General features: G+C 35.0%; 1 protein-coding gene across 1 annotated transcript; it reads right to left on the bottom strand.

The window, feature by feature from the left end:
• Positions 1 to 25626: 25626 nt before the first annotated feature.
• Positions 25627 to 27238, bottom strand: LOC133337178 (protein odd-skipped). Its single transcript, XM_061545432.1, has 2 exons — positions 27135 to 27238; positions 25627 to 26998 (listed from the first exon to the last, which is right to left on the bottom strand). The coding sequence occupies exons 1-2, from the start codon at positions 27199 to 27201 to the stop codon at positions 25755 to 25757; spliced, it is 1311 nt and encodes a 436-aa protein (XP_061401416.1). The 5' UTR covers positions 27202 to 27238; the 3' UTR covers positions 25627 to 25754.
• Between the last annotated feature and the right edge of the window lie 44851 nt (positions 27239 to 72089).

Raw genomic sequence — 72089 nt, 5'->3', positions numbered from 1 at the left:
GAGATGCTTGAATCTGGTGGTGCTAACTACCATGTTTTTTGCTGCCGCGAAGTCAATCAACCTCATCCACTTGTCGGATGTTTCTTCATGAAGGCTGAATTTTCCGACGGTGGGGCCAAATATATTTTCTGTTCCGATTTTTGCATAAAAATCTCCTAGCATAATTTTAATGTAATGGCCAGGGCAACGGTCATATGCTGTTTCTAGGCGCTCGTAAAATATATCTTTGGTCTATTTATCTTTGTCTTCGGTCGGAGCATGGGCGCAAATGAGACTGATGAAGAAGAACTTCGCTTTTATACGGATTATAGCAATTCGCTCATCTACTGGAGTGAATCTGGAGACGAAGTCTTTTATTCTCCTGTTAACCATAAATCTGCAGCCAACATTAGGGGGGTTTTCTTTTTCTTTGCTCTTTCATAGTGGGTTGGGTTTTCCGAGAGTGGGCAACTAACCCGACGCCTCAACCCATTTTTTATAGTGCTTATGGGTGAACCTGCGGCACATATTATCTCACTATTTCATCGGTATCTATCATCCTCTACGCCACCCTTCATGCCTTCTTCTAGCCCTCGAAAAATATTCTTTAAAAATCCACGCCATCTTCTAGCCCTCGAAAAAATAATCTTCAAAATCCACGCCTTCTTATAGTGCTCGAAAAAGTATTCTTTAAAAAATCCACGCCTTTTTAGGCCTTGAAAAAATACTCTTTAAAAAATCCACGCCTATGATGGCCCTTGAAAAAATTAATTTTAAAAAATCCACGCCTATTTTAGGCCTTGAAAAAATACTCTTTAAATAATCGACGCCTATGATAGCCCTTGACAAAAATATATAAAAAATCCACTCCATATTTCCCTGATAACAAAAACGCCATCACTCGCTATCTGCAACAGATAAATACAAATAATGTTCACTGCAATATAACATTTCCTCGACAACTTCTCGAACAGGGTGTGGCTTCTAGGACATGGGTAATTACATGGCAATACCTACCGCAGCAATGACAACAAAATTCAATCATTATCGATTTCCAGTAAATGGGCAAAACATCTGTAAACTATATCTGATATCTCTATCTTGGAAATCGACGACTTCTTAGAATCGGAAAAAAGGAAGTTTATCTGAAGAAACTTCAAGAAAAAAAATCAAAAATCAACAAAACCAAAAGTCAATAATAGGAAGAAGATACCACACAAAAACCTACTAGCTACAATATTTGGTGAGTAAAACAGTAGTCCCGCGTCAATTCTTAATAAAAGTGACAAGTAATACACCATGTTGTTGTTGGTGTTGTTCTTTTCAAATTCCGTCACCACAGATATGCGGCTAAAATAAAAGTAAATTCCGCTGTTTTATTATTTGTTTTTTTATGTGGTCTTTTTTGTTTTCCTTCAATTCGGTTTTTTTCATTCATGGCGTGCAATAAAGATGACAGCTAACAATGACAACAACAATCGCTGATAATTATGGCAAACAGTCACGGGTGGTGTTGATAGATGTCGTTGGATATTTAGTTGAGGATTGTGTTTTTTTTTTTTCGAGCCAACAACATAACGACAATCAACAGCAACACCAACAAGAACACCGTTGCCAGTACACGTGTTTCCAGAGAATTTACACTGGGAAACAACACGAGCTCCAAATCGAACATGAACAAACAAATAATCCACCAAACGCCCGGCCAAGAGAACTCCACCTCGCTCCACTGACAGCCTCGCCATGGGTGAAGCCCATTTGTTGCCAAACGTTTGCAACACCTAACCCGAAAGTCACCATCATGAGTAACGATTTTTTATATTGACTTTGACGATAATAACAGTCGGCCATACCGTCACAGTATCAATATGTTGATAAGATAGTCTTTAAAGAAACGTTTTCTTTATCGTAGATAGAAGGTAATTATGGTTTGACAAAGAATTGGAGAAATTCGAGAGGTAATAATCTTAAGGATAGTCGTAAAGAAATCCACGCCTGTGGTAGACCTTAGAAAAAATATTCTTTAAAAAATCCACGCCTTGGACAACGCCTTGAAAAAATATTCTTTAAAAAATACACGCCTTGGACAAAGCCTTGAAAAAATATTCTTTAAAAAATCCACGCCTTGGACAAAGCCTTGAAGAAATATTCTTTAAAAAATCCACGCCTTGGACAAAGCCTTGAAAAAATATTCTTTAAAAAATCCACGCCTTGGACAAAGCCTTGAAGAAATATTCTTTAAAAAATCCACGCCTTGGACAAAGCCTTGAAGAAATATTCTTTAAAAAATCCACGCTTAGGACAAAGCCTTGAAAAAATATTCTTTAAAAAATCCACGCCTTGGACAAAGCCTTGAAGAAATATTCTTTAAAAAATCCACGCCTTGGACAAAGCCTTGAAAAAATATTCTTTAAAAAATCCACGCCTTGGACAAAGCCTTGAAAAAATATTCTTTAAAAAATCCACGCCTTGGACAAAGCCTTGAAAAAATATTCTTTAAAAAATCCACGGCTTGGTTGGTTATAGCCTTGAAAAAATATTCTTTAAAAAATCCACGCCTTGGTTGGTTATAGCCTTGAAAAAATATTCTTTAAAAAATCCACGCCTTGGTTGGTTATAGCCTTGAAAAAATATTCTTTAAAAAATCCAAAAAATCCAATGAAAAAATATTCTTTAAAAAATCCACGCCTTGGTTGGTTATAGCCTTGAAAAAATATTCTTTAAAAAATCCACGCCTTGGTTGGTTATAGCCTTGAAAAAATATTCTTTAAAAAATCCACGCCTTGGTTGGTTATAGCCTTGAAAAAATATTCTTTAAAAAATCCACGCCTTGGTTGGTTATAGCCTTGAAAAAATATTCTTTAAAAAATCCACGCCTTGGTTGGTTATAGCCTTGAAAAAATATTCTTTAAAAAATCCACGCCTTGGTTGGTTATAGCCTTGAAAAAATATTCTTTAAAAAATCCACGCCTTGGTTGGTTATAGCCTTGAAAAAATATTCTTTAAAAAATCCACGCCTTGGTTGGTTATAGCCTTGAAAAAATATTCTTTAAAAAATCCACGCCTTGGTTGGTTATAGCCTTGAAAAAATATTCTTTAAAAAATCCACGCCTTGGTTGGTTATAGCCTTGAAAAAATATTCTTTAAAAAATCCACGCCTTGGTTGGTTATAGCCTTGAAAAAATATTCTTTAAAAAATCCAAAAAATCCAATGAAAAAATATTCTTTAAAAAATCCACGCCTTGGTTGGTTATAGCCTTGAAAAAATATTCTTTAAAAAATCCACGCCTTGGTTGGTTATAGCCTTGAAAAAATATTCTTTAAAAAATCCACGCCTTGGTTGGTTATAGCCTTGAAAAAATATTCTTTAAAAAATCCACGCCTTGGTTGGTTATAGCCTTGAAAAAATATTCTTTAAAAAATCCACGCCTTGGTTGGTTATAGCCTTGAAAAAATATTCTTTAAAAAATCCACGCCTTGGTTGGTTATAGCCTTGAAAAAATATTCTTTAAAAAATCCACGCCTTGGTTGGTTATAGCCTTGAAAAAATCTTCTTTAAAAAATCCACGCCTTGGTTGGTTATAGCCTTGAAAAAATCTTCTTTAAAAAATCCACGCCTTGGTTGGTTATAGCCTTGAAAAAATCTTCTTTATAGCCTTGAAAAAATATTCTTTAAAAAATCCACGCCTTGGATAAAGCCTTGAAAAAATATTCTTTAAAAAATCCACGCCTTGGATAAAGCCTTGAAAAAATATTCTTTAAAAAATCCACGCCTTGGATAAAGCCTTGAAAAAATATTCTTTAAAAAATCCACGCCTTGGATAAAGCCTTGAAAAAATATTCTTTAAAAAATCCACGCCTTGGATAAAGCCTTGAAAAAATATTCTTTAAAAAATCCACGCCTTGGATAAAGCCTTGAAAAAATATTCTTTAAAAAATCCACGCCTTGGATAAAGCCTTGAAAAAATATTCTTTAAAAAATCCACGCCTTGGATAAAGCCTTGAAAAAATATTCTTTAAAAAATCCACGCCATGAAAAAATATTCTTTAAAAAATCCTCGCCTTGGATAAAGCCTTGAAAAAATATTCTTTAAAAAATCCACGCCTTGGAAAAAATATTCCTTGAAAAAATATTCTTTAAAAAATCCACGCCTTGGTTGGTTATAGCCTTGAAAAAATATTCTTTAAAAAATCCACGCCTTGGTTGGTTATAGCCTTGAAAAAATATTCTTTAAAAAATCCACGCCTTGGTTGGTTATAGCCTTGAAAAAATATTCTTTAAAAAATCCACGCCTTGGTTGGTTATAGCCTTGAAAAAATATTCTTTAAAAAATCCACGCCTTGGTTGGTTATAGCCTTGAAAAAATATTCTTTAAAAAATCCACGCCTTGGTTGGTTATAGCCTTGAAAAAATATTCTTTAAAAAATCCACGCCTTGGTTGGTTATAGCCTTGAAAAAATATTCTTTAAAAAATCCACGCCTTGGTAGAAAGAAGCCTTGAAAAAATATTCTTTTAAAAATCCACGCCTTTGTAAGCCTTGAAAAAATATTCTTTTTAAAATTCACACCTCTGTAAAGTCTTAAAAAAATATTTTTTTTTTTAAATCCACATCTCTGTAAAGCCTTGAAAAAATATTCTTTAAAAAATCCACGCCTTATGTAAAGCCTTGAAAAAATATTCTTTAAAAAATCCACGCCTTATAGAAAAAGCCTTGAAAAAATATTCTTTAAAAAATCCACGCCTTATAGAATAAGCCTTGAAAAAATATTCTTTAAAAAATCCACGCCTTATAGAAAGAAGCCTTGAAAAAATATTCTTTAAAAAATCCACGCCTTATAGAAAGAAGCCTTGAAAAAATATTCTTTAAAAAATCCACGCCTTATAGAAAGAAGCCTTGAAAAAATATTCTTTAAAAAATCCACGCCTTATAGAAAGAAGCCTTGAAAAAATATTCTTTTAAAAATCCACGCCTTAGGAGGCCTTGAAAAAAGCCTTGAAAAAATATTCTATAAAAAATCCACGCCTTATAGAAAGAAGCCTTGAAAAAATATTCTTTAAAAAATCCACGCCTTGGATAAAGCCTTGAAAAAATATTCTTTAAAAAATCCACGCCTTGGATAAAGCCTTGAAAAAATATTCTTTAAAAAATCCACGCCTTGGATAAAGCCTTGAAAAAATATTCTTTAAAAAATCCACGCCTTGGATAAAGCCTTGAAAAAATATTCTTTAAAAAATCCACGCCTTGGATAAAGCCTTGAAAAAATATTCTTTAAAAAATCCACGCCTTATAGAAAGGAAAAAATATTCTTTAAAAAATCCACGCCTTGAAAAAATATTCTTTAAAAAATCCACGCCTTGGATAAAGCCTTGAAAAAATATTCTTTAAAAAATCCACGCCTTGGATAAAGCCTTGAAAAAATATTCTTTAAAAAATCCACGCCTTGGATAAAGCCTTGAAAAAATATTCTTTAAAAAATCCACGCCTTGGATAAAGCCTTGAAAAAATATTCTTTAAAAAATCCACGCCTTGGTAAAAAATCCACGCCTTATGAAAAAATATTCTTTAAAAAATCCACGCCTTGGATAAAGCCTTGAAAAAATATTCTTTAAAAAATCCACGCCTTGGATAAAGCCTTGAAAAAATATTCTTTAAAAAATCCACGCCTTGGATAAAGCCTTGAAAAAATATTCTTTAAAAAATCCACGCCTTGGATAAAGCCTTGAAAAAATATTCTTTAAAAAATCCACGCCTTGGATAAAGCCTTGAAAAAATATTCTTTAAAAAATCCACGCCTTGGATAAAGCCTTGAAAAAATATTCTTTAAAAAATCCACGCCTTGGATAAAGCCTTGAAAAAATATTCTTTAAAAAATCCACGCCTTGGATAAAGCCTTGAAAAAATATTCTTTAAAAAATCCACGCCTTGGATAAAGCCTTGAAAAAATATTCTTTAAAAAATCCACGCCTGTGGTAGACCTTTTGAAAAAATATTCTTTAAAAAATCCACGCCTGTGGTAGACCTTAGAAAAAATATTCTTTAAAAAATCCACGCCTTGGATAAAGCCTTGAAAAAATATTCTTTAAAAAATCCACGCCTTGGATAAAGCCTTGAAAAAATATTCTTTAAAAAATCCACGCCTTGGATAAAGCCTTGAAAAAATATTCTTTAAAAAATCCACGCCTTGGATAAAGCCTTGAAAAAATATTCTTTAAAAAATCCACGCCTTGGATAAAGCCTTGAAAAGATATTCTTTAAAAAATCCACGCCTGTGGTAGACCTTCGAAACAATATTCTTTAAATAAAAATCCACGCCTGTGGTAGACCTTAGAAAAAATATTCTTTAAAAAATCCACTCCTGTGGTAGACCTTAGAAAAAATATTCTTTAAAAAATCCACGCCTGTGGTAGACTTTAGAAAAAATATTCTTTAAAAAATCCACGCCTGTGGTAGACTTTAGAAAAAATATTCTCTAAAAAATCCACGCCTGTGGTAGACCTTAGAAAAAATATTCTTTAAAAAATCCACGCCTGTGGTAGACCTTAGAAAAAATATTCTTTAAAAAATCCACGCCTGTGGTAGACCTTAGAAAAAATGACTTTAGAAAAAATATTCTCTAAAAAATCCACGCCTGTGGTAGAAATATATTCTTTAAAAAATCCACGCCTGTGGTAGACCTTAGAAAAAATATTCTTTAAAAAATCCACGCCTGTGGTAGACCTTAGAAAAAATATTCTTTAAAAAATCCACGCCTGTGGTAGACCTTAGAAAAAATATTCTTTAAAAAATCCACGCCTGTGGTAGACTTTAGAAAAAATATTCTCTAAAAAATCCACGCCTGTGGTAGACCTTAGAAAAAATATTCTTTAAAAAATCCACGCCTGTGGTAGACCTTAGAAAAAATATTCTTTAAAAAATCCACGCCTGTGGTAGACCTTAGAAAAAATATTCTTTAAAAAATCCACGCCTAGTGTTCTTCTCAGTCTATTTATTTTTCAACTTAAGTGCTACCAAACTTGTTGATTATATCTGCTTCCATTCACACTTATCGCTCATTATCATCAAGCAGCCAGCTAAGTAGTTTTCGCTAAGAACGCATGATTTTGGGAAAATAAAATAAATGGGGGAAACGGAAAGGGGATACAACTAGTTTTTTTTCTTTTTTTGTTTTTTTTTTTCAGGAAGTACACCATTGCCACCACCAGAAGAGAACAAGAGGGATGGTGTGGAATCATTCAAATGTTGCTGATTAAGTGTAAAGCTTTTAAGTGTTAGCAAAGATAAAACTAACAGTAATTTGTTAACTCTTCCTCTCCGTAATTTTTGAGTGAATTAAGTGATTTCGATTAGAACACAGCCCCAACAACAACAATATGACCATTTTTCTTGGGGGGATTTTCTTTCCCAGACATTTTTGTGTGTTTATCTTCATTGTTTAATGAAGCAAAACATTTTTTAAGTGGCTAATAAATGTAAATGAAATCTAAGCAAATAATTGCTATGGGAATTACCCAAATTATCAGAGTATATGCCTTACAAATTCCAAGAAGTTTAGTGGGACGTGGGGGTTGGGCATGAACATGAATGAATTGGCAATATACAAGAAATCACGTACCTTATTATATTGCCCTTTGGAATTTTGCGTTGTCATTGTTGTTTCATATATGGATAAGGAAGTAGACCTGGAAAAAAAGAAAGAACAAAATAGAACCTTCTATATATATATATATATATATAAATTAAAAAAAAAATCACTCATGTGGCCTTGAATAGACCTCTGAAAAAAATATGTTTAAAAAATCCACGCCTTAGACAGACCTCTGAGAAAAATATGTTTAAAAAATCCACGCCTTAGACAGACCTCTGAGAAAAATATGTTTAAAAAATCCACGCCTTAGACAGACCTCTGAGAAAAATATGTTTAAAAAATCCACGCCTTAGACAGACCTCTGAGAAAAATATGTTTAAAAAATCCACGCCTTAGACAGACCTCTGAGAAAAATATGTTTAAAAAATCCACGCCTTAGACAGACCTCTGAGAAAAATATGTTTAAAAAATCCACGCCTTACACAGACCTCGTGTAAAAATATGTTTGAAAAATCCACGCCTTAGACAGACCTCTGAGAAAAATATGTTTAAAAAATCCACGCCTTAGACAAACCTCTGAGAAAAATATGTTTAAAAAATCCACGCCTTAGAAAAATATGTTTAAAAAATCCACACCTTGGATAGACCTCTGAAAAAATATGTTTAAAAATCCACGCCTTAGATAGACCACTGGAAAATGTGTTTAAACGACCCACGCCTTAGATAGACCTCTAAAAAAATATGTTTAAAAAATCCACGCCTTAGATAGACCTCTGAAAAAATATGTTTAAAAAATCCACGCCTTAGATAGACCTCTGAGAAAAATATGTTTAAAAAATCCACGCCTTAGACAGACCTCTGAAAAAATATTTTTAAAAAATCCACGCCTTAGACAGACCTCTGAAAAAAATATGTTTAAAAAATCCACGCCTTGGATAGACCTCTGAAAAAATATGTTTAAAAAATCCACGCCTTAGACAGACCTCTGAAAAAAATATGTTTAAAAAATTCACGCCAATCCACGACAGACCTCTGAAAAAATATGTTTAAAAAAATCCACGCCTTAGACAGACCTCTGAAAAATATGTTTAAAAAATTCGCGCCTTAGATAGACCCTGAAATAATATTCCTTAAAAAATCCACGCCTTAGACAGACCACACCTGAAAAAAAAATATGTTTTAAAAAATATTCACCACGCCTTAGACAGACCCTGAAAAAATATTCTTTAAAAAATCCACGCCTTAGACAGACCCTGAAAAAATATTCTTTAAAAAATCCACGCCTTAGACAGACCCTGAAAAAATATTCTTTAAAAAATCCACGCCTTAGACAGACCCTGAAAAAATATTCTTTAAAAAATCCACGCCTTAGACAGACCCTGAAAAAATATTCTTTAAAAAATCCACGCCTTAGACAGACCCTGAAAAAATATTCCTTAAAAAATCCACGCCTTAGACAGACCCTGAAAAAATATTCTTTAAAAAATCCACGCCTTAGACAGACCCTGAAAAAATATTCTTTAAAAAATCCACGCCTTAGACAGACCCTGAAAAAATATTCTTTAAAAAATCCACGCCTTAGACAGACCCTGAAAAAATATTCTTTAAAAAATCCACGCCTTAGACAGACCCTGAGAAAAATATTCTTTAAAAAATATTCTTTAAAAAATCCACGCCTTAGCCTGAAAAAATATTCTTTAAAAAATCCACGCCTTAGACAGACCCTGAAAAAATATTCTTTAAAAAATCCACCCCTTAGACACACCCTGAAAAAATATTCTTTAAAAAATCCACGCCTTAGACAGACCCTGAAAAAATATTCTTTAAAAAATCCACGCCTTAGACAGACCCTGAAAAAATATTCTTTAAAAAATCCACGCCTTAGACAGACCCTGAAAAAATATTCTTTAAAAAATCCACGCCTTAGACAGACCCTGAAAAAATATTCTTTAAAAAATCCACGCCTTAGACAGACCCTGAAAAAATATTCTTTAAAAAATCCACGCCTTAGACAGACCCTGATATTTTTGTTAACAAAGAATAGGTCGCATTTGTGATCCGATTTGGATGAAATTTGGCACAGTTCACGTGTGACGAATTTTTAGGTTTTCGACTGTCAAAAAGGTGTAAACGTCGAAAACGTCATATACCTGTATAAAATGTAATACATGTAGTAAACGTCATTTATTTGAATATTATAATCATATACTGTTATTTTGAAGAATATGTATTATTTTTCCATATATCTGACTATTCCTTACTATAACTGATAAAAAAATTTTGTAAATGATGCACCAAACTCAAAATATTTGTTAGTTTGGGACAAAATTTTGTACAGCGCACTGAATCAGATCCATACTTATGTACGCGAAGTTTTTTTTTTGGAATCGGTACAGATTTAGATATAGCTCCCATATATAGTTTCGCTCGATATTGATATTGATCCGATTGAGACAAAATATTGCACAGAGTACTGAATTAGATCTAGATTAATATATGCCAAACATTGTTAAAATCGGTTAAGATTTAGATATAGCTCCCATATATAGTTTCGTCCGATTTTTTTGCGAATGATACACCAAACTCCCAATATTTTCCGATTGAGACATAATTTTGCACAGAGTACTAAATTAGGTCCAGACTGATGTCTGCGAAGTTTTGTTATAATCGGTTAAGATTTAGATATAGTTCGCATATATGCGTGATAAGGCGTGTTTAAATCGGTTCAGATTCTGATATTGGTCTTATATATATTATCGTTCGGTTTTATGTTACACCGAAGGGCATTTGTTTGCTCGATTCACACGAAATTTGGCAGAGGGTAGTTCAATTAGGTCCATGTGTTTATATATAGCTCCCATACATAATTTTACTCGATTTCATACAAATGTTACACCAAAGAATCTAAGTCTGTCCGTTTGGCAAGCAATTTTTCATTGATTTCAGAATGGTATGTGTATGCAGTTTTTTTTTTTTTTTAAATTGGTTCAAATATCTATATAGATAGCACATATAATTTCGCCCGATTCCATCTCAATAGTCCTCCAAAGATTCTATTTCTGTTCTATCTACAGGATATTGTAGATATTAACATCTCTTGAATGTACCCAACGTGGTGAAATGTTTCATATAGTCGGCCCGTCCGACGTTTGAACTTTTCATACTGGTATAATTTGAAACCGTATATGAACGTTGCCCCCTGACTCATAGGCGGAGGGCCTATTCCGCGCTGACTGAGTTTGGTATTCCGGGTTCACATCAGTTTTTAACTCCATTAAATCGACTTTGCAAACGTGTTTTTTTTTTTTTTTTTTTTTTGCCCTGGAACTAATAATTTGCTTATTCTTTATTTCATTAGTTTGATGTTTTATTTAGCTGGACTCAATTTCCAATTCTATTCACCAAATAACACAATAAATGTCAAACCGGCTCTTGCTGTTTCCGCCAGGAAAGTCTATAGTCCATTTAATGGTAGACCGATCGTTTACACGTTACTATCCTTAGCCATTGTCTTTTACGCACAGCAAGTACACAAAATACTCAAGTCTTTCTTAAATGCAACACCGAGCAAACCCATACTCACACAAAAAGGACATCAACGATTTTGGCCAACAATGTTTGGCCAAAACAATTTTCAAATTTCTGTGCCATCTCCTGTAGTGGGCACAGTAGGCACAAATTGCCTGCTACAACAAATTTTAGTCAATAGTATCCTTTTGACTTTTAGGATCTGTATTTCAAAATCTTTTTTCTCTGTTTAAATTAAGACATTTCATTTTGCAAAAATATTTATAGAAAATATTTGCCGCATTTTATGTGCAAACAATAGATTTTTATTGTGTGAGACTTCGGGTGTCATCTACGGTAATCTAAGCCACATTATATGGTTTGTTATTTGGTTTTATTCTGCCAAAATGGATACGAAAATAATGGTGGAACAAAGACCAATTGTTCGATTGGACGGATTCTCTGTGTGACAAAATATAATGTAGTTTATTCACGCTGGCTCAATAGCGGCTGAACTTGGTTTTAAGTTCCGAAGAATTGTGCCAAAAGTATGCCACAGCTAACCGGCAACGGGCCTGCATTGTAAAGTAATATTTTTTTACAATTTATGTCAAAGAACTTACATTGTTACTTTTCAATAATATGTAGGTATTTCCTCTATATCCAAGCTATTCTGCAAACCTTTTTAATAATACATATTGTGGAATGTGCTATCAGCATGGATTTTAAAGAATATTTTCTAGAATAAGCGTGGATTGTGATACCCTTTACGATAAGACCTAAATCACGTATCTACAGATGGCCTTCTCAACTTCTATATAGGTAGCCCCCCTTATAAAGCTGCACCCGCTTTATGGGTCCCCTGATGATCGTAGCTGCATTTTCTAACGTAAATGGATATATTTTAGCATTCTGGGATCTTGGTGGCTCAAACACTTCATAACAGAACATAATTCCAAGTAATTTGTGAATGTTCTAGGCCCTGTCTCAGCTCAATAAGCGTGGACATTTTAAGGATTATTTTACAAGGACTTTAGGCTCGATAAACATGGACTTTTATGAATATTCTTTTTAATGACTTTTTAAGAGCCTTTACGAGGCCATGGGAAATTTAAGACCTGGTAAAGATATTCCTCCCACATCTTTATCTCAATAGAAGTCATGTGTAAGGCCTTCTATTTAGACTTGACTTAAAAATCACATCTATATACGAAAGTCTTAGTGTTAGTCTTAAATCTATAGATGACCTCTAGAATATTTTTCACCAATAGATATCCTATGGAATGACGTTTATGTAGCACAATTGATGGAATACACCACCCTTACTGTTCCATCTGAAAAAGGGATAAACATAATTGTATGGCCACTAGCGTGGTACACCGATCGTTTACATGTACCTTTCCTCATTCATTGTCTACGGCACAGCAAGGATCAGCATTAACATGCCTTTCATTACTGAACGCAACAACAAAAAAAAAAAAACACACACACACAACAACATCAACGATTTTGGCCACCAATATTTGGCCAATTTTTCTCAAATTTCTATGGCATATCCTGTAGAGGGCACAGCGAGTATTTTGTGTCATCCTTTTGTATTGAACGGACACATTATGTTGGCAACAATAATATTTTTGGCCAAAAGCCCATATTTTTTGACATTTGAAAGAATCTTTTCGAAATTAAGCCATTATGATGGGTATGTGCAAAATATTTACACAAAACATTTGACGGATTTTCTAGGGCAGACAATCGATGTTATTGTTCAAGACCTTAGGTGTCATTTACGCCAATCTAAGCCACATTATATGGTTTGATATTTGTTTTCTTACAACAATGACTTCTATGCAAAGATAGAGCAACAATTGCCAATTGTTGAAGTTATGGCCCTTGGGATCAACATGCCACACACGCACTGGCTCCATAGGAGTTAGAGTTTTTTTTCCTATTTTTGCAGATGACCTTATGTCAGAAGTATGCCATAGCCAAAGGGCACGGGACCCACAGCCTTGAGGTATATATTAATATTAGATCTTTTATTTTCAATGTAATTTTATGGTAGTTTGTTAAGAAGAACATCTGTCCATAGAATTACTTTGTGCAAAAATGCACATGCAGATTAGAAAATTTTATGATATTTTAAATAAGAGGGAGTCAGTCCTAGGATTCAAAATGTTGGCATAATTGTAGATAAATGTTCTTCTGCAGTCATATACCTTCTGTTGGCATTTTATGTATAATATCCAATTTGTTATAGCTGGTGGAAAGGCCATCTGTAGATCTATATTTGGAATACTATTGCTAAGTCTTCATAGGTCTTATATTATACCCTATACATCCAGGCTTATTATAGAAAATATTCTTAAAAATCCACACTAATAGCACATTCCAAAATATACTTAAAAAGTTATGCCGAATACCTTGCATATAAAGGAAATATCTATTTAATATTGAAAGTAACAGTGTAAGTCCTGTGACAAAAATTGTAAATATGTTACTCAACAATGTGGACCCGCTGCCAGTTAGCTGTGGCATACTTTTGGCACAATTCCTTGGAACTTAAAACCAAGATCAGCTGCAGTGTGAATGAATGTATGATATTTTGTCATACAAAGAATCCTTTCAACAATTGGTATTTGTTCCACCATTATTTTCATATCCTTTTTGGCAGAATAAAACCAAATAACAAACCATATAATGTGGCTTCGATAACCGTAGATGACACCCGATGATACGGACAATAAAAATCTATTGTTTGCACATAAAATGCGGCAAATATTTTCTATAAATATTTTTGCAAAACGAAATGTCTTAATTTAAACAGAGAAAAAAAGGTTTTAAAATACAAATCCTAAAAATCAAAAGGATACTATTGACTAAAATTTGTTGTAGTCGACATTACATGCTTGTCATATAGGTAGGATAGCCAACAATTTTGTGCATACTGTGCCCACTACAGGTGATGACACAGAAATTTGAAAATTGTTTTGGCCAAACATTGCTGGCCAAAATCGTTGATGTCCTTTGGATGAGTATGAGTTTCTTAGGTGTTTTCATTTAAAGAACGTCTGAGTATTTTGTGTACTTGCTGTGCGTAAAAGGCAATGACTAAGGATAGCAACGTGTAAACGATCGGTCTACCATTAAAGAGACTATAAAATTTCTTGGCGGAAACAGCAAAGAGCTGCTCTGTTATTTATTGTGCTATTTGTTGAATAGAACTGAATATTTAGTCCAGCTAAATAAAACATCAAACTAATGAAACAAAAGAATAAGAAAACTGTTATTTCTAAGGATAACAAAATCAGGGCTGCGAAGTGGGTCGATTTTACTAGAGTCGAAAAATCATTACAACCCGAAAATAACAAATTACTCGTGAAAAATCAGGACAGCATTGTCGACATGAATATACCTTCATCGTATGAAAAAAATACCAGTTTTTTTACTTACTAGAAGGTCTTAACACTTAGTCTAAGTTTAGTTAATATATTCCGATATTTTGCTTCAATTTGGGATTTTCATGTACGATTGTTGTCCACTGACAAAATTTCAGTGTCCTTTCACTCTATATATTCAATTTCAGTGTCCTTTCACTCCATATATTTTGGCACGAAAATTTATGTCCTTCCGGTGCGTTTGCAATTTGCTAAACACATTTGCTCCTAATTCATTGGAAATTAGGACAAATTATACGGCCTTGACCAAACGTGCTGCCTGTGTTGCCCCACAGCCGATCGACGTGGTAGCAGAATATAGCATAATTACACAGAAAAATCAGCATGATCGTGTTAATTATGTCCTCTAGGTATTGGGCCACCCATTTGATGAATGGAAACCTGTTGGTAAGGATTTTGTCAAATTGTCCTTGTTAGGATCCTCGACCTTGCAAATCGTGTGGTTGTGTGTGGGGGAGTTTTTGATAACTGCCTTAGATTACTAGGAAATAATTTAAGACATTGCTGTGGTAGTTCTCTTTGTTCAATTAAACAAAACACGCCTTGAAAAAATATTCTTTAAAAAATTCACGCCTTGAAAAAATATTCTTTAAAAAATTCACGCCTTGAAAAAATATTCTTTAAAAAATTCACGCATTCGATAGTCCTTTTCAAAACAATTCTTTAAAAAATCCACGCCTTTGATAGTCATTGTAAAACTGTTCTTTAAAAAATCCACGCCTTTGATAGTCCTTGAAAAAAAATTCTTTACAAAATCCACGCCTTGTGTTGGTCCTTTTCAAAAATATTCTTTAAAAAATCCACGCCTTGTGTTGGTCCTTTTCAAAAATATTCTTTAAAAAATCCACGCCTTGTGTTGGTCCTTTTCAAAAATATTCTTTAAAAAATCCACGCCTTGTGTTGGTCCTTTTCAAAAATATTCTTTAAAAAATCCACGCCTTGTGTTGGTCCTTTTCAAAAATATTCTTTAAAAAATCCACGCCTTGTGTTGGTCCTTTTCAAAAATATTCTTTAAAAAATCCACGCCTTGTGTTGGTCCTTTTCAAAAATATTCTTTAAAAAATCCACGCCTTGTGTTGGTCCTTTTCAAAAATATTCTTTAAAAAATCCACGCCTTGTGTTGGTCCTTTTCAAAAATATTCTTTAAAAAATCCACGCCTTGTGTTGGTCCTTATCAAAAATATTCTTTAAAAAATCCACGCCTTGTGTTGGTCCTTTTCAAAAATATTCTTTAAAAAATCCACGCCTTGTGTTGGTCCTTTTCAAAAATATTCTTTAAAAAATCCACGCCTTGTGTTGGTCCTTTTCAAAAATATTCTTTAAAAAATCCACGCCTTATGTTGGTCCTTTTCAAAAATATTCTTTAAAAAATCCACGTCTTTAAAAAATCCACGCCTTGTGTTGGTCCTTTTCAAAAATATTTTCAAAATTTTTCTTTAAAAAATCCACGCCTTGTGTTGGTCCTTTTCAAAAATATTCTTTAAAAAATCCACGCCTTTGATAGTCCTTGAAAAAATATTCTTTAAAAAATCCACGCCTTTGATAGTCCTTGAAAAAATATTCTTTAAAAAATCCACGCCTTTGATAGTCCTTGAAAAAATATTCTTTAAAAAATCCACGCCTTTGATAGTCCTTGAAAAAATATTCTTTAAAAAATCCACGCCTTTGATAGTCCTTGAAAAAATATTCTTTAAAAAATCCACGCCTTTGATAGTCCTTGAAAAAATATTCTTTAAAAAATCCACGCCTTTGATAGTCCTTGAAAAAATATTCTTTAAAAAATCCACGCCTTTGATAGTCCTTGAAAAAATATTCTTTAAAAAATCCACGCCTTTGATAGTCCTTGAAAAAATATTCTTTAAAAAATCCACGCCTTTGATAGTCCTTGAAAAAATATTCTTTAAAAAATCCACGCCTTTGATAGTCCTTGAAAAAATATTCTTTAAAAAATCCACGCCTTTGATAGTCCTTGAAAAAATATTCTTTAAAAAATCCACGCCTTTGATAGTCCCTGAAAAAATATTCTTTAAAAAATCCACGCCTTTGATAGTCCTTGAAAAAATATTCTTTAAAAAATCCACGCCTTTGATAGTCCTTGAAAAAATATTCTTTAAAAAATCCACGCCTTTGATAGTCCTTGAAAAAATATTCTTTAAAAAATCCACGCCTTTGATAGTCCTTGAAAAAATATTCTTTAAAAAATCCACGCCTTTGATAGTCCTTGAAAAAATATTCTTTAAAAAATCCACGCCTTTGATAGTCCTTGAAAAAATATTCTTTAAAAAATCCACGCCTTTGATAGTCCTTGAAAAAATATTCTTTAAAAAATCCACGCCTTTGATAGTCCTTGAAAAACTATTCTTTAAAAAATCCACGCCTTTGATAGTCCTTGAAAAAATATTCTTTAAAAAATCCACGCCTTTGATAGTCTTTGAAAAAATATTCTTTAAAAAATCCACGCCTTTGATAGTCCTTGAAAAAATATTCTTTAAAAAATCCACGCCTTTGATAGTCCTTGAAAAAATATTCTTTAAAAAATCCACGCCTTTGATAGTCCTTGAAAAAATATTCTTTAAAAAATCCACGCCTTTGATAGTCCTTGAAAAAATATTCTTTAAAAAATCCACGCCTTTGATAGTCCCTGAAAAAATATTCTTTAAAAAATCCACGCCTTTGACAGTCCCCGAAAAAATATTCTTTAAAAAATCCACGCCTTTGATAGTCCTTGAAAAAATATTCTTTAAAAAATCCACGCCTTTGATAGTCCTTGAAAAAATATTCTTTAAAAAAATCCACGCCTTTGATAGTCCTTGAAAAAATATTCTTTAAAAAATCCACGCCTTTGATAGTCCTTGAAAAAATATTATATCCAAGGCTTGGATTTAAAAAAAAAATATATGTCCACTTTATTAATTTTACATAAGACCCAGAGAAGAATTTACAACTACCCGCAGAATTTGGACAGCAAATGCCTTTGGCAATCACCTGCTCAAGAAAATTACCTTAAAATTACCAAAGAAAATGCTAACATGTGGGTCCCGTGCCACCAGTAGTGTGGCATACTTCTGACATCGTCTCATCCAGAAGTAAACAGTGTTCACCTAGGAGGGAGAGGCAGCAAGCGTGTGTGTGGGCATTGTAACTCCCTCAGGGGAATACATCCATGCGAACAATTGCCAATTGTAGCCTTTGTATGATATCCCTTTAGAAAATAGATATTAAAACCCCGAAAACAAACCATATAATGTGGCTTAGATTGGCGTAAATAACACCTAAGGTTCGGGACAATAAAGGATATTGTTTGCCACATAAATCCGGCAAATGTTTTGAGTAAATATTTTTGCAAAAAGTCGACGTTAATGTCTTAATTCAAATGGCCGTAGGGAGGGAGGGAAGGTAGTTTACAAACAGAGAGAAAGGTGTGCTGGTCAGGTCAGGTTTGTTGGCCAACAAAATGTGTTGTACCGGTATTATACGCTTGTCAATATCCAAGTTGATCAAACTGTGCAGGGTCACTACAGGATGTGCCCAACAAATTTTGTGAAAAATGTTGGCCAAAAACCCTTGGCCAAATTTTGTAATGGATTGTACACATTTTTGTTGTTGCTACGAGTTTGATGTGTTATTTAGCCCAAGTGACCATTTAATAGACAAGACACAACGCGCTGTCGACGAGTAGGTTTCTTGCTGTTCTTCCGGGGGGTTTATGGCCGCCATGGCCTGGTAGACCAATCGTTTGCACGACCATCCTTCAATGTTGTCCTGATCATTACATGCTCAGCAGCAAATTTAGTAGTAGGAGAGCCCTACGTGATATGTCATCCCAACTATCCAGCCAGGATAGCAAAAGGATCAACACGCCTCGCACAAACGGGCAAGCAATGGCCCCCAATTGCTTTGCCGTACAACAGCGCGATCTGTGTGTTTGTATGCCAGGCATTAGTTACACCCCAGTCACCACCATAAATCCTCATTGCAACTGGCCAAAATATTTTGTGAAAGTCACAGCGGGATAAAATACGCTGGCAACAACAACAACAATAGCAACAATGTGCGATTGCGTGCTGCTGACACTTATAAACCTGAAACCTTGCAGGAACACACACAAGAGAGAGAGCGAGAGAGGTAGGGAGTGAAAAGGAGAGATAGTGCGAGGATATCATATCATCCTTTATCGTCCTGTTGGCTTCATTGTTTTCTTTGGTCAACAATTAAACGAATCTGTTCCGCAACTTGGGTGGCTTAGGCACAGTAAGGAGTCCTGCGTAGTATTTGGCAAACAAGGAAGAAGATGGATTGTCTCTAAATTGGATAGATGGATGGCTGGATGTATAGCTGTCAGGGATTTTGTATATTACAATTCTAAATATGACACATTCAAACAGCTCTGAGAGCTGAGAAGTGAGCCATACAAAATATCCTGGCAAAAACAACAACAACAACAAGAATTTTAATTATACCCATATCGAATGTTTGGAGTTGTTAACAACAGGAATCCACAAAACTAACAAGGACAAGGACCATGGCCATGGACAAGGGGCAGTTTGCCAGGATCCTGCAGAACGTGTTTAACTCACGTTGCAGGGCACCTCAGGTTTATTCCATCGAGAAAAGTAAAACTCAAACAAAGATAAGCTATGACAAACTGCTGCCTTTTTTTGTCTACAACTCCTTACAAGGGTGGCCTTCACTTTAAAATGTCCTGTCTTGTTTTTGGCACGAGTATTTTTGAATGAGTTTTGGATATCCTTTGTCTTTCATTGTTTTCATTTGCACACTTTTGCCTTTAGTTTGCCAAAAAATCTAGATTTTCTGGTAATTTGTAACACAAATTTTCTCCTACTTCATTGGAAATTAGGCCAAAACAAAAAAGACGACCTTGGCTAAACGTGCTGCCTGCCTCTGTTGCCCCACGCCGTATCGTTCGACGACATGGCAGTAGAAGATAACATAATTTTACACAGAAAAATCAGCATGATCGTGTTAATTATGTCCTCCTTGGTATTGGACCACCCAATTGATGAATGGAAATGTGTTGGTCAGGATTTTGTCAAAATGTCCTTGCAAATTCCTGTAACCTGTGTGTGTTTGTGGGGGAGGTTTCTGATAAATACCTTCGATTACTACGAAAACAAATTGAGACATTACTGCGGTAGGGAAATTTAATTGTGTGCCATTTTCGTAAGGTAATCCAGCTTGGTTACTTGACATAATTCGTCAAGGTCGAAGAAGTCAAGTTTTATAAATTCGAAATTCATTAATTTATGGTAAATGAAAGAATCTATAAAATTGATAAAAAAAAATACACAGACCTATGGAACTGAACGTTTTCTCGAAAATATATACACGCCTGAAAATCTAATAGTTGCTCACAACAAAAATTCACGCCTGCCTCACAAAATGTCCCCACGCCAACAAAAATGGATCATCTAAAAATTCACGACAGGGCCTTAAAGTTCGTAAAATGTTAAAAAAATACGCCAAAAGATCGAATGATTCTAACAATAAATCTCCACCAAAGGCACTGATAGTTTCTCAACAAATCTACGCCTGAAGTTATAGTAATTGCTCCCAATATGGTCTCCAAAAAATTAATAAATAAATTTCAAAATTCTTCAAAACATTAAAAAAAAAAAAGAAGAAACGTAGACATTAGATCCTTAACTACTTAAAAATCAATACATTATTAAACTAATTCTTTTGGAATTATTTTCTAAAAATTCAAAATTTAAAGGACTAAACCAAGAAAATATACTTTTTTGGGGTAATTAAAGCGCATATGGGTCAAAAAATCCACATTTAATGAATAATAGACCCGTAAAAATATTTCATAAAATTTTCCTCTAGTAAAGAAATTGAATTATTTTTTGAAATATGTTTTAAAAATTTAGCCATACGGGTCTAAAAGCTGTTTAACTATCAATTTTAAGTAAATAAAATGTTCTAAGAAAGAATTCTTAAAAAACTCATATAAGGGGGATGCTGATTACAATTCGACAAGAAAAAATAATAATTCAATAGGGTGGAACGAAAATGACCGTCACATTTTGTACACCCTTCACCCCACTGTGGTAGAGGGCATTTTGTCCTTGTGCATATATTTGTAACAGGAAGGAAACGAGATAGACCTATGGTTCCTTTTGAGAATATGCATAGAATCACTTTCTGAGTCGATTTATGCATGTCCGTCCGTTTGTTGATTTTTAATTGCGGATTGCCTTTATAATCCGATTTGGAAGAAATTTGGTACAGCTCATTTATTATATATATATATATATATATACAGCAAACATAGCAAACGTGGCATGCAACATTTTGTATGCTGCAGCACAGTGTTCTGCCCAAATTTTAATTTACATGAACTCAGAGACGAAGATAACAGATTATAAAATCCAATCCAAACCGATTTCAACAAAACTTAACTCGCGTCATTCTAGACTATGGAAACTTAACTGAAAGAAATAAAAAAATTATCCGGTTTACATAAAATCTAAGATCAATTCAATACCCTCTGCCAAAACACATGTCAAAAAGGAAAAAAAATTGTCTCTTTGGTGTATCATACGCATAGAATTGGATGAAAAAAAAAAAACAAATTATGAAATATAAGGGCATTTGTGGTCAATTTAAATAAAATCGGACGAACATATATATGGAAGCTTCACATACCTCAATCTGTATTTAATTCAGTGTGCTTAATTTTGTCTCAATCGGACAAAAACTGTGACTTGTGTGAACTATTGTGGAATCGCAATAACCTACAACTAAATCTGAATCGATTTTCTCTAAATTCAATAGAGTTCGTCCATTTCAAGTTAATACAAATACCTAGGAAAGAATTCCTAACAAACTTAATAGAAGGAATAAATAGTCCCTTTGAAATTATATTCTGAAATATTCATGATTTGCAAACTGAAAATTTAAATAAAAAATAAAAATGTATGAAATTAATAGTAAACAAAAAACATTTCAAGGCGCTCAAAATCAAGATTTATGGGTTTTACATCCATTCATAAAAATATTTCAAGAAGTCCACGCTAAAATAACCCACAAATCCATTAACAATTATTCTTAAATTACTAATTATCCTTCAGAAAATATTTTTCAAAATCCAAGTATAACCATTGGAACTTGCAAATTAATTTGTAACATATTGTATTAGCCTGGAATTCGATATTTAATTTGTCATTCCGTTTGCTTTGTCGATTTATGCATGTCCGTCAGTCTGTTGAAATCACGATAGAACTCGCAACATTTAATATAGAGCTTTGAAATTTAACACATACATTGGTATTACACCTGGAATGTTTGGTATTGAAAATGTGATATTATAAGGTGCCACGTTATGGTATATCCCCCATATAACTATACCCCAAATATTCGGTAATTTAGGAATTTTTCAACCGAATTGGCTGGAATTTAGATAACACATCTACCTACTAATGGTACATCCCAAATTTCGGTATTTTGGGAAGTATGGACCCGTTTTTCTACCCAATGGGCTGTAATTTGGTATTTTGGGTTTTCATTGGGTAACAATACATCTTAAGGCAGCCTCAAAATAACGGTACGTTATATTATTCGTTTTTATGGTCCCGTTACATGAATTGCTCAAAATTTCTTTCTAATTGGATGTCAAATATTCTTACACAAATTTTACCATGACACAACGGCGATATACTTTTTTATTTGCAGTTGAAAGTCTGACATTGACGAAATGCGATCGCTTTACAATCTCACAACGCAAAACACATATCAAAACCTCCTACAACATGAAAACAAATATCAGCCGACAGATATCTAACCTCTGCGGAAATATGTTGACACTGCCTGTGTGAGGTACCAGAAGAAGTTGACCGACAAGTCCCATCATTCGACATTTTACAGTCATCGATATTGTTGATAAATTTTAGTTCAAATCGGATGATCCATTCGCGCGATATAAAATTAATTTTCAACCAAAATTTTACCATTTTGTGGGGAATGTGCAAGAGGGAACGGACCGACGGGTCCTATTTTCAGACATAATCTATGTTAGATAAACATATCGACGCCTCCGAACCATAGTATGCTAAGTCTGAAATGTGAGTTTTTCAGTAGAAGCTTTCAAAGTATGGACGTTTCTTTAATCGTACGTGCCATGCTAAGTACATTTTTGCTTATAACTTTGGTTTGGATTGGCCGATGATTACCAAAATTTCAGTGAATTTAAATTAAGGACCGTAGTATCTAAAAACGTGAAGAACTTTAAAACATGCTAAGTCGACTTAGCATACTATGGTTCGGAGGCGTCGATATTATGATGCACAATTTTTTGATGAAATTTTTCGCTTCATATGAAATGTAAAACTTTCCTTGATCTAGAATTGGTAAAAATATTACTATGTGGCAAGTTTGGGTCAAATCAGACAATCCATTCGCTTTATTAATTTGATTTATAAAAGTGGAAAATTTTTACACATTGAGGGAGAGGTACCCGAAGGAGTGGACCGATGGGTCCGTTTAAGGGTATAAAAATGCTGATTCAGTCACAACCACATATCGTGCTTTAATGTGAGATTATGGTCTTCATAATCGCTCAACTACGCAAGCAATTCGTAAATTGTGAAGACATTTTAGGAGGCTGGATAGGTTACAAATATTTTAAGGCCTATGCATAAACATTTCGTTCGTTCCGCTGAAAATATCGTTAAATGAAAGTGTTGTCGAAGAACCCCGAATTTGTCGAATTATCGTCGTTTTCAGAAAAGAGGAATGTGTTACCAACCGCACATTACGGATTATTTTGAATTTAGACCTATATTTACATGAAGTCCAGCTTCAATTTCGTGTTTAAATGGAAATCTACCCAAAGCAAGCACAGTAATTTCGTTATAGCTTACGAATCTGGGCCATCAGGGCGACGGGTAAAAATCGGCAGTCATCTCGGTATTCCATTACCGCGGAATGAATTACCCTGTAAATGAACAATAGCTTTTCGATATAACCGACTACAATCAATGCACATGCCATTCTGCTTTATTGGACTTAGGACATAGGGACTATATTATGTAATTTGATATGATATCGGACTAAATTTTACACATTACAAAACTTAAAATATGTCATTCAGAGTTTTGCAGCAATCGAAACGAAAAAAACGCATTTGTTCACAATTTCATTGGTGTGCCATTTACATAAAATCAGAATTTATATATGAGAGCTATATATCTGAAGAGATTCCATTAAAACTAAATACATGTCATTCTCGGCTGAATACAGTGCCCTATGTAAAAATTCGTCTCTATCGGAAAACCCTTGAAAGTTTGGTGTACAATTTACATCAAATCGGACGAAAATATATACGGGAGCTATATCAAACTCTAAACCAAATTTCTCTAATTTCGTTCGTTCGTCCCAAATAAAAAAAAAGGTTTTTATATATGTATATATGGGGTCCATCTCGTTTCCCTTTGCATGTTCTAAATTATGCACAAAGACATGTACTACAGTGGGTGAAGGGTCTAAAAATGGAGTACCGTTATATGGATGGGAGATTTTCTACACAGTGGGAAAATAAAATGTTAAATTACAACCAATGTTGGGACCATTTAAAGTACCAAGCCCCCAAAATGGTGCTCGCTTAAAGCGAGCGATAAATGTGCACTACGAATATAGTATCGAAAACGTGGACATTTACTATGATAAAAATTAATTTAAAAATTTTGGTAATATGAAAAAAAAAATACTTACTATTTTGATTGTTCGTCGGGAGTCATCTCTGCAGCAAATAAAGTTTTTATTTTCAGTTAAGAATTTTTTTTCTGAAATGAAAATTGTGATAAAAATATGTATAAAATCAACCTAATAAACAGTTAAAGTTTCATGAATAATAAATTAAAATTTAATAATATATCTCTCCTAAGAATATAATAACATATATAAATTTTCAACATTTCCAATAAAACACAATTTTTTTTCTATTAATTTTTCATTTTTCCATTTATTTTCAACATTCACAATTTTTTGATGTTTTTTTTTAATAAATATATGAGATCATATATAATAACAACAACCAAATAAATTACATTTTCGTATTTATATTTACAATTAAAATTTATAAATAAAACAAACATTACACCATTTCACATTCAATATATACAGTCTTTGCAAAAAAATGATTATCTTACATTTATGATTTATCTAGAAATAAAATAAAATATTTTTACTAAACTACAAACTATTTAGGTACATATTGATAACAACAAAAAACAAGCGAGTATAACAAAAACAAAACCCTCATGAACCAAAAATATAATAGACCCCAAAGTAGGTTGGGTAGGATTAATAAAAAAATTAAAATAAAATAAATTACAAGTCAAGATTTTTTTGTTTTGGTGTGTGTAGATGTGTATTTGAGATTTGGTTTTTTCTTCATTTCATAAAATTATAATTAATACTATTTTTGTTGTTATGATTATTAATTATTTGGTTTAAATAAAAAAAATACAACAAAAAAATATTACAAAAAAGGTTTGGTGCTTTGGTAGGTAGGTTTGGTTATAACAAATAAAAAATGTGTATTTTTTCTATACAAAAAAATATTATTATTTATTTCTATTATTTTTTTTTTTACTAAAAATATATTTGTGTGTGTACATTTGTATCGTGTGTTGTTGTTGCTTGATTATTATTACTGTTTTTGGGGTAGCAATAAATAATGATAACGATGACTGACTGACTGTGGCATGAACATGCCATAAAAACCGGGTTTTTTGTTTTAATAAATTATTACGTTTTTGTAGCCGTCGCCTTGCGTTTTTGTTTCTTCTCTCTTTCGTTTTGGTTCCTCTTTGGTTGTTGAAAAATAATGGGGGGAGTATAAACAAAACCCCCCTTCATTATGTTTTCTTTATTAAAATGTTGTGTTGTTGGGTGAAGTGCGTGCTCTTGTACACGTTTGTAAGTGATGTTGACCGATGACCTTCACTTGTGGATTCACTTCAATGTTTTGCCATTTTTCTTTTAGCGAAAAAAGACCCTTCGTAGCTTACTGCTGCTGCTGTTGGTACCATCATTTGACTTCTCTTTACAAGACTGAAGTCCATGATCCCATTTCCATGTGAGCCCGTTTCCTTTTCCTTTGGAAGTGTAGAACAAGAACAAAGACAAGCCATTGCTATTGGCTAGGTTCCAATTCAAATTATTTTAAAGGGAACTTCAAGATTCCTTCCCAGGTCAACCGTTTAACGGCTCATAATTTCATCGATGGTGAAACCCAAACTGCGTTTTGGCTTGGCAATGGAGGAGGCGGTGGCGGAGTTGGGAACACTGGAGGCAGATAAATCCAAAATGGGTTGTTGAGCAACGGGTTGCAGTAGCAGTTCTTCGCTAGAATGGTTCAACGATTCAGGTTGACTTGTATTCAATTCCTGGGTTGAAGCTTCGCTTTTCAGATCACCACTGCTGTTCAGGCTGCTGTTGGCCAATTGACCTTCGCTGTGACTTTGCAAATGGGCCTTGAGATTGGCACGTTGATTGAAGGAACGATGGCAAATGGGGCACTTGTGGGGACCCTCTTCCAAGTGGGTGATCTTGTGGACGGCCAAGGTGCGCGATTGGCAGAATCCCTTGCCGCAGTCACCGCACTTGAATGGCTTCTCCTTGGAGTGGATGTAACGGTGGTCACGCAAATGATCTTGGCGGCGGAAAGCCTTGCCACAGATGTCACAGGAGTAGGGACGTTCATCGGTGTGGGTGCGCTCATGGATCAAAAGATTGTAGGACTTGGTGAAGTGACGATTGCAGTATTTGCAGATAAACTGTTTCTTGGGGCGGGAACCGGCAGCTGTGGGGGCGGCACCCAATTTCATGGGTGGCAGACCGGCACAGGCGCCCAAACGGGCAGCGGCAGCTGGATGGAGACCGTGGAGGGCACCGGCGGGATAGGGACGCATGCCATGCATGGCTGGATGTGCAGCGGCGGGATGGACATGGGGATGATGATGGCCATGAGCATGGGCATGATGATGCTGATGTTGTTGGTACAGGGCGGCATTGCGGATCCATTGGTTCATCAACAGGGCTTGGTGTTGGGCAGCCAAGGGATCGGCAGCAACAGCGGCGGCATGCAAAAATTGATTGGCAGCGGCGGCAGGAGGATAAGGCATGGCGGCAACATGGGTATGATGGTGTTGTTGTTGCTGCTGTTGTTGTTGTTGCATTTGTAGCCACAAACGATGTTGATGCTGCTGTTGTTGTTGTTGCATTTGGCTGTCCATCATGGAGACATAGGTGCGGGAAGCAGTTCCTGATGAAGCTCTCAATTGTTCCATTTCATAGAGGGCACCTTCTTTGTTGTTGTTCACTGCCAAACCGGTACTGTTTCTACGCAATGTAGAAATATCCGTCGGCGTGTGTGGTGGAGTTAGAATTGGTGATAGACTGCTTTCACGTTCTTCTTTAATATTCAAATAATCCGCTGAGAAATCTAAAAATTGAAAGTAAATAAGAAATTAGTCTCACATTTATCAATTCATTATTAATCCACAAATTCCCTCAGCAAGAGAGAGAGGGAAAGAGAGAGTGAATTTATTTTTTGCCGACGGCATTTTTTCGAAACCTACCTTCATGGATGTTCAATTCATCATCGACGGTAATGTTGCTGATGGGTGAGGCTGATGTTGAAGACATGTTTGTTGTTGTTGGTTTTGTTAAAATATTCTTTGGTATTCCAATAGTTGTTGTTGGTTTTGTTTTTTGGTTAAACACTTGGTTTTATTTCTCTTTAAAATTAGTTTTCAGTGATATTCGTTTTATTTTGTTTTGAAAATTTACGTAAAATTGATTTTGTAAATTTTTTCTTTAATATTTTGCTTTGGTATTTTTCCGTGTTTTAGTTTTTTCTTTGTTAATTTCTAAACTGAAACGTTCAAAATTCTCTTTGGATTTGTGTTGTGTACACTTCAAAGTGTTGTAGTGAACTGAATTCAAGTTATTTCTTTGCCCAAGACTCAATCTCTTGAAAATGTAAAAACTCTCTCTAGTAATAATAACAACAAACACACGTACGTACACACAACAAGGCACTCTCAGACACACCACAAACAAAAACACCACCCTCAATACTCAGAGATAGGCAAGCCAGCCAGCAAGCAAACAGGCAGTCATAAACATCATCACAAGCACGAACAACAACAAAACACACACACGCACGCACAGAGCACAGTGTTTTCCCCCCGACTAAAGAAGAGCACCAACAACAATACTCCCTTGAGAGCATGCACACACAACAACAACAGAATAGTGTGAGTGTCTCTGCGAGAGGCTACTGATAATGAAGCCAACGACGATAAACCGATGGCTGTGAGTGGTAGTCGTGTGGTAGTAGTAGAGGTAGTGGCTGACTCGTCGTTTTTTGTTGAGTTAAATTACTACTGCTGTGCCTCTTATTTGTTGTTGGTTGTGCTCAGTAATAGTCGTCGTCGTTGGTGGTGGTGTTGTTGTTTTTCCAATGTAAATACCTCACCACTACTGCTTTGGGTTGGTTGACTGGCTTGCTTGTACAACTGGTTAATTTGTGTAGCCTTGTTGTTGTTGCTGTTTCTCTTGCTGTGCGCACAACGTATAACAGTGGCCAACAGTGTGTGGCTGTTGTTGTTTTTGTTTTATACGGCAGCCAGCCAGTAAAGCAAAAAAACAACAACAAATGCTCTATCAACATGGATGGCATGCTTGTTGTTGGTGGTGGTGTGTGCTGTTGTTGTTGCTGTTTTATTCCCCAGAAATTGATGATGGCCAAAGAAACACGCCCACCTTAAATATTTTCGTTTAAAACACACCATTGGTTGGCTGGCCGGCTGGTTTGTTTCCCCCCAACAAAACGATGGATCTCTTTGGCCATGTGGCAAATATGGTTGGATGAAATCAAGTGTTATTCGGTTGGTGTGTGTGTATGTGTGTCAGACTGGGGGAGAGAACTGAATTCATATAAAAAAGAAAAGAAGAAAAAAATGGTGGCGATGTGGATGATGATGGTTCATCCCCAAAAACAGCCAAACGGCTGCAGCAGCAGCAACCGTTTAACCAGCCCCAGATGCAGCTGTAGAAGCCATGAAGCAGCAGCAGCAAAAGCGGAAACTGGTAAAAAGCTGCTGGTTGACGGCATGCTGCCGTTGTATTTTTTGCCACTATATAGAAACTGAATGACAGAATGGTTGTTTGTCAGGCAAAGCCAAAGGAAAATATTACGAAAAAAAAACTAGAACGAAAGAAAAATATTCTTATGGCAAGACTTCATGACAAAAGGATATTTCAACTTTTAACACTTCACAGGAAAAAATAAAACGAAAAATAAGTAGAAGGGGAGAAGAAAATAAATGAAGAAACAAAAATGTGGGGGAGTAATGGTTATTCATCCCCCATATTATTTTTTGTGTGTATGACCAGCAACCCCAAACGCTTTGTGAAAAAGGGCAAACAAATATAATTTGATTTTATATGTTAATTGTTTATTTAAACACAAGCCTTGAAGGCAGACGTAATGGCGAATATTTTTAAGCGAAAACAATTTCATTTAAAGAGATGCCATTAAAACGGAATGAAGAAGAAGGAGAAAAAATAAAAGCAGGGTCATAAACTAAATTAACTGTGATAATAACATATTGTAGCTGAGTTTATTACACGCTTTTCGGTTTTGGGGAGGTTATCCTGTATGTCATCATCCTTGTTCATTATCAAAACGTTGTCATCAGAAAAAGGGAAAATTACATTTATGTAGAAGTTAAATATTTTGGAAAATGATTTAAACGTTTTCTTTTCGTTTGGTTGGTTGATAAATTGTTACAGATAACAATGATGGGGAAAATGTTTTATAATGAATTTTTCTAGGGCAGAGAACTGAGATTTTGAATAGAGAATTAAAAAAGGATGATTGAAACTATATTTTGAAAAACGACAAGGTACATTTTATTCTATTAGAATAATGAATGTTTAATTTTTTGAAAGAAAATTAAAAATCTGTTCTCGAAACCGAAATAATTGCGTTAATTGTGAAAATGTATTGCTGGCTTCTATTCCAAATCACGTATAAATAAAAAATAAATACTAACTACAATGGCGCTTAAAATTAGTTCTTCGACGCTATAATACCACCGATCATGGTCGTCAGAAAATATTAATGAAAAAAGCATTCCATTAAGAAAGCATTCCCTTTATTCCAATATCGTTATATTTATTGATATTTCTGTAATTGAAATATTTATTCGACCTTAGAGAAATATTTAGGAAAATTTTATTTGACAACAAATATGAGAGGCTATCAAAATTGTTTATTGTTCTGTTTTTTTTTTTTCTTAAACGAAAAATAATGGTAAAATGTGGAAATGATTTTAAATCAGTATTTATCCCTATGGGCTAAAATAATTTTTGAGAAAAAATATTTTTAATTGCGGATTGGAATTGAAATTCTCTTTTTATATATCGTCTGCCGGTGAATGTCGTATTTTTAGATTATAGTATTTATAAATGCCAGTTAAAAACACTTTTATATTAGAATTACAGAAGATCTAAATGTAGTCTCTATTGAAAGGACGTCTTTAAGAAACCAGAAGGACAAATTCACCAATGGTCAAGTTTTTGAGATGACATGTCTTCAGTTAAATCAAATGAGGAAAATTTTTGTAAAACATATCCATATTTCTCGAGTACATTTTTTTCTTTCTTATTTCCTTGAACCATAAATAAAAAACCCCAAGGCGAGATTTTTTTGTACTCCAAATATTCTACAAAAATTTCGGTCATAAGATTTGATATAGGGTCCCCAAAGACAAAATATCGATATTCGTATGTTTTCATCGCCCTTTTCCACTTTTACTCGATCCTCGATGAGAAAACCTTATATGTACGAACACTAATTTATTTCGAATAAATTTTATGAATGCAGCTATTGGTTAATTTTTTATGATTTATTGTAAGACTATTATCAGGTGAAGAAGTCATCCAAACGGGGATTTAAGAAGAGTTGTTTGTTTTTCCTTCAACACTATTCCTGTCATATATTGTTGGTCGAAAAATCTTAAAAAAAAACATTAAAAAAAAACATATAATTTTGGGGAATCAGATGAATTTGGGAATTGAAATAGACTAAAACTTAATTTTTGTGTTTTTTTCTCAAGATGTTCTATGGGCCACAACAATAACCCGAACAATACATGGGGAAGGGAATCTGGTCAACTTATTAGAATGTGATGTTTTAATCGGTCAATATTCAGCGGGTCAAATCAACCAAAACCTTTCTGTGAGTAAAATGAAAAAATTGCATCGCATAGCGAAAAATGTTTACCCTGTAAAAATTATTCCGAAAATATGCCAACAAAGAGTAGCTGATCTCTAATCAGTCTAGAGGGTGTCCCGTCCGACTATACAACTCATCTCACTGGATTTTAGTCTATGTTGATGATAAAATTGGTAATTTTTAGTCCTCAACTCAACAAAAGGGGCTGAAATTTTGCATTTTGTGTTTTCATTTGTAGCAAATTTCTCTACCAAAAATTATAAATGTTTGTCATCTCTACATACAATTTTATAAGTATTCAGTATAAAACAAAGCGGACTCTCCTTCAGAAATTAGATAGGCTGATAAAAAATCTCTCCAAAAATTACAATTACTAAACTCCTTACTTTATTCGATTCGTATATATTAACAACAAAACATTTCTTAAGCTCGGCAGTGCCAAAAAATACTAACGAAATTTTAGGTCCCCCCCAAGGTAGATGTATTAGGTAGTCGCATCGACCCAGTTGATTGTAACATTTGTTTTGACAAATTGTTGTAATTTTTAATTTTGCCTTAAAAAATTAATTAATTTTTGTAAATAAAATTGAAGTTTCGTGATTTTTTTCCAATTTTACTTCGAAAGAACCAAAATATCTAAAAATGAACAGCAATTTTATATGAGGGCTACATTAAAACTGGAAAGATTTTCGTGAAAGGTGTTTTAAATTACAAGATATGATTCAACCAATCTGAACAAAATGTTTGTATACCCTACACATCTATGTTAAAAGTATGGATTGCCTCAAGAGTTAGTAGATGCACGGCTCATTTCTTGTAGTTTGGGCTGTAACATGCCCAAGCTACAAGAAAATCTATTTGACGCCCTAAATATTGAACGATTATTATGAAAACAGTCATATTAATTCGTAGGCCAGATTCCCATCTCCGTAATTTCCTGGGTTTGGGTCATAATTGTGGCCTCTAAACATAAACCGGACACTACCAAAACCAATAGAAATAGACTTATGCCAGAACCGTATATACATACAAAATTTCCAGAATTCATCAAAATTTCCAGAATTTCCAGAATTCAATTATTGAAAGATGCCGACACATACTGAATCGTTCATTCAAAATAGTGCTAATGTTTTGTTTTCAGAAGATAATTTTTTCAATCACCATTTGATTTGGATCATGATAATCGATCACAAATTATAATGGACAGACGGACATATGATTAACGATATACAAAAATTTGAGTCTAGGAGTAGTGCAGTTACAAACTCTTGAGGCAACACATAGTTTTAACATAGATGTGTAGGGTATTAAATCATTTTGTTTTGACTGGTTGAATAAAATTTGACTACATTTTGCAATGTCAAGGCGAATTGAATTTTATTTGCCTTGTTTACAAATTTTGACATATTATATTCTCAAAAAAGTTACTTTGTTACTTTGTTTGCCGATGCGACTACCTAATATATGTACCTTGGCGCCTTTGCAAATCCGAAAATGCGGAAGATCCATGTGTGGGTTCTAATATAGAAAAATCGATTTTTTTGTTAAAACTAAAATATTTCGTTTCCTGTAGGGAGGCTGGGAATGGGTTAATAGTACTTAAATTAGCGCATTAAATCACACAAGTGCAAATTAGAAAATTATTAATATTTCAATAGCGGATTCATCAGAAAAATACATTTTCTGTGATTTCGTATATAATAAAAAAACGTTTTTTTATAAACTGAAAAATTTTTATCCTGAGGTTTTTTTTTTTAATATAACTAGAATATTAGTGGTGTATAGAATTTCAAATGTTATATCCTTCAAACTGATACCTTCTTTACTTGTAAAGTCCTTGAAGAACCCAAACAAAAATTGTCAACATATTTTGTTTTCAACTTAGAAGTCATTTTAATAATTCGGCAAAAAAAATCACATTTCCTCTACTGAGGAAGCATGGGAAGGAGGCGTGAGGTCATAAATCTATAAATATCGAAATACCAATTTTCCAGGTCATCTATCCTCCATATTAAACTAATTTCTATGTAAAAAGTGCACTTACCTTTTTTGTGTCAAGGATGTCCTATCTTTTTTATGATCTTCTTCCACCAAAAAAAGCAGGGCAAAAAATATGGAAGTAGAGCATAAAAAATAGAACATTCAGAGCAAGAGGACTGCTGGTTTTGCAAATGCAGGCAGTTTTTTTTTTGGTGTAATAATTGGTGTTGTTATTGTAGTGGCAGGGCAAAAGGTCATCTACACACACAGCCCGCCACTCTAATAACTACAAAATGACCACTAATAAAAAAATTAGTCCTTAAAACAATTTTTGTGCATCTTTTTTACTACCAGAACGAAAAAATAAAGATCAAGCCCTAAATAGTTTATGACCACTGCCAGCCAGAGCGCTGACCTTTTTCTCATACAAAAACCGGAGCAGTTCGCAGAACTTGACTTAGATTTTTAATAAAATGTGGAACATTTTTTTAAAACAAGCCATAAAACATGAGCAACAGACCGACCGAGAACTGTGAGCAATTAGTGGTGGTAGTTGTTGTTGTGTGTGTTTGGGCGAGCGCGAACTAGATGGACTGCATTTATTGCTCTTATTGTTATCCTGTCATAAAAGGACAGACATACAGGAACAGCAGAAGAGCAGCAACAGCAAAAAAACCAACCTAGTGTAATTTTTTATGCTCTACTATTCTGCTTTAGTTTCACATTTCTTTTATGTGTTTATTCTAGTTCTAGTTTTTTGTTCCTACTTCTACGCTCTCTGCCACTAATTTCCTTAAAAATGGTCCACGGAAAACATTAAAGAAATTGTTTTTGTCACCATGTTTTTCTTGGGAAATTTAGTGCGTGAAAAAATATACAAATTTTTAGCGTTTAACGTTTAGCATTGGTTTTTTGTTGTTTTCTGCGGAAATGCAGTTTTTTTTCCTTGGCCAAAGGAAAAATATTTTTATTTTTCATGAAAAAAATTAATTTTTAGGTAAAAACCTAATTTCCCATAAATTAGGATGACGATAATATCAATAATAATAATAATGGCCACAAAAACGACTTTTCGACTTTGAAAGTCAACGGAAAAAAGTCAAAACTACTGCACAGAAGAAACTTCTGAAGAAATGACGAAGGGACGGAACGACATCATTGTGACTTTACAGTTTTTTGTTTAGGGAGAAAAAATTGTTTTCAGTTGATGGATATTAGGAAAAGGGTTTACCTTTAAGGATTTAACAGTCAAGGTGAGTTACAAGATGGCTAAGGACCAAATAAAAAAATCAGTCATCCCTGGGCACTATTTCATCTCTAGACACAATTTCATCATTGTATCCAGTATCAAACGAAGGAGACTCGGTTTCAGAAATTTGATGGGCTGAATGATCTGTCTAAAAATTTGTATTTTATTCGATTCGTATATACTAGAAGCAAAAAAAAAAATTCTTAAGTTCAGCCGTGCCAAAAAAATTATTCTCTAAAAAATCATAAGCGTGATAGGACCTCAGAAAATATTCTTTAACAAATCCACGCTTATGCCAAATTACAACCACTTCGTTTGACAAATACTGCTAAAACCTTCAAAATACCCAGATGAGGCGGAAAATTGTATATGTGAAAAATGTCCAAACATGCACCTATATTGAATATATTCTGCAAAGATATTTTCCATCTTCCGAAAATCTGAAATGTCAATTTAATGCCTTTTTGGTTAGAAAATGTATCTAAAACCTTCAATATACGGAAAATGGACCAGGAACATTATATGCGACATATGTCATAACCAGGACCTACATGACTAAGTTTCTGCAAAGATATATGTCAGCCTCCAAAAACTCGGAATGCCAAATTACAGCCACTTCAATGGAAAAATGCGGTGGAAACCATCAATCTAATGACATGGGGCGGTAGCTTTATATGTGGACTATGTCAAAATATAGACCTACATTCAAACTTGGCTGCAGGAACGTACCTATATAAGCTCCCACAAAAACCCGTAATGCCAAATTACAGTTATTTTGGTGGAAGGATATGGTTAACCGGCTAACCTTAAAATAGCCACTTCGAAATATGGACCTAATTAGAAGTTATTCTGCAAAAGATTTGTTCAGCCTCATATAACCATAATGTCAATTTTCGGTTGGAAAAAACGACAAAAACTGTTAAAAACACGAACATTGTGTCCGACCTTCAAATTAGGACTATACCAAAAAATGAACCGAGTTTGCTAATTTTTGGTAGGAATACTTTACACACAAATACATCGATTTACAGATAATTTAGTTGGAATACTTGCCCAGATACCCCAAAATACGGATGTTGTTGTGGTGTCGTTATGTGGGAGCTACCTCGAAAAGTGGACCAATATTAGTGCATTTTGCTGTGGAGATTTGGTACCCAAAAAGAACCACAAATTTTAAATTACAAGAAATTCAATTGAAATAATTGGCCCAGTTTTATGGGGGCTGAAGCCCGAAATTTGTCCCAAAATATATAATTTTCGTTTGGGAGATTTTTTACTCCACTAAGAATACCAAATATAAAATTACAGTCATTTTGCTTCAAATTAGACCCAAATATTAACGAAATGTCGAAATTTTTGGGTACTGTTAGTGGGGGGATGATCACCGCAAAATGGGCCAATATTGTTGGAAGATTTTAGACCCAATGAGCAACTAAAATGCCAATTCGCTAAAAAAAAGAGGTACAGTTGTATGTGGGGCTACCCTAAAAAGGGGACCCATCTTGATTATATTTGGGAGTTTTAGTACCCAACGAGAATCCAAAATAGCATAATGGATTCAATTCGATTCAAAAAATTCGAATTTTGGTCCTGTGAAACCAATATATGAATTTGGAGTCTATACGATTGAAAACCCTGTCCAAAATTCCTAAATGCCGTGGCAACGACATACCAGGACAACCCTGCAACTTAGCCAAATTTATTTATTCATTTATTATTTTTTTTTTTTGGCGGGTGATTGGTTACCTATTGATAATCTAAATTATTAATGACAGTCAATCCGGTTCAAAAACATACAAAATAACAAAATGATGGCGGTACCGCTGTATGGGAGCTACCCTAAAAATAAGACAAATATTGACAATTTTTGGAGGGAGTTTTCCACAAAAAAAAAAAAAAAAAAAAATAAAATATAAACTTTCAGTCCGAACTCGCCAAAACACATTATATGTGGGCAACTCTAAAAATTAGGACGATAGTTATAAATTTTGGTATGGAAATTGTATGCCCAATGACATCAAAAAAATTTAATTTGAACTTATTCATTTGAAAAATTTTTATAACTTGTGGTAGGAAGATAGTAGCCACTTCGGTTTAAAATATCCCGAAATTCAAGAGGTATCCATGTATGGAGGCTACTCCAATAAAGGATTATTTTTCTTAATTATTGCATTAAATGCATTGAATACACTTTAATTAACCCATTTCGAACTGAGATTCAATCTTTTGATTGTAGTTAGGACCCATTGACCTCATTTTTTACTGATTTTTCGTTTTCCCAGAAAAGTTCAGTTTACATTACAAGCTTGTTCCATTCACTATCCCTTTTTTTAATTTTGCGAAACGTTTGAATATTTTGACAATAATTCCTCTAGATTATTTTTTTTATTTTTTGTTACGAATTTTGTTGTTAAATGGGTTACGAATTTTAATTTATTTTTCTTTGACCTCTAGTGAAATTTCAGGTTTTGAATAGCTCATGAAAGAAATTATACACGTGCCACCGTCGTGTTCAAATCTTATGATCATCCTTAAAATGACCGAACAATATTAATTAGAAATTCATCAAGGAACACAACCCGCATAATAGCTGAAACAAATGTTCATTCCTTCCATTCAAAACATCCATCACCTGCTCCTCTAAGAAATCAAACAGAGACTATTTGTAAATATTCCTTTAAATGTGAACAAATTTCGACTCGTGCCTCCATTTTGTGGCAGACGTCTGCCCTTTTTGGACATATGTTGTTGACCTGTGGCGAAAGAGTGCCATAATTTGTGTTCGATTCATACAATGTTGATTCCTAAACAGAATGTATATATTTGTATTAATTTCAATTCAGTAAAATTTTTGTTTCATTACAAATCGACCATATAATGTGGTTTAGATATTCGCAACACAAAAATGACACCTAAGGTCTGCATAACAATAAACACAATTGTTTCTGAAACAAAATCCGGCAAATGTTTTCAGTAAATAACTGACAAATGAAAGGACTATTTCAAGCAAATGCCACAATTTTTGTGAATATTTGGCCAACATTGTTCGTCAAACAATGGTCACAACTCTGTCATACTGTGTCACGGCGGGTCATTACCAACACTTTTTGCAACAACAGTTTAGTGTAGATGCACTGATGTTTTATTTAGAATTGGAGACTGAAATTGGGTTGATTTTATAATTTTTTTAAATATATATATATATATATATATATATTGTAAATTATTGTAAAATAAGGGGTCCTCATATACTCTACATTAAATAAAGGAAAATTTTCAACCTTAGTGAGAGAGAAAATTTAATTGAGCAAATATGGCAAATCAAACACAGCAATTTCCAATCGAAATGTATGTTTTCGAGTTTTAAAAGGCTAAAAGACTTCCTCTGATAAAGTCAATAATTCCAAGTTTTGATATGGGCCTCCTATATAAATAAATGTTGATGCACCTAACCTTATATTCCTTCTGATGTGGTTATAATTAGGGTTTTTGTTCTTTTTGCGAAGTATAAACACATTTTCGAAGGAAAATTTTAACATATTTAACGCCATTAAAAGTGACTATAGTATGCTCTAAGAAAACGCCCGTTATCTCAATGAATTTCTCTAAATCTTCTTAGTTTATTTTTCACTCCTCTCCTACATTTTTCTAGCTCCGTGTCAATACAAAATTTAATTCCAAACAATTCGATCACCAAACAATTTTTTTTTGAAGACATTAATTTTTAAGCCAATGAAGTGGCGAAATTTGCTACTATAGGCTATCCGAGAATAGCAGATCTCTTAGCAGGACAATTTTCAATATTCAATATCCCATTAGCCTGATATTAGATTTATAAATATTGAAAATTTTAGCCATTTGTGGGGGAGGTACCAAAAGAAGTGGACCAATTTACAAATCCAACATCAGACTTGGTCTAGGCTTGGTAAATATAATAGGTTGTACAAAGTTTGGTTCAAATCGGACATTAATTTCGCCTAATATTGGATTTGTAAATATTGAAAATGAAGACCCAGAAGGAATAGACCAATGGGTCCCATCTTAAAACTTCATGTAGGTTTGGTTAAGATGTTAAAAAAATTTTCAGCAAGATTTAGATCATTTTGTTTGGGTGGTAACAGAAGGAATGGGCCGATTTCTCTCACTTTCGAACATGAACTAAGTTTGGAAGAAATATTACGATGTACAAAGTTCGGATGAAATCGGTTACTCCCTTCGAGAGTTATTGTGCGCACCAGCCGGCCAGACAGACGGATATTTGTAAATCGACTCCAAATTGCCTGAATCGGATTTGGTTTAAATAAACATGGGATCTGAAACCAATATTTCGATGAGGCACATTTTTGCCGTATCAAAGTACATATACTATAAGAATCGCATAAAATGTGAAATTAAATAGAGGGTAGATATAGACCAAATAAAAAAAATAACTGTCCTTACATACTTAGCTGGCTTGTGACAGAACATTGGTTCCATAAGCCAAGCTCAAAAAAAAAATGTTCAAGGTGCGTCGGCCTTGTGAGCAACTCTTCCAACTTGAAAGACCATGTTCCGAGATGTTGTCTTCCAATTGATTTTTCCCATCAAATTCGTGGCCTTACTCTTCTGGGGCATCCTCATCCATTCTCACAACATGACCTAGCCAACGTTGTCGCTGCAGCTCGATACGTTTGACTATGTCGATGTCCGTAAATATATGATACAACTCATGGTTCATTCGAAGGCGATATTCACCTTCGACGTAGATGGGCCCATAGATCTTTCGGAGAATTTTTCTCTCAAACACTTTAAGAGCAGCCTCATCTGCTTGAGCAATAACTGTCCAAAAGAACATATTAGTTAGGGGAAAAGAAGAAATCCATTAGACCAATCGTCGAAAATGCCGATAACATCGGAGAAATGATCGAAGTTGACCGGCATGTTAGCAGTCGTAATATCGCCCAGGAGCTAAAAATCGACCATAAAACTGTTTTAAGGGGACCCCCCCCCCCATTCTCGGGGTCAAAAATTTGGTTGATATAATTCGAATCTACACTAATTAATGAATGTTCGTTCCTACAAAATTTCAAGTGAAAATCTCAAGAACTCTTCAAAATATAGCCGATTTATTGTGTCAGCATCAAGTGACGGCTGAAGGGCTTTTCAAACTTAAAACGCGTTTTTCTCTAAACATTTTTTGTGAATGGAGGGCACGATAACTCAAAAACTAATAACCCAATCGATTTCAATTTTTTACACGTTTCTCTGTGAGTGTATAACTATCGTATGAACTAGGATAAAGCCAATCGGTGAAGATCTTCCTTATTTTTTAACTTGGTTTTTGGTAAAAAATCGGCGATTTTCCAAAAATATTTTTTCAAAGGTCCACCATTTTGTTAATTTTAGAGCGAAGTCAATAATCCTAGTTCACACGAGAGCCAGACATGTACTCTTTCTAACACCGTTGGAATTTTCGGATTTCGATGTTCCAGTGAGGAGTTATCATGCCCGCCATCATCCCTTAAACCATTTACATAAAGCTGGATACAAAAAAGAAGCTCGATTTTTGGGTGCCACCCCAATTAAAAGAAAAAAATAGGATTGATCGAATTTCCATCTACGGAACCTTGGCCAAATGGAATGAGATAAACCCATTACATAAACGGATGGTGACTGGAGACGAGAAATGGATCACATACGATAATCCTGTACGAAAGCGATCGTGGTCAAAGACCGACGAAGCACTTCAAACGGTGCCCAAACCAGGACTAACGGCCAGGAATGTTTTGCTATGCATTTGGTGGGACTGGAATTGGATTATTTATTATGAGTTGCTTCCATATGGTTAAACGCTAAATTCTGATCTCTACTGTCAACAACTGGATTGTTTGAAGATAGCAATTGACCAGAAACGGCCACATCTGGCCAACAGGAGAGGTGTCGTGTTCCGCTAGGAAAACGCTATGCAACACACATCTACAGTGACTCGCCAGAAACTTCAGAAGCTTGGTTGGGTAGTTGTAATGCATCGGCCACAAAGTCCGGACTTGACACCAAGCGATTATCATATTTTTCTTGGATTGCAAAATTTTTTTAGTGTAAAAAATTGGTACATAGGGAGGATTGTGAAAATCGACTACTAGAGTATTTTTTTTTTTTTTTTTTGTTTTTTTTGCAAATATAGTGCATGACTTCTATGAGAGAGGCATTATTAAGTTATCTTTTAAATGGCAGGAGTAGACCGATAACCTCCATCTTCGAACTTGAACTAAATTTGGAAGAAATATTACGATGTGCAAAGTTTGGATGAAATCAGTTACTCCCATCGAGTAACCGGTAAGACAGAGTAACAGCCGGCCAGACAGACGTACATTTGTACATCGACTTCAATTTGTCTAAATTGGATTTGGTTTAAATTAACATGGGATCTGAAACCAATATTTCGGTATGTGTTTTGGGTTATAGCCATAAGACTGAGGGTAAAAAATTTCATAAAATTAAATAAATGGTAGATATAGACCAAATTGAGTGAATCCCGCACATCGACTTCCATAAGCCGAGCTCAAAAAAAGATTTCCAAGCGCGTCGCTCTTTTGCACTGCTCTTCCAAGTGGAAAAACCATGCTCCGATCTTTCCATCGGATTCGTGGCCTTACCCTTTTGGGGCATCCTCATCCATTCTCACAACATGACCTAGCCAACGTAGTCGCTGCAGCTCGATCCGTCTGATTATGTCGATGTCCGAAAATATATGCTACAACTCATGGTTTATTCGACGCAGATTGGCCCATAGATCTTTCGGAGAATTTTTCTCTCAAACACTCCAAGAGCTGTCCCATCTGGATCAGAATTTCTTGTTAATGGATTTTTTCATTTAATTTTTCAAGATAGTTAAAGAAAATTATCCTATGGGCATTCCATAATCATGTCCGCCGACCGTTAAGGTCATTTGATCGCAGATCTGATATTTAAAATGTGGAATTTTGCTATCAGTTTACTTATCCTTTGATGTTCAAGTACACCTAAAGATAATAATTCCATGAATTACCATTTCCCATTCGATATCTTATTCTGACTTTCCATCATAATTGCCTGAAGTATGACACCAAAATCTATGGAAATCACAACGAGCTCGTTGAACCATCTTGAATTGTTTTGTAATTAGACTTAATCACAACCCATTCAAAATTAAATTTTACCAATATGGAAATTTAAATAATCCTTTTGCTTGGCCACAAGTCAATCTAAGCCAGTCGATTATCCTTAAACCTCGCTAATCACCCAATACGCAATACCAATATTTAATATTCATTAATTTTAATTTAATGCCGGAAATAGTTAATGCATTTTTAAATAGAGACATTTAAGTTTCCACACAGATTTGTCCGCTGCTGTGTGTACACTTTTTTATCCCTTCTTCCGTTTGCATTGACTTTCAAAGAAAAATAAATCCCCGACTTTCCAGGGATTTATTAATTGACTTTTTGACAAACTGACTGGTTGGTTGACTACCAACCAGATTTGTTTGCGCAAATAATTTTCATAAATTTTTTAAAATAACTTTTAACGAAAATTCTTTGGTCCATGAGATTAACTGATGCTGCTAATTGCCGAGGGAAAGAATTAAAGAGAGGAAGCGGGACAGAGAGATTGCGCGGCATTAGGCTTTAAGCCTTTGGCGGACGGCAATGTTTTGGGTTTTTACGTCAAAGCCACCAAATATGATCAAATAGATTTTGGACACAAAAAACAACACACACCGGCACACATACCAACAAATGACCAAAATATGTCTTTATTTGACAGCATCCAACAGGATTTGCTCATCATCATCGTCGAAAGAGAGATCGTGGAAGACAAGAAGTGTGCCGCATCCTGGGAAATTACAAAACTGTCGTTAGTTATTTGTTGGATCGTTTGTTTGTTGTTTTTTCCTGTTGTTGTCCAATTGTCGCTATTGTTGTTGTTGTTTTTTTTTTTTTTTGCTATTATTATTGATCATAACCATGTTGACACTGATTATGTCCGGCTATTGACACAACAAACATAACCGATTAATGAGTATTTGAATGGTTGGTTGGTCAGTCGGCATTTAGCCATTGTCCAGATGTCAAGCGCATACAAACAAACAGCGCAAACATACACATATGGACATACAAATAATGTATGTCCGATTAGACCAGCCAAGCCAAGTCGGCTCAATTCGTTTTATCCCCTTTGCTTTGATTCATTCATGTGTTTCCATCACTCACCCACTGTACAAACGTCACCGAGAGAGACAGAGAGTAGTAACAAACAATTACATGTCACATGACTTAAAAACAACAAACAGAACAAAAAAAAAAAATAAAAATAATAATTGCCGATCAAAGAAAGAAATTTGTTTGCTTGTATTTTGTGCCTAACTATTAGTCAAGGAATTTGGAGGACATTCTAAGGGAAAAATTTTTCCTGTTTTTTATTTTCTTGGGGAAAACATATGTGAGAATGTTTGTTATTTTGGCTTTTGTTTTGTTTGCCGCATAATTTGTTCAGGTTCAGGTTTTCCGCTGCTTTGATGTTGCTTCTGCTGCTTGGCTACACATGTCAAAAGGATTACACTTTCTTTTTGTACATCAGTTTTTGAAATGCCGCTAGGAAAGAGGTACACACAAATGTACACATGTCATGTATCCACCACATTGCCCAAAGGAGTTACATTCATTGTAAGGTACGAACACTTGCCGAAGAGGAATTATGAAGAATTACAAATTGACTGTTTTATCTTGAGATAAAATCTCATAATTTGATACGGGGTTAGCGTTTCTGGGAAGAGATAACTTTATTATTTATGATAGGACAATATTTAAGATGTCCATTAGAGCGAATAAATTCGATATACTGATATCCGATTATTTAATTAAATTAATAAAAAATATACCATCAACATATTTATTTTAAAGAACCTCACATCTAGGAAAGTCAGTCCTTGCAAAGAACGTTTTTAAGAAACTAAGTTCAGAGGAATGAAAAATATAAAAAACAGGTTCTAAGGCCTTTAAATGTATTTAAAAAACAGCCTATATGACTAGAAAACAGGTTTACAAATCCACACTTTGGGAACAGGCAGTCCTTGAAAAAAAACCTTTTTAAATATGCACGCCTTGAAAGCAAAAGGCACTTTTTAAATTCCCACAACGAGGAAATATATCCCTTGAAAAAATATGTTTTAAAATCTACGCTTCTAGGACTGGTTGTCCCTAAATATATTTTCAAAACCAGTAGCGGAGCATTATAGCCAAACGGGGCCGACCATACGATACCCTACACAACTACCACGGATCTCTAACATTTTGCGGATTTTTATTTCGAGCCTAAAGCGATCAGCCCTATATTTCTACCCTCTAATTTTAATGGGCTACTAAATAACATCTGAATACGTAAGCACCTGTAAATATTTAAGTGTAACTACCACATCCGATTACTTAAGACAATATAATTTGTATTAATTTAAAGGTCAAACACTTCTCTTGGGTATACTGTCAACTTCTCTGGTCTATGTCCTTCAGAGGTAAATATATACGCCATAGAATACAAATTTTGTAATTTCTAGCGCAAAAGTCAGGATCCATTTGACCCGCTAAATATTGACCGATCTTTATCAAAACTAGCATGCTTTCTTTTTGGCCCGATCGCCTTCTCCATGTAAAATTTAGTCCATTTCATCCCCTAAATATTAACCGATATTTACCAGAAGCAATAACAGTCTTCATTGGCCAGAACCCATCTTACATCGGTCTAGGACGAATATTTCGGGCGTTACAATCTCTTAGGGCTGTACAAAGCTATAATACCCTGACAACATAGGTGTGTAGGGTAAAACAAAAACACGATTATGTTTAAAAAGTCATTAGTCATTAAAAAATATCTTTGAAAAGTCTCGTTTAATACGCTAATTTTCCTTTTTAAAATCTTTTAAAAATATGTCATCCAACGAAAAAATATTTTAACAAAATACAAACTTAAGGCACAAATAAAATCGAAAAAAAACGCAGAATTCGACTGGCCCGAACTTTTTGTACACCTCACACGATTTGTAAATATATTGTAGGCTATTGTATGCCTTGATAAAATTATAGACTCTTAGGTTCATATTAATATATGTATTCGCATATGTAGAATTCCGGACCTATGTTCGTCATTTTTAAGTTTTTAGTCACATTTTCCATTTTATTGGGAAACATCAATGCTGTCTATCCTTGTCGACCTTTGGGCCCTTAGTATGAGAGCGATGAAAAAAAAAATATTGACAACTTTGTGGTAAGAAGTTTTTTTTTTATTCACCACGAATCCGGAATACCAAACTACTACTACTTCTGTGTGTACCGAAAATCGGGTGAATACTTCTTTATATGGGGACTATGTCAAATTATGGAACTACATCCAAAATTTTCGGCAAACATATGTTTTAAATTACAGTCACTTCGATGTGAAAATGCGTCTAAAACCATAAAAGTCCATAAATCGGACACACAGAAAGTGTTCTGCATAAATGTGTTTTACCCTACAAGAACTTGAAATTCAATATTACAGCCACTTCAACTCAGTTGGTAGAGCAGTGGACTGTGAATCCATAGGTCGATGGTTCAAATCCGGCTCGAAGGACCAAAAAATATTAATTTTTATACAGACGAGCTGCGGCTGTCTGCATATTTTTAATAGGGAGAATTGCACTAAACCTTCAAAATACAAAAATAGGGCGTAACTTAGAATATCCCTACAAACAACAAAGGGAACTGATGATGATCAGTGGCGAGATCCGAGATTCCCTGCATTACCCCTCGGCGGACTATGCCATACATTCCCCACTAGCAAATAGTTGTTTTTTTATAAAAATAACAAACTGGGATTCAGCCTGACTATTTTGCAAAAACAAAATAAAAATGGTATCCCAAATAACCCGCCAACACTACTGAAATTTTATACGGATAGCTATGTCAAAACCTTGAATTAATTTGAAAATGTATGTTCCTTATATAGCCTTAAAACTTTAAAATGGAAATTAAAGTTACTTTGAACGAAAAATGTGGCTAAAGCCTGCAAAATATCGAAAACTGGGTGCCACCGATATATAGGCGCCATAACGTGATCCGGAATTAAAAGATTTGATGACTTGACACCCCACGAGAACCCAAAATATCAACATATTATCAATTCGGTTGAAAATCGTTTCCAAATTTCTCAAAAACCCGAATAATGGGGCTAATGCTTTAATTGGGCTACCACGACACATCGTTCAATATTGAATTATTTTTTGGTAGGGAGATTTTTTTACCCAAATATAAAATTTGAGCCAATTCGATAAAAACTTGTCTAGAGTCACCAAAATACAGCCCGACGTTCTATGAGAGCTACCCTGTTGCATGGATCAATATTTAAAACAAACATGGTAAGGCGATATGTGAAAACTTCAAAGACAGACGGACATGTATAAATCAACATAGAATTTTATTCTGATTAAGAATATATATATAGGGTGTTGAAAACGGAACGACAAATTTAATATACACTCGGCCTAGTGGTGAAGGGCATATGGGGTCTCATAGTTTTCAATGGCTCCATGGCTCGGCTAGTTCTCTATCTTCTCCCATAGTCCTATGAAACTTATTTTTAAAAAATCCGCACTGCTTGTAAAATATTGTTAAAAATATAGGTTTAATAGCTTACATTTATTTAAAACCCGTTTCAAAAACTAAGAGGACAGATAGTTCTAGACAAAATGAGCAGATCAATCATTCAAATATATTTTTAGAAATCCTCTCTTAATGCTACGCGAGTCTCTGTGCCACAACATTTTGGGGGTGTAAAATTCTATTGAGGATGAAAGACCTTTTTTTTGCTGGCGACCATATTATACTGGAAGAGGTAGTATCATGTCTTCATCTGTAGCTATTGCATTTTTTTTTTTTTTTTGATATTACATTTCTTACATTTTTGTAGAACATTTCATCCTTGTCACTAGATTCCTTATGTGTGCTTTTCGCCCTTAATTTATTAAACCGGACTAGAATTATCACAAGGTGAAATTTTTCATCCTTGCAATCTCCTACAAAAATGTTGCTGGTATGATTTTTTAGGAGGAGCTAAAAAGATGACGAGAAATCGATGTTATAACGTTTTATTGGTCTATTCCCAATTTCACCCGTTTCTTGCCACTAAAATCCTATATGTACATATGTATGTGTTTTAATAATTTCAGTATGCATTCCTTATTATGTAGATCGTTCGGATTCGTCTGAATTATTTCCAAAAATCATATAAAGTTATGCTAAATAAGCCCAATAAATAAATTACGAGGAAAAAAACGGGTTTCAAAAATTTTAAACCGGATATTTAGATAATAAAACCGAGTCCATTTCAATAAATTTAGCACGTTTATTTACTAGGTTCTTAATATTATGCATATTAGGTATAGAAACCGGTTTTATTACCTGAACATCTGGTTCAAACATTTTGAAACCCGGTTTTCCCTCGAAATTTATTTATTCGCAAGTTTGTTTACAAAGTTCTTAATATTATGTATATTAGGTATAGAAACCAGTATTATTATCTGAATATCCGGTTCAAAAATTTTGAAAACTGGTTCGCTTTTCCTCGAATTTTTTTTATCAAAAATAATCTAGAACATTCTAATATTCTATTGAAAATCTACACTTATGTGCCGTCGGCATTTGAAATCGATAATGGAGCACCATCTTAAAATTAACTAACGTCGATCTCTTCAATTTCCACAATTCCCTCCCCTCCTCCGTCCTACGGAACCATAATCATTTCCCCTCCATAAGCTATCTAGTTGTCTCTTCCAACTTAATCGTTCAATGTTTGTCATTATCATTAGCAGAAGATCCGCATTAAAGTAGGTGTTATTTTAATGGCTTTTAAATGAGACCAGAGGAAATGAAAATCAGTTCACAGATCGCCAATAACTCGACCAGAAATCCTCAATAAAGGCTTAAATATCGATCAAGTGACAAAGTAAAGGATTAAATTAATGATTTTCGAAAATGTTGAAACCCTTTTTCAAAACACAGACAAAACCGAAGAGAACGGAGAACTCCATCTCCGCGCTCAGAGAGATTCGCGCAATTCGTTTTGGCTGCCAAATTAGGCCAGGGATTTGGAATACCCGAAAATGTGCAAAATCTACAAATGCAACGCCCACTCTCAAAACAGAGATTGTTGTGCCTTTACTTCGCTGCTTGGCTAATCCTTTGACTTAGTAGAAGATTACCTGGAAAAGGCTTAACTAGGTGACTAGCCGCCACCCCTTTTTTCATCGTCGTCATAGTCATCGTGCTCGTCGTCATCGTGTTTGCAAAATATTTTTGGCAATAAAAACGGGTAGAGCCAAAAGAGTTTTATTGTCTGCAATTTGGATAAGTCATTTTCCGGCATGACTTCTAGATTCCTTTGTTCCTGGTTAGTAGCAGTTAAAACAGAACAGGTAGGCCAAAGTCGGCTAACTTAACCGGTTGACAACAACAACACTACCACCACCAATGTGCACAGAGGAAAAAGGGATAAATGTGGGTGAACGGATCAGACGGACGGACGGACACACAAGAGACACAGCCTTAATCGCTAAAATCTGTGTGCAAATCCGCTTTTAACACTTTTACAACCCGTGCACAATCCTTTAATGTTTAAGGTAAAGGGTACACCTCTTTTCTTTTGGCCGAGAACTGAGCTGAACTCTGAACACTGATCTGTAACTACTCGTTCAGTCGTTCGGCCTAGTCACTCCTTTCGTTTGGCCGTCTGAGTGACCGAAAAGTGAAATGCGGCTTGTCGGTCGTCGTCTCGTCCATATGTCGTGTAAATTTTGGAAAATGCAAAAAACCGTTTGCCATGCCGTTCGGACTACAGGCCATCATAAAACTTAAAGTCGCGGATTAACTAGACGCGGATTAGATGACTGTCGGAGTTTGGTGGCAATGACATGGCATTGTCATCGTTCGGCTTACCGAATTTTTATTTTTATTGTGTATTTTTGCAATTGAAAATTGCGTTGTTTGTTGTTTTGGTGGGTGCGTCTATCCTTATATTGTTTGTATACATTTACATTTATTTGCAGTGCTCTCGCTCACACTTGCAAGGACGATTGAATTGGATTTTTAAGTAGTTACTGGAGAGGTCATCATTGTCATTTTTGTGAAAGTGATTAAATGCATTTTTGCACACTTTTTCTCTATAACGTTAGCTGGATGGCTGACTGTAGGAACGACCTTGACTTTTTTTGTTTTCATAGCCTTGGTTTGTCGTTATTTTTGTAGGAATTTAAACATTTTTCGTAAATTTCCCCCGAAATATATGTTTTGATTATACCCTAGACAACTATGTTGTACAGCCCCAAGAGTTTGTAACACCGCGAAATATTGGTCCTATACCCAACTTTATGTATACCGATCGTCATATCTCGACCAGCTAAGTCGATCTAGACATGTGTGTCCATCCGTCCGTTTGTCCATTATAATTTCTAAACACGATACAGGCCACAGTTATGGACCAATCTTCACAAAATTTTGCATGTAGGATGGAGAAGGGGATCGGACCAAAGAATAATCATGCCTGTCAAAAACCATCTATGGCGTATATGTTTACCCCAGAAGGACTTAGACACTAATTATATTGTCGTATGTTCTCGGATTTGGAAGTTACACTTAAATATTTATATATTCAGATACTAAGTAGTAACGCATTACCCATAGGAGGATGGATATATAGCGCTGATCGCTTTTAAATTTTCCATGAGGCTCCAGGTATGGTCAAGGACAATGCCTATAATTTTTGTTGATGGTCTGATAATAATTTTTGGATTAAGTGGACCGAAAACTTATTTTTTTTGTGTGTTTTTCAAGTCGATATATAAGCCACAAGCCGAAATTAGAAGAGATGTACTGAATATTAGTAAGATTCGGATTAGTAAGATTCAGTGTAAGGAAGGTGTGCTGTTGACCTCTAATCAGGCAAGGGGGTGCAAATATCACGAAATATTTTTTAGGCTCGCAGAGTTCCGTGGTGCGGTATCGTATGGTCGGCCCCTTTCGACTATACTGCTCACTCCATGTTTGTTTCAAAGTCGCCTTGTTTTTTATAAGACATTTTTCATGGGCGTGGATTTGAAAATTAAGGAGAGGAAATAAAAAAAATAGGCGCGGATCAAAAAATATGCGTAGTTTCAAAAAAATATGCCTGTGTATAAAAGAAAAAGCGGGGTATAAAAGAAAATTATGCCTGGATTAAAATTGATATAAATAATTAGGTGTGGAATTTAGAAGAAGGCCTTGATGTTTTTAAAAAAAAATTGTAAGTGAATAAAAAAATATAATTAAAAAGTGTGGGTCGGTGTTGCCAACAGATATATGCCCTCAGCCTATCGTTTGCGGAGATCTTCGGAATTACACACAAATTTTACTATTCGCTTTATATAAGGTATTTTTTTCAAAGAAGTTTCGTATTTAATTCGTATATTCGCTTCGTATTAAATTAACAAGTTTATAAAATATTGAATCTTTGTGAGAGGGTACCTTAAGGGTCCCATCTTCGGACTTGATCTAGGCTTGATGAAGATGATAGGTTATGTAAAGTTTGATACAAATCGGACAATATTATAAAATCACTTTCCCTTCGAGAGTTATCATGCGCACCTACCATCCATACAGACAGATGGACGAATGATAAGCTGGATATTTGTAAATCGACTCCTAACTGTCTGAAACGGATTTTGTTCAAAGAAACATGGGGTCTAAAACCAATATTTCTATGAGAAACATTTGTGTCGTATCATCATTAGCCATAAGGCTGAGGCAACGTGGATTTTTTAAAAATATTTTTTTGAAGGATCAAGGCAAGCGTGGATTTATAAAAAAAATATTTTTAATGTCCAAGGCATTTATAAAAAAGGACCAGGGCAAGCGTGGATTTATAAAAAAAATATTTTTAAGGTCCAAGGCATTTATAAAAAGGGACCAGGGCAAGCGTGGATTTATAAAAATATATTTTTAAAGACCAAGGCATTTATAAAAAAGGACCTGGGCAAGCGTGGATTTATAAAAATATATTTTTAAAGACCAAGGCATTTATAAAAAAGGACCTGGGCAAGCGTGGATTTATAAAAATATATTTTTAAAGACCAAGGCATTTATAAAAAAGGACCTGGGCAAGCGTGGATTTATAAAAAAAAATATTTTTGAGGTCCAAGGCATTTATAAAAAAGGACCAGGGCAAGCGTGGATTTATGAAAAAATATTTTTGAGGTCCAAGGCATTTATAAAAAAGGACCAGGGCAAGCGTGGATTTATGAAAAAAATATTTTTGAGGTCCAAGGCATTTATAAAAAAGGACCAGGGCAAGCGTGGATTTATGAAAAAAATATTTTACCAAGGACCAAGACAAGCGTGGATTTTTAAAGAATATTTCTTCAAGGACCAGAAGGAAGACAAACGTGGAGTTTTAAAAAATATTTTTTTTTTTCAAAAACGAAGGCAAGCGTAAATTTATAAAAAATATTTTTTCAAAAACGAAGGCAAGCGTTTTTCAAGCATCAGGACATACGTGGATTTGTAAAAAAATATACTTTGAAGGACCATGTCATTTATAAAAAAGGGACCAAGGCAAGCGTGAATTATTAAAATCCGGTATAAGCTTGGATCTATAAACAAAAAATGTCAATGTGAAGCGTGAATTTTACAAAAAAAAAATTGTCAAGGATATGGGTTAAAAAATATTTTGAAGGAAGTGGATTAGAAGATCACCAGAACAAGAGTGGATATAACAAAAAATTAGGGGAAAATAAAGAGTGGTTCTATAAAAAATATTTTTTTTTCAAAGATTAGGATTGGATTTAAAAAAAAAGGATTTGTTAAGTGAAAACTAAAAAATATTTTTTCAAGGACTAGCTTGGATTTTTAAAAATATTTCTATAAGCGAGAATGGATTTATACAAAATATTTGTTAGGCGAAAACTTAAAAAAGAAGCATGACAATGGTTATTTAAAAAAATTATATTTTTTCCAAGATAAAACAGGTTGGAATTAAAAAAATTAGCATTTCTATCAATCCACTTAATTAAAAAAATCCAAAAATCTTGGAAAACTATTTAAAGAAAATAAAGAAAATTCTAATCTTTGCCCTTTGAAAAAATCCAAAAATTAAAGTTTTTTAACTACCCTTTTCGGTGTCCTTAAAATAACAAACATTTAGAACACCGAAAAGAGGAGAAAATATATATTTTTAAGATTTTTGGAATTTGTCGACGAAGTGGACTAAAAATGTTTTTAAGATATTTGGAATTTTTCAAGGATATTATTAAAAAATCAAGAATGTGTATAGTGATTTTTTTACGAGTTTTGGAATTAAAAAAAAAACATTCAAAAAGTTTGGAATCTTTCCAAAGAAATGTAATTTTTTACACATTCTTTCCAAGATTTTTATAGCACAGGGACTCAAAACGTACATTTTTAAGAGTCCCTAAACAAATATATATAATATACCAAAAATGTGTTTTCTCTTTAAAACAATTGTTTATTTACAATAATTTTGCCTCAAAGTACCTGTAAGGACTAACTCTTCTCTCGATGTTTATCCTCTAAAGTATGTATATAATTTACATTATGATTTGTTACATAAACAAATATATATACAATTTTAACACAAAAAAAGAAACAAAAATAAGTGTTACTTTACGATACGTAAAACGTAATACGATCTTAAAAATCTTATCTCCAAACATTTAGAAGTTATCAGGAAAAAAGAACTAACAAATTAAACCCAAAACGATGTTTATATTTAATTTTTTGTTTATTGAATTGCAGTAAGGATCCCCATCTTGAAAGAAGAGTAACAATTTTACACTTCGATATTTTTTTGTTTAACAAGAAAATCATAAAAAATAGAGAGAGTGAAAGAAATTGAGAAAGTGGTATTGAATTGCCCAACATTCTGTGGAATATTAAAATTTATTTATTACCAATTAACAAGAAGTTGAACGGGGAAGAAAATATATTTTGTGGAAATTCGAATAGCAACAACAACAACAGCCAACAAGAAGTGTTTCGAGAAAGCAACGAAATATGAATCAGAAATAAAATGCCTATTTGTCTGTCAACTGCTTCTGCTGTTGCCCAGAAGACTGGCACGGAGAGAGAAATGGTCAATCTGGAACTCGAGACCATGTGGCTCGTTTTGAATGGGGTGTGATGGTGGTGTTGTTGTTGGTTATGCGCCTGCGCCTAGATGTCTCGTGTACCATAACATCTAGGACATGTTCGTTTTTTCTGTGGAATTCTAAACCGAAACAAGTGCATCTTCAATGATTCGATGATCCTTCTTGGGTTAATTGAAGTGGGACCCAAAACACACAAATTTGGTCCAATGTAAACAAAAAATAATAAAAAATACAAAAACTGAAACATTTTTTACATTTCCAACTAAAATCACAAATGGCATCAACTTACAACAATTCTCGGGCTTGTTGCGCAGGGGGGTGGGTAATGTTGGTCACTATTACGTAATTTATTGCCCTTAAGTACTGTAAACAATGTGTCCCGATGAAAAAAGGAAAACTAGGTATGGAATGCCAACACTTTAACCAATTGTGGTGATGCTTCTAGTAATTGGATACCTTGATACTTTCACGCATAAAAACACCCACACACACATGTAGACCTGGGTACTTGAGAGGCAGGGAGAGAGAGAGAGTGTGTAATGTGGCCTGTAATATGCAACACATAAATGTGGCATAATGTTGTTGTACATTGTTGTCATACAAATCCACTTTTGTTACACAAGGACAATAGCCCACAATTGGGCTCAAGTGCCTTTTGCTTTCTTTCAAGGATACAAAAAAAAGAAAACAGGAATTCAAGTGCCAGTTTGGGTGTTTTCTTATCACCATCGCCCCCAGTTAAAAAAATCCTGGCAGGCAGTGAATTTCCTAGACTGAATGCCTATATTTTTTGTGGGCAGCACATGTTTGCCGTGATAAATTAACCATGGCAGTCATTTAGGCACACCCGTATCTATTCCATATTGTCTACCTCTCTCTCCCTCCCTATCTAGAGGACAGGGGCGTTGGTAATGGTCATGAGACGTCATGTCTTCTATGGCATATTTTCACACTTCTCCTCTTCATCGTTTTTTATGTTTTATTATTAAATGTTCTCCCAAAAAAAAAAAAAAAAAAAACGATGAAATTTGAATACCACCTCCCTAGGTTTCAATTTCGGTGTGATTCTACGAATCACACTCGCTGCTCACACTTCATTCATTTTTCAATTGAACCGAAAATAACAATTCCACAAATATTTGGGGTAATTAATCACAGGCGTTGTTAAGAGTCATTAGGCTTAGACTACGCATAACCATTGATGATATGACAATACAACACCCATGAGTTGTGTGGCGATTAGAAATCACCGCATCTTGTTAAATGTTATAATTAATAGAAATTCAATTAGAAACTGGAATTAATAGTTTTACCAACAAAAAAATGAAATGAAATTGAAAAACTGCCAATATAAACGCCACGGGTGGGGATTAACACTTATATGCCCATTTAAGTCATCCCAAACTTTGCTCTTCCATGGCCGTTACAGCCAGACACACATACGCCTTAATGTGCCACCAGCCAACAATAACCGTTGAATAGGCCAGCCAGACCATTCGTCACCTGTTGAGTAGGGCTTTGTGACGGAGATACACTTGGAAAAAAAAATTATTACTTCTTTTGATTAAAAAAGATTCGATCAAGTTACGAACATAAATTGTTTGATCCATCCTCGAAATTTTTTAAACATTTTTCTTATATAGATGAAAAAAATTGTTGGCTCATATGCGTAAATTTAAAAAAAAACAGTGAGCGGAGCAGTATAGTCGGTCGGGGCCGACCATATGATACCCTACACAACTTCCACGAAAATCCAACTTTCTGTATATTTTGAGCTTGGAAAATATTCACCGTGGTTTGCGTTGTTCGGCTTGTAGCCTATAGATCGACTAGAAAAAAAAACACAGAAAATTATGTTTTCGGTCCACTTCATCCGAATATTGTTATCTGATCATCACCGAAAAGTATATACCTGGAACCTCGTGGAATATTTCAAAGCGATCAGCGCAATATTTCCGCCCTCTAGTGTGGTAATGGGTTACTAAATAATATATGAATACGTAAGCATCGGTAAATATTTTAGTGTATATCCCACATCCGAGTACATTCGACAATATAATTTGTATCAATTTAAAGGTCAACCATTCTTCTTGGATGTAACAACTTCTCGGGTCTATGTCCTTCAGGGGTAAATATATGCGCTATAGAATACAAATTTTGTGATTTTTCACACATAAGTCGGGGTCCATTTGACCCGCTTAATATTGACCTATCATTATCAAAACAGGCATGCTTATTCTGTGACCTGATCCCCTTCTCCATGTAAAAATTCGCGATGTTTGGGCCATAATTGAGGCCTCTGGAGAGACCAGAAAATCAGACAAAAATAAAGTTTTTGGTCCATTTCAACCCCTAAATATTAACCGATCTTTACCAAAAACAATAGGGGTCTTCGTTGGGCAGAACCCATCCAGCATGCAAAATTTCGTGAAGATTGGTCCATAACTGTGACCTGTATCGTGTTTACAAATTATAATGGACAGACGTACGAACGGACGGACACACGTGTCTAGATCGACTCAGCTACTCGAGATATGACGATCGGTAACTTAAAGGTGGGTCTAGGCGTTACAAACTCTTGGGGCTGCACAAAGCTATAATACCCTGACAACATAGTTGTGTAGGGTATAAATATTTTTCCAAGGACTCTGCTACCAGAACCATACGTGTAGTTTCTTTATAAAATTTTTAAATTGGCTCATAATTGTCGATATATCCCATTTTCAATACTAAACATCCTAATAATAGTAGCTTTGTATATGTCAAATTTCAAAGCTCGAACTTGAGTATTGCGGACAGGCAGACTGGAGGAGATGGAGGTTAATCTGGATGACCCTTTATCAGTTGCCCTCCAGTAACCGGTCTTCTTGGGAGTTAGTGATCTTCGCTCGGCTCCCGCATCTTTGTTGCTGAGTGTTTTCCCCTCGCTGTTTCCGGTGGCTTCACCCTCTCCAATCCTTGATTTTTCGATCTTGTAGTATACAGCGTTGGACACGTAATGCCGCTTGCCCTTGATCTTAGCCAGCTTGTCATTGAAGACCTGTCCAAGCCTAACACAAGGACAGTCCCTTCCTCGTTCTCCCTGTGGAGGAATTCCCACTTCGTCACCAGCAGTGCCATGTTCTACAGACCGAAGACCTCGAACATGCATTCTGCGATGGAATCGCTGCCCCAACCTTTAACGAAGACTGTAGCCTTTTGTAATTGAGGAATGTCTCTTAGCAGCTTGAGTTTAATTTAGGGCTCATGTGCTCTTGGTGATTTAAATTCCCCTTTGAAAACGCAACTGTCTAGATCAATGGACTCCATTGAAGTAGTTCCTCAACGATCCTGTTATTGACTACATTCATCACCTCCTTATGGATCTCCTTTTTTCAACTTACCGGATGCACCATATCGTCCCGTTAGCGCTTCCTGGCAACGTTCGCAGAAGACAGCGGCCCCTTACCATCTGTCGCTATTTACGACATGTGATTAGAATTTTGTTATTTTACACGCAAAAACATTTTGACTCATTTGGCCCGCTAAATATTGACCGATCAGTACCAAACGACCATTCCACTTAGTTGGCCAGATCGCCTTCCCCGACTAAAATTTGTTATGGTCGGCATATAATAGACAGAACACCAGACAAAAAAGTATTCAATACATTTCATCCCCTAAATAGAATATGATCAGCACCGAAAACTATAGACGTCGTCTTTGACGATGACGAGAACATCGTGAAAAATTAAACATTTAATATTTACCTATAACTCCTACATCCAAGTCATACAAAAATATAGTTTGTATAAATATAAAGGTCAACCATTTCTTTTTGGATATATTGCCATCTTCTCCTGTCCAGAACCTTGAGGAGTAAAAATATACACCATAGAATGTAAATGTTGCCATTTTTTGCACAAAAATCTGGGGCCGATTAGCCGATCTTCATCAAAATATTCGTGCTTATTCTTCGGTCAGATTCCCTTTCTCGTATAAATTTTCGTGAGCGACCAAAAAACTGAAGTTTTTGATCCATTTAATTCCCTAAATATTAAAGGACCCTCACCATAAACAATAGGAGTCTTCTTAGGTCAGAACCGCGACGATTGGTCCACAACCTTTATTACGAATTATAATAGACTGATGGACGGGCACACTTCAAATCGCTAATGGAAATATGACGATCGTTACAAACTCTTGGTGCCACACAAAGCTATAATACACTTCTGGTACCTTCCCCACAAAGAGCCAGCATTTCGAAAATTGATAAATTTCGTATGATAAATTGTTAGTACTATGTCAACTGTCAACTCTTCGATAAAAATAGAGCCATTTTAAAGGCTCTATTTTTTTTATCAAAACCTAGTAAGGGCCCAAGTATGCAACAACTCGCTTAGACCCAGTAATTACAAATTACAACCACTTGGTTAGAAAATGGGTATTGGAAATTGAGGCTGGGACCTTCAAAATACCGAAAACCAATCGACACCACTTGCAAAAAAATATACCCACATTGAACATTTTGTGATAGGATGTTTTTATCTTTTGAGAAAGTTCCAAATAACAGTGTCAGTCCCTGTTGCTGACATATATATATATATACCCTCAACCTATGGTTTGCGGAGTTCTTGGGAGTTACACACAGGTCTTATTATTCATTTTATATAAGGTATGTTTTTTATCAAATTTATGTTTGAACCATTTTGTGTGAAAGAGTGGATCGATATTCCCCATCTTCGAACTTTAACTAAATTTGGTAGAAATATTACGATGTACAAAGTTTGGATAAAATTGAGAGTTATCGCCAGACGGCCAGACAGATGGACATTTGTAAATCGACTTAAATTTTTTTGAAACGCATTTGGTCCAAAGAAATATGATGCGAAAATGGACGGAACATTCAAACAACATTGAAAATGTTCAAAGGTCCTTCAAACTACTCAAAGCCAATGGGTACAGGTTAGGGTCTTGGAAGTTGAGGTATGGGTCCTTATAACACACTTATATGGAATCTATGTCAGATATATACCTACATACATCGACTAGCTGAGTCGATCTAGACATGTGTGTCCGTCTGTCCATTATAATTTGTAAACACGATACAGGCCACAGTTATGAACCAATCTTCACGAAATTTTGCATGTAGGATGGGTTCTGGCCAATGAAGACCCCTATTGTTTTTGGTAAAGATCGGTTAATATTTAGGGGATGAAATCGACCAAATACTTAATTTTTTGTCGGTTTTTCTGGTCGCCCCAGAGGCCGCAATTATGGTCCAAACATCGCGAATTTTTACATGGAGAAGGGGATTGGGCCAAAGAATAATCATGCCAGTTTTGATAAAGATCGTTCAATATTTAGCGGGTCAAATGGACCCTGACTTTTGTGTGAAAAATGACAAAATTTGTATTCTATAGCGTATATATTTGCCCCTGAAGGACATAGAGCTGAGTAGTTGATAGTATATCCTAGAGGAGTGGTTGACCTTTAAATTGATACCAATTATATTGTCGTATGTACTCGGATGTGGGAGTTACATCCAAATATTACGAAATTAGAGAACGGAAATATAGCGCTGTTCGCTTTGAAATTTTTCATGAAGTTCCAGTTGTGGTCAAGGACAACGCTTATAATTTTCGGTGATGATCAGATTAAAATTTTGAGATGAAATGGACCGAAAACTTAATTTTTTTGTGTGTTTTCGAGTCGAATATAATCCGAACATCACAACACAACCCACCGTGAAGGGAATCTGGACAAGTAATTAGAAGGGCTTTACTGAATATTCGAAAATGCAAGGAAAAGTTTCTGTTGACCTCTAATCGGGCAAGAGGATGCAATATCACGAGTAAACATCGGAGTAAACTTCCGCAGAAAGTTAGAATTCCGTGGTAGTTGTGTGGGGTATCGTATGGTCGGCCCCGTCCGACTATACTGCTCCGCTCACTTGTTTATTATAACTTTATAATAACTTTCCTGAACACTATGACTATGGGTCGATATTTACAATTGTCACAGAAAATCAGTTAAAATATCTAAAATACTCCATGCAGGTCTATTCCAAAACTTTGCGGGTTTTTCCACATATGTATGTTCGAGTACATATGTGGAAAAAATCTAAGTTCTCTATATTAAATGTTGCGAACTCCATCGACAAATCAGTCAGACGGATATGGATACATCGACATGAAATTTACACTGACGAAGAATTTGTGTGTATTAAAAAAGGTTTAATAAATTTAATATACCTACTGTCGTATGATAAAATTATTTGTCCTTTTTTCTCTCACTGTATAATTTTAATGAATGCTTTGATTTGTTTTTCCGCATGGGAAGTATGGGGTGTAAATGCCATGCCTTTGCCATGACTCTGCCATAACATGCCATGACTCCTATCATGTTAATTGATAACCCCATTGGCAGTCCGAAAAAAACACTACATTCACATTAAAAACACTAAATTCAATTAGTAATGAAATGACTTCGATTATGCTGCGATTACTTTTTATTATGACTTTGAGTTAATGATATCTCGCAGCATTACTTCTCGCGATGAATGGGGAAAATCTCGGTGAATGTAAAAATGGCACTGATTTTGAGTTGTTTTTCAATTTGGAACTAATGAATTGACCGGCAGAGAATGTGTGTGGCTTGTTTATATGGTTGCGGCACTTTCTTAAAAAAATAGTTTTTAACAGTATTTCGAACGCAACGTGAAAAAAATCCATCAAACATTGCCAACATTTTCAGCTCAAAAATAAAGACAATGGAAAGAATAACAATGGTGTTACTAATAAACGCCAAACTTCATTTATCACCCACAAGAAATCTTTATCACCAAAGTGTTTGGTGGGTAAGGTGTCAGTCAACTAAGGCAGTCAGTGTCAGTGTGATGACAATGGTAAGCCATGGATGGCATGATAGGTTTTCCCCCTTCACTCGGCATATATGTGGGGTTGATTGGTCCATGATGGTGATTGTAATGATGATGCTGGTGGTGATGTTGTCTTTGTGTGGGCTCTTCAATTTGTTCAACAACAAATTTATGTTTATCTTCTGTTATTGTTTTTCTTGTTCTTGTTGTTGTTGCTTGGTGGTGTCTTATTGTTTTCAATTAAAACAATGGCACACCGCGAGTACGTGATCCAGAGTGTGGAGTAAAATTCACACAGGGACACCACAACAAAATCTATTTAATTTATATTTTTTGTTTGGTATTTGAAGATAACCATCTCTAAGTAAAGAGGGGTGTATACAAGTGCAACCACACACACACACATCACACCATAGCATACCAGGGCAACCATCCATCGTAAGATCCACCAGTGTCTTTCTATGGAATTTTAGCGGTGTGCTCTAAACTAAACGCTAACGGTTAGCTCAATTAATTGATTTGATTTTTTTTTACCATGAAAAATGAAAATTATTGATGATCAGAAATCTTCCTTTTGGGTCACAGCAAGTGGAACTTGTATTCGGTAGACATAACGACACGTACGTCCACCATTTGTTTTGTAAGGATGTTTTCAGATTTTTCGGATTTTTCTAAGGGATTGCCGCTAAAGACTTTTGACCTTTTTTCTTCTTCTATATCATGAAAATTTAATTGTCAATCGGAATTTCGATTATCTGACATGAGATAAGGCTGTTTTTTCCGAAGAATGTTGTTGTGTTGCTTAAGGGCGGTAGCCGAACGAATTATGTCTTGTGAATGTCAAATTTGTTTGTAACACTTCTGAAGAATTTTTTTTTTCTAAATACATTTCATTGATCCTAAATTGAGAGATATTGAGATTAGCCATACAGAGTTCATTCTAAATAATTGTTAAGTGGAATTAGGGACATTGAAAGAGAGCATTTGGCCAGGATGCTGTAGAAGAAATAGAGCGTGAATTTGTACAAAATATTTCTTTCATTAATGGGTGGGTTTTTTAAATTATTTTCAGGAATATGTAGGACATAATTTTTCGAAGAGGTTTGAGCTCCATAAAGATTGAGTTTTAGTACGAATATTTTTTTGCAGAATTTTCGTACTTATATGGGGGGCCTAATATGATTCGTTTAAATCTATTTGTCAAGGGCTATCAGAACCATAGGCGTGGATTTTTAACAAATTTTTTTAGCAACATTCACACCAATAGGCATGGATTTTTTAAATAATTTTTGTCAACAACTTTCAGACCCATAGGCGTGGATTTTTTAAATAATTTTTCTCAACTACTTTCAGACCCATAGGCGTGGACTTTTTAAATAAATTTTCCCAACTACTTTCAGACCCATAGACTGAGTTTTTTAAATAAAATTTTTCAACAACTTTCAGACTCATAGTCGTGGGTTTTTTAAATAGATTTTTTCAGGGATATCAGGGATATCTTGACCCCTAAGCGTGGGTTTTTTAAATAGATTTTTTCAGGGATATCAGGGATATCTTGACCCCTAGCGTGGGTTTTTTAAATAGATTTTTTCAGGGATATCAGGGATATCTTGACCCCTAAGCGTGGGTTTTTTAAAAAGATTTTTTCAGGGATATCAGGGATATCTTGACACCTAAGCGTGGGTTTTTTAAATAGATTTTTTCAGGGATATCTTGACACCTAAGCGTGGGTTTTTTAAATAGATTTTTTCAGGGATATCTTGACCCCTAAGCGTGGGTTTTTTAAATAGATTTTTTCAGGGATATCTTGACCCCTAAGCGTGGGTTTTTTAAATAGATTTTTTCAGGTATATCAGGGATATCTTGACCCCTAAGCGTGGGTTTTTTAAATAGACTTTTTCAGGTATATCTTGACCCCTAAGCGTGGGTTTTTAAAAAGACTTTCTCAGGGATATCTTGACCCCTAAGCGTGTTTTTTAAATAGATTTTTTCAACAACTTTCAGACTCATAGACGTGGGTTTTTAAATAGATTTTTTTCATGGATATATTGACACATAAGCGTGGATTTTTTATATATAAATTTTCAAAGAAATATTGACCCATAAGAGGGGATTTTTTAAAAATATTTTTTAAGGAGTATTTTGACCCCTAAGCGTGGATTTATTAAAAATATTTTGTAAGGAATATTTGGACCGATAAGCGTGGATTTTTCAGGGATTTTTAGACCCCTAGGCGTGGATTTTTTAAAAATATTTTGTACGGAATATTTGGACCGATAAGCGTGGATTTTTCAGGAATTTTTAGACCCCTAGGCGTGGATTTTTTAAAAATATTTTGTAAGGAATATTTGGACCGATAAGCGTGGAATTTCAGGGATTTTTAGACCCCTAGGCGTGGATTTTTTAAAAATATTTTTAACGGAATATTTGGACCGATAAGCGTGGATTTTTCAAGGATTTTTAGACCCCTAAGCGTGGATTTTTTAAAAATATTTTGTACGGAATATTTGGACCGATAAACGTAGATTTTTCAGGGATTTTTAGACCCCTAGGCGTGGATTTTTTTAAAAATAATTTTTCAGTGATATTCTGATTCAATTTGGTATCATCGCTTTTTGATGATTAGAATACATATTTATAGAAAATTGTCCGTTTAAGTCCATACTTCTTATAGCCTTCATATTATGTTGGGGAAAAAGAAATTCATTATTTTTAAATTCCGAAGCATGTTATTTTTTTTAACATGCTTCGGAATGTCCGATTTGGGTCAAATATGCACATTTTGCAATGCAAGAAAAAGATGATCACCGCTTGGTGCCAAGTCCGGACTGTATGGCGAATGCATTAAAACTCCCCAACCAAGCTCTCGAAGTTTCTGGCGAGTCACTGTAGATGTGTGTGGCCTAGCGTTGTCCTGGTGTAACACGACACCCCTCATGTTGGCCAATTCTGGCCGTTTCTGGATAATTGCTATCTTCAAACGGTCCAGTTGTTGACAATAGAGATCAGAATTTTGGGGTTGGCCATATGGAAGCAACTAATAATTAATAATCCCCTTCCAGTCCCACCAAATGCATAGTAGAATCTTCCTGGCCGTTAGTCCTGGTTAGGCCACTGTTTAAGGGCTTCACCGCTCTCTTTGACCACGATCGTTTTTGCACAGAGTTATCGTATGGGATCCATTTCTCATCTCCCGTCAGCATCCGTTATCATTCCGTTTGGCCAAGGCTTCGCAGATGGAAATTCGATCCATCCTATATTTTTCTACTAATTGGTATGGCATCCAAACATCGAGCTTCTTTTTGAATTCAGCTGTGTGTAAATGGTTTAAAACAGTTTTATGGTCGATTTTTGGCTCCTGGGCAGTTTTACGACTGCTAACATGCCGGTCAACGTCGATAATTTTTCCGATTTTATTGACGTTTTCGACGACCGGCCTTACGTATTTTTTTTCACCAACCTAATACATAGGTCTCCCCTCATTTTACTCATTATAATAATCATTGACGACTTTTTCACACAAAGTGGTTTTAATTTGGCATTCCGAACTCTAGATGAAGAACATATTTTCATATAAAAGTCCCGACCCATATTACGGCATGCGTACACATTTCGCCGAATTTTCCAACTGGCGTGCCGGTGGTATTTCTTTTTTTAAGAGGACAATTTTGGTAGACAATTTACTATGTACTCACGAGTTGGGCATAAAATGTTCGGCCCTGCAAAAAATTAACGACGTCTTTACTTGTTTAAAAGATATTTACAGACATGCCCTGGAGACCCAGGCCTATGTGGACTTCTTAATATTATTTTTTAAACAACTCCATTGGCATGGACTTATTAAAAATAATTTTGAAGAATTTCCATCTCCAATAGAGTACAGATTTAAGAATATTTTCGGAGAGCATTCAGGTGATTATTATACTTTCAAAAATGTGCGAAGTTCTTCTTTAAAGGACATCGAAGTGAAATCAATATCATTCTTTGTCTTTCATTTATTTTCATGACTTTTTCATCATATTTTCTACCCTATATTCTTTCATAAAGTGTGTATGATTTTTTGTTTGTTATAACATTTTGCGCATCACCCATTAAACTGTTCCCCAACAACCTTTTCCAAAAAAAGGATACGATTTTTGTTGTACATTCACCATAATACAAACACCCACCAATAGCTTCATGCAACACATCTCCCACTTTTTGTTGGGGGTGGAGGGTGGTTGTAGACATATATTTACTGTTATCATTTAATAGCTCCGCCTATATTTACCCATTGACGTTATTTTCATTTTCTTTTTTGTTTTTTCTCTCTATTAACGATTTATAGTCAGTGTCACACATAATATAAAACACCGTATCAGTCAGTAAGTCCCTGTCAAACCACCCTAGCAGCCAGCCACTGTTGTAAAGCGTCGATTATTTGTTATTGCTTTTATGATAGCTATATAGCTATGGATGTACGAGTATGTATGTATGTACGAGTTTTGTGGTGATAATGTCGCCGTCATCGTCGAAGGAAAAAAAAAGAATAACAAAATATGGCGCAAATGTGGGGAGAACTGTTTATTTTTTCTATTGCCGTTGGCAGCCATAAAAGAATTTTTATGCCGCACACACAACACCACGGAGCAAAACAGTTATTTGAGGATTTACGCTTTTGTTTGATGTCAGCCGATCTCAATGACAATTTAGTCTTTAATATCACACCTAACGGATGATAGCAGCCATCGAACCACCAACAAGTCCCCCAACCACTACCACCACCATCATCGTCGTCATAGTAATCATCAAGTTGTTGAGAAAATTGATTTGTTTTTTATTTCTGCCGTTGCGGCTTTTACAAGCTTTCATCAATCCATCCATCGGTCGGTCGTTTGGTCGTCATTGCAATGACGCAAATCAAATTTTTATTAGTAGAGCGAATAAAAAGTAGTAAAACGATAATCGTTCATGTTCTTTGGCTTTGATAGAGAGCGCTTAGCAGATAAATTTGATAAAACCCAAAATATATATAAATTGTCGTTTTAATTTGTAAAAATAAAATGTTTGCTTTCGATTTTCCGCTTTATTTTTTTTTCTTTTGAAGGGCAACTGTGTCTTGGTTTATGGATGTTTGTTAAAAAAAAAGAGACCGTCTAGGGGGGAGACCTGTTGAACATTGCTGTAAAAACGAAATTGTTTAAAAGGTCATCAATATAACATATTACATGGTATGAAATCTGAAAACAATATTTAACAGCGTTTTTATATGGGGGCTATGACAAAACATATACCTATTTTGACAAATTTCGGCCAAGATCGGTTTTATCCACTAAAAACTTGCAATGACAAATTGCATTCATTTCCATTGGAAAATACGCCATGCACCATGGTAATACCTTAAATACAGCGGGACTCTGATATGACACCTATGTTTTTAAGAAATTTTTTACCCACTAAGAACCGAAAATTCCAAATTCCAAATCAGCGTATTTTTTAAAATTTATTTTTTTGAGTAATGTTCCGATTCACAAGAGTGAATTTTTTATATCCTGCACAAATATGTTCGTAACGCCGCGAAATATTGATCCTAGACCCAGTAGTCGATCTAGACATGTGTGTCCGTCCCTCCGCCTTTCGATTATATTTTTTTAAACACGATACAGGCCACAGTTATGGACCACCCTTTTTCGAAATTGTGCATATAGGACCGTTTCTGGTCAAAGAAGTCCCCTACTTTTTTGGTAATGATCGGTTAATATTTTAAATGAACCAAAAACATTATTTTTGTCAGTTTTTCTAGATGCCACAACCATCGCCGAAATAAGTATGTCTAGTTTCATGATAATCGGTCAATATTTGGCGGAACAATTGGACTCAGACTTTGTGTGAAAAATTACAACATATTGTACATATTTACTCCTGAGGGACATAGACCGATGCAGTTGATACCACTTATAGTGATACCACTTATAGTGATACCAATTATAGTGATGTATCTACCTACTCGGATGTGGCAGTTTGAGGGCGGAAATATAGCTCTGATTGCTACGGAATTTTTATTTGAAGTTCCGTTTGGAGTCAAGGAGTACACCTATGGTTTTCGGTAGTGATCAGATGATATATATGAAATGGACTGACAAGTTTATTTTTGCCAGGGTTTCTATTCGGTCTAGAGGCCATAATTATAAGCCGAACATCACAAATTTTAGGAGGAGAAGGGGATTTGGTCTACTATTGAGAGTGACAGTTTTCATAATGATCCGTCAATTTTTCATAATGATCGGGTCAAATGAACTAAGACTTTTGTCAAAGTTTGACTTCAGTGGTAGTTGTGTCGGCGCCGTCCGACTACACTGCTCCGCTCATTGGTTTAAGAATACATTAGGTTGAAGAAAAAGAAATCAAAAAATTAGGTTGAGGAACATTTTTTTTCAGAAAATGTCGATAAAATCGTAGAAATGATCGAATTTGACCGGCATATTAGCAGTCGTAACATCGCCCAGGAGCTATAAATGGACCATAAAACAGTTTTAAACCGTTTACACAATACTGCAAAGCCTTGGCTTAACGTATGGTGACTGGAGATGAGAAATGGATCACATACGACAACCCTGTGCAAAAATGATGAAGAGCGGTGAACCAGGACTAAGGATCAGGAAGATTCTGCTATGTATTTGGCGGGACTTGAAAGGGATTATTTGTTATGAGTTGCTTCCATACGGCCAAACTCGCCAGAAACTTCGGGAGCTTGGTTGGGATGTTTTAATACATTCTCTATACATTCCGGGCTTGAATGATAAAAAATTGGATTGTGAAAATCGGCTACTAGAGTTTTTTGCAAATGTAGAGAGAGCTTCTATGAGAGAGGCATTGTGAATTTACCTTTAATATGGCAACAAATCATACAACAAAACGGTGCACAATTGGCCCAAATCGGACATTCCGAAGCCTGTCAAATAAAGTCCAATAGTTTATATAAAAATATTGGATTTTTTCCCCAACCTAACATTTTTCAATTCCCCACATGCGAGGATTTTTTAGAAACATTTTTTTCAAGGACCTACACAACCATGGATTTAATATATGGAAGCTATGTCTACATCTGCACCAATCTCAAACAAACGCAATAACGTCATTCTAGTCTCAATTTGATACGTTGTGCAAAATTTCGTATCAATCGGACAAAAACTACAAGTTTGGTACACCATTTAACTAAAATCGGACAAAAATATAAAAAAAATGTTTGGGTCTTTAGTGTACAATTTACATGAAATCGGACGAAAATATATATGCGAGCTATATCGAAATCTGAAACGATTTGCATAAAAATGAGCACACATCATTAGAGTCCCAATTCAGTGCGCCAAGTAAAATTTCGTGTAAATCGATAGTAATATAGGGTCTTTGGCTCACCATTTACCTAAAAATCGGACGAAAATATATATATGGAAGCCATATCTAAATCTGAACCAATTTTCTCCAATTTCAATACGGTTTGACCTTGGGCCAAATAAATAGGTTGTATCAAATTTCATCCAAATCGGATTACAAATACAAACTGTACTTTGTTTACAATTGAACATTAACAGACGGACTCACGGAAGGGTGGAGATGCATACATCGATTCAGAAAGTTATTCTATGCATATTCTCAAAAGGAACCATTGTCTCTTTGTCTGTTACGAACATATGCACAGGCATAATACCCTGTATCACAGTGTGGTGACGGGTATAAAGATATATTTCCTGACGACATACAATTTATAGGCGTTCTCCTACAATTTCGACTCTGACATATATGGATCTCTTCAACAAAATCCAATTTTTGGCAAAATTATTTCAGCGTCAAAATCTTGGCCAAGGTGATAAAATATTCTTGAACAAGGTCAAAAGGTTATATCCCGCATTTTAAACATCAAATTTTCTTCAAGGATTTCACTGAGACTGTAGAGAGTTTTCCGATAATTTCGAAACTGGAATCTATTGCTCTCTTCAATATACCTCAAATTTTGGCCAAAAGAAGACATTTGCCAAAGCTGGCCAAATCTTGGCCAAGATGATAATTGTTCTTAAACAAGGTCAAATGAATATATCCCACATTTTAACCATCAAATTTTCTTCAAGGATTTCATTTTTCTCCGATAATTTCGACCCTGAAATATATTCCTAAAGAAAACTCAATTTTTGGCCAAAATCAAAATTTGCAATTTATTTCGAATGGCAAAACGATCCCTCCGCCAAAACTGGCCAAATCTTGGCCAAGACGATAATACGATTGCTGGACAAGGTCAGGACAAATATACACATCAACTAATTTACAAGGCCATGAAAGTCCCCAGTTTCAAGATTTAATTTTCAAATAATTCAAGGTAATTGACCGTGAAATGATGCGCGATAACAGAAAAAATGTCAATAGTTTGACATCTTCATTCTCAGACTCAGAGGAAAGACGAAAGTCCAAAACATTCTTCCAGCAGATTGTTGCTTTTCCGCAAATAAGCGTATAATTATGTTTCGCATAAATATTGTTTAAATAGTTTGTCCAAACTAATTCCCCTAATTATCGAAAGCGGCGGGAGGGCTGTGTTGTGTAGTTGGCGACCTGCAAAATTTGTGTGCGCGAAAAATTGCCATGATTAGACAAGGGTTTGTTGTTGATGGAAAAGTATGCTACGCATATTTAGCCGGCCAACGACCGCCAACCGAACCAGCTTGTGTTGGCCAGTTTGGCAAACCTGGCCCAGAACGGTCACTCAGTTGGTTGGCCGGTCGGCTCTAAGGCCACATTGTCAACGATGCACCATCACCACCAATGTCCTTTCTTCCTGCATTCATCCACAATCATAATCAATGTGTTCTGAGGGAGATTGAACGGAATGCATGTAGTGCTAATGCCCAACTTTTGTTGGCAAAGCAACGCCGCATGCATCGTCGTGCCCAGACTAATGTCGTGATTAGCATCTGCGTTGACAATCGCAGCGGGAGTTGGTGTTGTTCACTTCAACAGCATTGGCTTAGTTGGCGATGCGATTTACTTGACTTTGGGTTATTGGCATGTTTGCCAATAAATACAGCAATAATAACAGCAACAACAACAATGACAATAACAACATCATTCGCAAGATCAACAAAAATATTAGCCAAGAGATCAGCTCTATTTATTTCTAGCTGCCTAAATGAAAAATATTTTGCAAACAAATTCTCTCTTCTATACACACAAACACTGCAAGACTCCCTCTCACTCTTCTGTTCTCTCTCCTTCTCCGCTCTTCTTACAAAATTTCCATTACAGAGCCTAGCCGTGCCGCTTCTCCCACCCAGGATGAATAATTATGAAGCATCTTTATGTTTGCTTGTATCCTACTGGGCTCGTTAATGCCCGCACATTCCACTAAGCATTGACCATGCAACCTAGGCCGCTCACAAAGGATACCTGCCGAGCATTCTGAAAATTTTTGTTCGAAAATCACTCAGAGCGCGCGGACCATTAAGCCGGCCATTGTTTGACAAACGAATTCACGCGTATTCCGTTGAAATGCGCTAATAGCGGCAATAACGAGCACTGACACTTTTCCAGCGTGTTGTTGTTGTTGGTGGTTCGATTGCTCCTGCTGTTGCCGTTGTTCGTTCGGACCAGTGACTGTCGTTTTTTGTTTGCTTGCCTTGTCGACTGTGTGTCAATATGTTTTGGAATCCGTCACCTTGATCATAAGCACCACTAACCAGGATATGTTAGTGCGGACATACTGACCGGCCGACTGTCGGTATGTTTGTCCGTCTGTCTGTCCCGTGACATTTACCTTCAATCGTTTTTAATATGTTTAGTTTTGGAAATTATTCCGCCGAGTTTACCTCCGCCTGTGTTATTAATGATGGAAATTTGAAAATACAGAAGGTTCAATAATTGCAGCATCATTGTTAGCGAAATGTGTTCGCAGCGGCAGATCTCAGATCTCTTCTCTCAGATCAATTGTCAATAATACACTCTTTGACATTGCATGGGATTGGCAATGGAAATGACATGCCATTGGCATGGCACAGTGACAATGAAAGAAAAGCAATAATTTCTGTAATTATTATGGGCCTAGCTTGAGATTTTCAATTTTTCAGAAACCGAAGAATTTTCCATATAACCTTCGATTTTAGTTGAGTGATAAATTTGAGTCCTGTTAAATTCCGCTAATATTTTTATTTTTATAGAAATTAAATTTGGAGGTTTAAAAATCGTACCAAGGAGATGCAATATCTAGGGACGTGGGTATGTATTATGAAATCGGACATAATTATATGGAAATGTGAACAGATATGAAATCTGATTTGCTCCAAAAAAATTATACATGACATTCCATCCTTGATTTGATATGCGGTACAAAATTTCGCGTCAATTGGATTGGAATTCAATAGGGGTTGTCCCTGGGCCAAATAAATAATCTGTGGCAAATTTCACCTAATTCGGATACGGCAGAGATGCATAAATCTACTTAGGTAGTGATTCATGTATATGCTGAAAAGTCTATCACTTTTTATTTTTATACCCTGATGAGGATGTCGATTTTAGACCTAAATTTTCTTTTGGCCAATTTAGAGTCGATGCGCCCTATAACTCTAGAAACGAGTACAGTCCCTTCCTTCTGGTACATTTCCTTACAAATAAAGTGGTGACTAACTGATTGACTGACTTAAAGATTCATCAATGCCCAGACGAAACGACTGAAGCTAGAATCTTGAATTTGGGGTGAGGGTCACACGTAGTCCGAAGATGACACATACGGCTGGGTTCGTACTAAAACGGCATGAAAAGTAATAAATGTGGTACCATTTGTATTAGGCCAACTCTTAAATTTGGATTGAGGGTCACTAATGGCGTGAAGAATAGATTTACGAAAGGGTTACCGAAAATTAATAAAATGTACCAAATTTGGTAAAATTTCGTAGCATGTGAATGGAGAGAGCTAAAACCTTGAAATTTGATTTGCGAATTGTGAATTAGGGTCGATATAACATGATTATGGAAGTGTGTAACCTGTATATGAAAAATACTAAAAAGTACTAAATTTGGTACAATTTCAATTTAGAGGAACGAATGGAGCTGGGATCCTGAAATTTTAAACTAACATTACCGCCGGAGTGTAGGATTGCTATCTGTAGGTAGTTTAGGAAATTTGTCCTTATGTGTACGAAAAGTATTAAATGGTACTATATTTCGTACAATTTGGATTTGGGTGAATCGAAACAGCTGGAACACTGAATAAAGGTCAAAAAGTAGGGTCGATATAAGGATGTGGTTATGGAAGTGTGTACTTATGTATACGAAAAGTACTAAACATTACTAAATTTGGTACAATTTATTGGAGGTACGAATGGAGCTGGAATGCTGAAAGGAACATTACCGTCGGAGTGTGGGATTACGATGTAGGTAGATTTGGAATTTTCTACTTCTGTGTACGAACCGATCGAGCTGGAAGACTGAAATTTGGAAATAATATTACTGTTGCGTATAGGATTGGAGCAGGAATTCTAAAAAAATTGAATTAAGAAAACTGTTATGTTGTAGGATTGGGGTATGTATGAAGTTTTGGAAATCGTTATTAATATGTACTAAATGGTACTAAATGTGGTCCAATTCGAATTTAGGGTGAACCATAGGCCTGAAATCCTGAAATCGGGAAATTGGTTGTATGAAATGGGTAGTTTTGGAAAGACGTACTTATGTGTACTAAATGATACTAAATTTGGTCAAATTTGAATTTTCGGTGAATCGGTAGAGCTCGAATCAAAATTGCAAAAGGTAATAAAAGGTATCAAATTTAGTAGCTGATTTCTGTTGCGGTCAGAATTAATGTGTAGTGTTGACATATGAACGTAAATTTGGAAATACGTAATATAGGAGAGCAAAGGGTTTAAAATTTTAACTATGCAGTTTTCTGTGAAAACAATATAATATATTTAGACATGTATAAATATTTCCCATATTCGCCAACGTAATAGCGGATATATATAGAAATGAAATTTAAAAAAATATCATAGGAATGAATAATCAGATTTAAACCAATCATTGTATAACCAAATATTCTACTTCTTATCCATCGTTATATTTTTTACAAATGTAGATCAAGTCCGAAGAAGGGTCCCATCAGCTATACGTTAAAATTTTGTAAAGCCAATATCAAGCAAATAGTGTACGATTTGTTCCAACACACAGATTTTAGTATTTTTAAAGTTTTGAAAATCTGCACCCTTAATAGATCATGAAACACTTTTTAAAAACACGCATTCCTCAAGGATACATACGCTTGATCCGTGGCCTCCTATAGCTTCCCATAATTATGGGAATTTGATTTAAACAAAATATTTATGCGAAATATAATTATACGAATATTTATGAAAGGAACTTTTCCTCAGAGGATAGAGATGTCAAACTGTGCTGGGCATTTGTCATCGCATCATTTCATGGTCAATTACCATGAATTGGCAAAAAGAGAATTTGATGTCCAAAATGTTTGTCAGTTTTTAATGATACGTTTCTGACCAAGGTCAGAGTGCAACCTTGGCCAGAAAACGTATTATCGTCTTGGCCAAGATTTGGCCAGTTTTGGTGGATTGAGGAGATTTTTGCAATTCAAAAAATATATTGCAAATTTTTGTGTGTGCTGTTGGCCAAAAAAGGAAAAGTGAAATCGCTGTGATCTACAATAGGGTAAAAGGGAAATTAACAGTGGGATTCATAGCTTTACGGATAATTGAGAGATATATTCGAATAAAATAGCATGGAAATGTTGATGAATGTACAATAGTAGATGGAGATGGTAGTTGTGTGAAGTTTATAATTTGGGTCTTTATCGTTACCTTGGATTTTGATGTATGACCTTGTCCAGCCAACATATTATCGTCTTGGCCACGATTTGGCCAGTTTTGGTGGAGGGATCTTTTAGCAATTTAAAATATATTGCAAATTTGTCTATTGGCCAAAGAAAAAAGGAAGTAATTGATATAAGAAAAGGAATGTGCTGAATGAAGGGGTGTTCTATAGATAA

This window comes from Musca vetustissima, unplaced genomic scaffold, assembly GCF_032173495.1.
Source record: "Musca vetustissima isolate MV318-11 ecotype Yass unplaced genomic scaffold, APGP_CSIRO_Mvet_v1 utg4966, whole genome shotgun sequence".
Classification (NCBI taxonomy): Eukaryota; Metazoa; Arthropoda; class Insecta; order Diptera; family Muscidae; genus Musca; species Musca vetustissima.
The sequence above is the reverse complement of the archived record's forward strand: the minus strand, read 5'-3'. Positions and strand labels throughout refer to the sequence as shown.

Coding starts and splice junctions, on each gene's coding strand:
- LOC133337178 (XM_061545432.1), bottom strand. CDS start 27,201: ATGTCTTCAACATCAGCCTCACCCATCAGCAACATTACCGTCGATGAT. Junction 26,999..27,134: donor TGAATTGAACATCCATGAAG/GTAGGTTTCGAA, acceptor TTCAATTTTTAG/ATTTCTCAGCGGATTATTTG.